This window comes from Chenopodium quinoa, unplaced genomic scaffold, assembly GCF_001683475.1.
Source record: "Chenopodium quinoa cultivar QQ74 unplaced genomic scaffold, ASM168347v1, whole genome shotgun sequence".
Taxonomy (NCBI): Eukaryota; Viridiplantae; Streptophyta; class Magnoliopsida; order Caryophyllales; family Amaranthaceae; genus Chenopodium; species Chenopodium quinoa.
Window position 1 is genome coordinate 1324592 of NW_018743175.1, and position 71096 is coordinate 1395687.

Here is a 71096-nt window from a genome sequence, read left to right on the forward strand (position 1 = left end):
GTCCACTCCCATCGTCCACATCCTCATCCTCATATGCGCCCTCCTCCTGCTCCTCCTCCTGGTCACCCTCCTCAGCATCATCATCGTCATCGTCATCCTCATCCCGACGGTGGATCTGTCTCTACGAGCCGAGGCCGAAATACCACGGGATCTAACATGTCTATGCCCCGACCTCTCCACTGATAGCTTCTACTAAGAAGCTCTACATTCTTCCCCGCACCATGACGACCCAGTGAATTCTACAAAAAATTTAAAAATATATAAACATACAAAAAATTATACGAAAAATAGCTACCAATACCCAAATCAAATAAACTAAAAACATACTAACAAATTAACATAATAAATAAATTAACAAAACACTTAAATAAAAATAATAGAATAAAAAATACACTAAGAAAGGAAATAAAACCAACACATAAGAATATATATAAACATAAATAATTCATTCCCAATTTAGTTTCGGTTTTCAATTAGGTGTAGTCGCTTTATTTGATAATTTACTGAACTTATATTGATTTTTGTCTAGCGTCCTTTTAAGACTTTATAAATCAATAATAAAAATTAAAATAAATTAACTAACCAAAAACAATATCAAATGAACAAAAAAATGTACTAACAAATTGAAATAGAGAATAAAAATAAAAATGTACAAATAAAACACACCAATAATTGTAAACAAAATATAAACATAGAAAAATACAACAAAATTGAAAAAATTTATAAAAATAAACAACAAAATATAAAAACAATTGAAAAAGATATTACACAAAAAAAAAATAAAAAAAAAATTAATAGACATATACAAAAAAAAAAAAAGGGGGGGGGGGCGCCTTGGCTGGACGCCCAGCCAGTGGTGGTGGCGCCAGCTGCAGACGCCGCAACCAGTGGGCTGGCGCCTGGGCTGGACGGCATAGCCACGGCTGCTGCGCTTTGAAAAAACGCCACAACCGTGGCTATGGCGTTCAGCCCAGGCGCCAGCCCACTGGTTGCGGCGTCTGCAGCTGGCGCCACCACCACTGGCTGGGCGTCCAGCCAAGGCGCTCCACCTCCGTCACGACGGTTTTCAATTTTTTTTTTTTTTTTTTTTTTTTTTTTTAAGAAATTGTACCTTGCCTCCTTGAGACCTCCTTGCCTCCGCCGCGGCCGCCAATTCCTTGCCTTGCCGCCTCGACATTGCCGTAGTTTGAATTTTTTTTTTAAGAGATGTTGAAAGAAGATGAGCGATGAGAGTGTGAGTGTTTTTTTTAGGTCAAGGGCAATATTGTCAAATCAAGTGAATTTTGTGGGCTTTATGTGGAGATTTGCGGGCGATGTTTAGCAATCCACCTAAATATTTGTCTCAATTAGTCTCTCCTTTACATTTGATTCTTTCAGGGGTGGGCTGGGCTTGCGAGAATCGCGTCGATTGGGGTGTTTCGGGGATGGGCTGATGCTGGTGGGAGGTTGGGGTGCCGCACTGCAGGGATGGGACAAGGGGGGTTGATGGCGGTGGGCGGTTAAGGTTGATAGTGGGTGGGGGTGGTGGCTGGGTTAGGATTTAGGGTTTTCAATATATAAGTGACATGTATACGTGATGGATCCCACTAACGGATAATCCGTGAAGTGGGGATGAAATCCAATTTTAATAGAAAAAAAAATTTGGTGGGTTTTTTTTTGTATTTTTTTTTTTTTTTTTTTTTTTTTTTGTATGGGGTAAAAATCGACATTTTCTAACTATTTTTCATCTTTTTTGCGCTTACTTAAAAATATATTTATGTGTATGTAGAGGATATAAATTACTATTGTATAATATGATTTTATATTTATTTACGTGACGCAATGCTAGTTAAATGATGACATAATACAATGCTATTATGCTAGTGCAAATCTATATGACACATAACATTTTTAAAAACTCGTTGAGCATAGCAGATGTCAGTAGAGCAGAAAAATGCCGCTCAAAAGAATACTTCCTCTGCCCCTATTTGTTTACTCCTTAGGTAAAATGTGCTTTATTAAGGATTGAACCAAAGTTTGCAAGTGGATGGGGTATCCTTGTCTTTTACTCCCCATGTCCCTTAAATTTTGCTCCATTTTCCTTATTGGGATGTCCCTTTTATTTTGCTCCATACCATATTTAGCAATAAGAACCACCATTTTCCCCTCACAAACAATATGTTGGACTCACCATTATTCTTTCTCATCAAATTTACACAACTGAAAATTAATAAAGTGAACATAAACCTTAGGGGCAAAAATAAGGGGAGAAGGAAGTACAATTTTATTGTATGAGTGTATGAGTAGGGTTGGTGGTGGGGAGATATTATCATATAAGGAAATGGAGCAATGCTTAAAGAAGATCTAAAATTAAAATATGGAGCAAATAAACAGAGAAAGAGGGATTAAAAATCTAAGTCGTTGATAAACGGGGCTTGCAAAGGGAGTTGGCCAGTTGGGGTCCTTGGGGATAATGAAGGAAATTTATAATTAGTCCACACAATAATTTGCATTTCTCCCATCTACTAGTCCAATTGAGCAGCAGCCGCCCCTTTACGCTGCATTTGTCTTTCGTCATATTTCTTGTATCTCCGCTCCTCCGTGAAAACCAACATGGCTAAGGCGGCTCCGACAACCTTCCGCACCTTCACTTCTTCTAACCCCACCTTCAATTCTTCTTCAAAACCCTCAATTCCTCTTCAAAACCCTTCATTTCTGAAACTGCCCATCACCTATTCGACGAAATGCCGCACTCAATTCCTCTCCTCAACCCATTCGCCGTCGTCTCTAACACCACTGAAAGCTGCGGATTCCTCCTCTGATTTCGTACCCTCCACCGCGTTTCATGGTCTCTGCTACGTCGTCGGCGATAACATCGACACTGACCAAATCATCCCTGCTGAGTACCTAACTTTGGTCCCTTCAAACCCTGAAGAATACCAAAAACTTGGGTCATATGCCTTAATTGGATTACCCAGTTCATACCAAGTTCGTTTTGTTGATGATAATGAAATCAAGACAAAGTACTCTATTATCATTGCTGGTGCCAATTTTGGATGTGGGTCATCAAGGGAACATGCCCCAGTTGCTTTGGGTGCTGCTGGAGCTAAAGCTGTGGTGGCTGAGTCATATGCTAGGATCTTCTTTAGGAACTCTGTGTCAACTGGGGAAATTTATCCTTTGGAATCAGAGGTTAGGATTTGTGAGGAGTTTACTACTGGGGATGTTGCAACTGTTGAGCTTGGTGAGAGCAAGTTGATTAATCATACTACTGGAAAGGAGTATACTTTGAAGTCTATTGGGGATGCTGGCCCTGTTATTGAAGCCGGCGGCATTTTTGCCTATGCGAGGAAGGCTGGGATGATAGCAGCTGCAGACTCTTGAGTTTGAGTTTTGTTGGGTATATTTCTATCTTGGATCTTATATTTTGTATGTGAGCTTTCATTATTATGTGTTGTTTAAATGATGATTATATTGGGATTGTGTATTATACTTTAAAGTTATTGCTTTGTTGATCTTATGTTAGCTTGAGTGATTTCATCTCAGAGTATAGTTGCTTGTTATTGGCCTGTTTACATTCTCAGTTGGTGATGTAGGTATCTAGCAATTGGTTAAGTTCACTTGTTAGTGTTGCTGTAGGAAGGACTTAACTTTCCAAAATCCGAATGGTATTTTTGGAATAAGAGATGGTTATTGCAGTTGCTACTTGCTAGTTTGGGATATTTGTTAAACTCAAAAATGTAATTTTTTTGGGATCAGGTCAACCTATTGGGAAGTGATGCCCTTAGTATTAGCTGTCTAAACCTTTGTAGTGGTGCACTTCAATGTTGGATTTGACCAAATTGAATTGGTGTGAGCTAGTGTATTGTTTGTGAGCTTTCATCATTCTGTGTTGGTTAATGATGTTTATGTTGGGATTGTTTTTTATGTTATTGCTTTGATCTTTTGTTGGTGTGAGTGATTTCATTTCAGGGTATTATAGTTACTTGCTAATTCCCTGTTTACGTTCTTAGCTGGTGATGTACTAACCTAGCAACTGTTTAAGTTTACTTAGGAGTCCTGCTGTTTGGAAGGTATTAACTTCACAAAATCCAAATGGAAATAACAGATGGTTTTTGTTGTTTCTTGGCTGGGATCTTCGTAGAACCTAAATATGTATTTTTGGGCTCGAAACAAGCTGTTGAAAAGTTGCCCTTAATATTATCTACTCAAACCTCCCGTAAAGGTGATCACCAATGCTGGACGTTTGCACATTGGATTCACTTACACACGCACATGGAAAGATAGTACTCCAATCATTTTTTTGAGTAGTTGTGGTTACTTCCTTGCTGCAACTTTACTGTCCATTATTGGTCTGACAATTTGGCGAGTAAGATTCTGATGACTAGATTGATTGGTGTATATATGAAGTTTTGAACCCAGAAAAACATGAAAAATAACCAGTAAGGATAAGGTTTTGCGAATTAATGCATTGATTGCATAGGGAAACATGAATAAGTAGGACAATCAAATGAGACGTTCCATATTATAAAGGAGGAGACTCACTTCGAAAGGTAATAGACTAGGGATGAAAGAGAAACGTGAAGTCTTAAACCCTGTATGATTTGTAATTTTAGAAAAGTCTTTTTCAATCTCTCCCCTCAAGTATTAACAAACTGACCGAAGCTAGTGGTGCCCAGAATGTGCACCTTTCTCAAAAAAAAAAAAAAATCCTTGATAGCCATAAGTAATACAGTATTCTTAGTCCTGTGAAATTTAAAAATATCAAATTAAACAAATTACATATGTTTATGGCCTTTTTTTTTTAGCCCTATCTGATGCTACTCTAACTTGAATTGTGCATGTACGCTATTATTTGTAATTGCTATCTTTCTAATTTAGGATTGAAGCTGGGCAATTTGTCAACTTTAAATGGTAATAGACTTATCAATGCCCGTTCAAGCTGTCTTCTACTTTTTGTCTTTTTTCTTTTCTTTTTTTTTTTTTTTTTTAATGGGAGAAGTATGCCAGTCCATTGCCTTTTTTTTTTTTTTTTTAATATATCAGAGGCTTCAGAGCTCTGATGAGAACAGCTTCGCTTCAGCTGATCACTCTAAAATAGTATTTTTGAACATGTATGTGGCAGCATAAAATTTAACCCTTTAACCTTGCCAGAGGCAGATGCCTCATTAGTGGCACTGTAGCAATGCTATGGTGTGGTATTGAGCTACAAAGAAACTCTATCTAAGCGTCTGTCCTCCATATTATATTGCCCTTTTCTATTCTTCTCCTGCCCAGTTGCAAAGGCTTGTGTAGCCCTACATTTTATCCTTCCATTAACTGCTTGTACATCATGGCAATATACTCAGCCACTCAGAGAAACAAACCCACTCAGTATATTGTTAAATCTGCTACACTTATCCATTGCAGAAAAGGATTACTTCAGGGAATTTGGTTACTGCCACAATAGGCTAGCTTACAACAGTTGTAGCTTATAAAATTTTGGCCATTCTAAGACATACTGGTATGAGTACAAAATATGCTGCTTTTGTTAGGTGCAATGTTTTAACATCTAATTAACGTGTGGATTTAGCTGTCAACTAGGTGTAATAAACTAACTTAGGAGGGGCACTTTGAGAAGTCTAGTATTTTTTAGGTTAGTAGTTTTTAGCCTTAGTATAAATAGAGAGAGGGAAGAAAGAAGAAGGTAGGTAGAAATTTGGTGTGAACCCTTGAGAGAGTTATGGCCTAAAGCCATTGATGGAGAGTTGTGAGCTAAACTCACTGTTTGAGAGTAATAGCCTAAAGCTATTAGCCTATCTTTGTAAATCTTTTGCCATTTTCAATCGTTAGTAAAGCTTCCATCTTTCTTATTTTTTCTTTATAAATCAATTTACCAAAAAGCAGATTATTTAGCTAATCAAAGAACCGATCCTTTCTCTTTATTTTGCTGTTATTAGTGTGAGTAGTATCAGTTCATTACACTAGGCTTTGACCTTCAATTGCTTAGTATCATTAAAATTTTCAGTTACTACAATTCAGGTTTAATGGTGGCAGTTAGTTTATGGGATAGTTGATCTTGCTTTTGGATGTATTTATCTCTCAGCCAACGCTAAAATCTTGTGCTTCCATTTTTCTGGTAGAAGACCACTACAGTTTAGCCATTGCATCATTATCCAGCAACATCGCATTGATCGTGGCTCATTCCTGGCTCCAATGTCTGGTACATGTTTTGCATGCTACTCGTAAGTCTTCACAATCTATGTGATATTGTGACTGATCTAGAAAGGGTTCTCTCATAGTTTATAAAGTCATATCTGTTGGGACAATAAGAGTAGTTTGTCTGTTAGAAATTAGTTCATTAATAATTAGCCTTGTGGTTCTGGAGAGCTGAAAGCAAGTTGCATTTAAAGTCACTTAGCCAACTCCAATTGTCCTCTGTTCTAACTTAGTGGTTCGGTTTAGACATTAGATGTTCTGTTTCTTTGTTCAATTATCCAACTTTGATCTTTGATGTTCTAGCTCTTTTGTTTTGTCAATTACTATGGAAATTTGTTTATATTTCTTTCATTAATTATTGAAATTTGCATTCTGCAGGTCGCAGATTGGATATACAAGTTCAAATCAATACTCATTCTCCTCATTACCAGATGCAATCTCCAGAATTTGGGGCTCTATCTTGCTATGTATTAGATTTGGGTTTTTTTTTTTTTTTTTTTTTTTTTTTTTTTTTTTTTTTTTTTCCCTTTCTTTTTCACTATAGATTTGCATTTCGTATGGCTGTAAGATTGTCATAAATCAGAGTATGATTGTAACTGGTGCGCCTGCTGTTCTGCTTATCTAAATAATAATGCTCAAAGTTTGGTCTTAAAACCTTCGATAGTTAAAGCGTGTAGTAAGAATCTATATTTGCCTCTTTTGAGTTCCGAGAGTTTTCTTTCCCTGCTGCAGCTTATCCCTATCTTTTCATGACATTTTATGTGGCTGCATGCCCGTGCCCTCAGCTTCTTAGGTCCAAGCCATCCATACCTGGACCCCTCAGGCTGTCCAGTATAATGGGAATGTACTCAAATCTCATGCAAACCCAACTAAGCTCGACATATATGGACCAAAGGAAATCGAGTCGTTGAGCTCAAATATTTCTCTCTACTGAAATGAGGTTAATAAGATGTAAGCTGTGAGTCTGAAGCTCCGTCCATGATTATAGATTTTAACGATATAAAAAAAGCTTAATCAATGGTGCTTTTTTTTTTTTTGAAGTGCTGAAAAGTACCACCCACCCCTCTTTCTCCTTCATTTCTCCCTTTTTTTCTTGTCATCTCTTGGGTTCAGGATATTGTTTCCTTAACCTATTATGCTCCTCGTCACTTTCTTTCTTAACAAATAGAAAAAACTATATGATACCCACAAACTTATTCAATACTCACTTATATTCAATGTAACTTCAACACAAAAACTATTTTATAACTATGTGTCCAAAAGAAATTAATGAGAAGTTTTTTTGTAGAACGAAATTGTAGTTATCTATGTTAAAAAACTAACTAGATATGTACAAATATACAATAAGGGAGTACTCATATGTACAAGCTTAGATATTAATACGAAGTAAAAAAAAAAAAAATTTCTAAGTTAAATTTATGTTTGAGATTATACTGATGCAAATTTTTAATATTTAATCTTTATTTTTATTTTTTTTTATTTTGAGGGAGGTGGAGTTAAAATTACAGAGTAGGATCTTTACCTAAGACTTAAGGTTTCATAGGCGTTTTTCAATGAGCAGAATTTATCCCAAAACATTATCATATGAAAAGATTAATAGCAAATGTGAAAGGTAACTAAACCACTTTTTATTATACTTGAAAAAATCAAGTACATTTCATATCTGTGTTACTATGCGAACATATTACGTAGTACATTTTTCATTTCAATACAACTTTGCTCAAGGCACCTAAGTATCTACACTCTCCTGCCTTCTGGTTTCGCTTCTTGCAGAGGGGACACTTTGGACGGTCACTGCCTTAAGGATGACGACTTGGAGCGGCCATAATGGTGACTGTGATGATGATCCATCTCATGGCCTAGCTCATAATGTTCAGATTTTCTTTTTAAAGTTGGCCGAGGGCGATATGAGTCACGGCTGGCATGATCGTATGATTGGTGTCTCCGGGAGATCTGCTGGTGGTTGTAATGGTAACGATCATGGTCAATGGACTCTCTTTTAATTTCTCTCTTATGGTCATGGTTGCGGTCATTATCATGATCGTGATGTTCTTCCCTTGAAGACCTATGAGCTGATGCTGGCTTCTGCACGAAGTCCACAGATCTTTGTCAATAACAATCGTACGTTTTAAAAATGTTAAAATATATGATTTGATTATCATATATTATTAGAGATATGTACATAAAACCGAATATATGATAATCATGGATACTAGCAAATGGCATCTAAACAACCTTTTTGATTTGGTTATTAATTTAGAAAATTATTATTTGTTTTACGTAGTGATCAAAGAATAGATGAAAATATTTAAATTTTTTTAATAGTGCATGAAAGTCAATTTTTGATAGAAGCTAATAAAAAAAATATAAAGCAATGATCAAACAGTAACACCAATATGAGATTTTGTCACAAATCCTTAAGCTAATACAGAGTATCAATTTAGTAAATAATCATTTACATTATCCTATTAATATTCATGTTAGCACAACGTTGGTTACCATTAACTACATTTCATTTGTATAATCGTTGTGTTACAAAATTTGAAAATCAACTGCTGCATGCCTGGCTGCCTGCATCTCTGATAACCTTGAGTTCAACTTTTTTTATTGTTCATTACTCCGTACATTTATTTGTATATAAATATAGTTTTGGTTTTTTAAAAAAAAATGTATAGGCTCAAACACGAGACAACAAAAATAACAAGATTCATAGCATTAACTCATGTTTGGAGGATTTGACAATAAGAAATGTGGGCCTATGGCTCAACTCAAGTACACAACCAAAATCTACGAATAAAAAAAATAAATAGATAGATAAATTAAAAAAAAAAAAAAGCTCGAGTAATATATACTCCATCCCTAAAACAATCATTGTAGGTTTTATACGGAGAAGAAGAAAAAAAAAAAAATATTGGACAAGGACTAAGGACAGAGTATGAGATGTATGGATTGAGACTTTGAGAGAGAGAGTAATAACAACAAAATACAAGTGCAAGGCAAGTGTAAAAAAAATAAAAAATTTAACCAAAACAAACACAACATTTGGTATTCCTCTGAAACGCTCCAAAATATTACGGGAAAAGGAGATAAATGAAACTGAAAATTTCCATTTGTCAACATGCAACTCCTAAAATACAAAAGATCAAAGCCAGAGAGAACAGAGATTTGGACAACAAAATAACATACAAGTTTGGACTTCTCAGGCAGGACATTGTCATTGCTTCTTGCTTCTCTGTGACAATCACGATCTTTATGAAGGTCCCTGTGCAACACAAGTTCAGTTCGGATTAGATCAAAGCAACACATTGACAACTAACTTAATACAAACAAGATACAACTACAAATAATCTCAAACTATAACAGTGAGCCATTGGCCAAATGCAAACTTCTCAACTTTCACTTATTAACGGATTAACCCGTCATAAGGGCAATAGCATAGTACAACCACTTCACAATTCTCAAATGATTCAATCCCAGCTCACTAACTACAGAACATTTAAAACATGATCGTGTTTTTAGGGAGTAGGGGGGGGGGGGGAATGTATTACTATACCCACTCATCTGCATGGATACTGTTATTAGTGGAAAATACTATATGCATTGAGCAGAAAAGGAACCACAAGCAAATAAAATGAATATAATCAGAGTATCAACATATGTTACAACTCAGCAACACATACCTTTGTGGAGGAAGCATTTGGGGCATCATGAATCCTTGTGCTCCATAAAAATTTGGAGAAATAAAATCGCCGAAAAATATATCCGCAGATCCTAGACCATACCTCATGTTGTAAGGCATGTTACCACCATAAGGGCCCATAAATCCATTAACAGCAGGTTGCATGCCTCTCTGGTAAGGATTAAATGCAGTATTGCACATGTTTTCGTCCATACCAGGCATACTCATCCATTGCATGCCTGCAACTACAAATTACCAAATTCATGCCTAATATTAGAAGCTTACCCAAGAAACACACACATATTAATAAAGAAAAACTCACAACAACCTCTCGAGGAGTTTTAGCAAGGAAAAAAAAAAAAAGAATAAAATAAATCTACCATTAACAGATGAAGACACCTTCCTCCTTTTCTTTTTCTTCCCTGAAAGACAAAGAGAGGAAAACTGGTTAGAATAGCAGGCAACACCTAGCAAACTGATTAGAATTATGTGCAACAGGTGAAACAACAAAAAGGGGGGAAAGAAGGCACGAGTCTACTGGATAAAGCTGAGAAAACTATTCCAGATCAGGCAACTTAAACAAATTCTAAAATCATCTCAACCACCCGTTGCAGTAATTACCTGCTTCGTTAACAGCCACCTTCGGCTGAACTTCTTCCGTAAGAGGTAAAGCACTATCCTGTGATGCAGGTTCCTTCACAGTAACATGTTCATGTGTAGCTTCAGATACATCTGGAACTTTAGTGATCTTATCTTCCCCTGAGGTCTGTGGTTGTACCCCAACTTGTGGAGCAGCACTAAGCTTACCACCATCATCCATATTCTCCTTTAAATTTGAAGTTTCTTTAGCATCTGGGGGTAACATTTTCTCCTCTTTCGACACAGCAGATTGAGTAGGTGATGGAATTCTAGGTTGAGGATGATGTGCAGACTCTTTATCTGAATACACAATACACTCATAATATTAAATAATGGAAAACAAAATAAAAAATAACAATCATAACAGTAACAGGAAAACCAAGATTTATTAACTACCTGGAAATTGAACAGAGCTTCCTGGATTATCCACACTGCTGTTACCAGAAGACTCTAAGATGCGGTTAATTGTATTCCGTAATGTCTTATTTGGCACAAGATTATCTGTAAGTATATCTATTGTCCCACAGACACACATTGATTTTGAAATGATATAATCCCTGATACCTGATCACATTGACGAAAAATGAGATTAAACAAACATAAAAGTTAATTGCAACAGTTCATCACAGTTCAAACACCACATAACTCTCTATTTACAAGGATAGTATTAACTCAGTAATTCATCTATACAAAGGAGATCAAATATCATCCACAAAATTTTTTTCTGGGGGAATCAAAATGAATAATCAACAAATTGTTACATCTTTGAACATATATACAAGATCATCAATCGCCACAAGTTGGACATATCGATCTGATGACAATTCGTCATGGTTGACATTCAACTTACATTTGTCACAGAAGCTCCCGAAACAACACTTGCTAGATAAGACTGCATCTTTCATCACTTCTTTGCACAGTGGACAATGGAGTTCAGGTGGAAGATCTCTAAGAGAACGAGAAGAAGATAGCCCTTCCATCTCTTTATCAAAGGCAGCCCTGCAGAGTGAAAGTGCCATGTTAGCTCGAAAATCCAGCTTTGAAAAGAGAACAATTTGCTACTTAAGAAAGTTAACTTACTCATTTGGCTTCAAAACAGCAGCAGTGCCACTCTGCAATACAAAGGAGCCATCTGGTGTAGGTACCAGCGTTGAATTTGGGATACCAGTAGCAGGTCTCACTTTCTTAATGTCATAATTTGGGTCACCATTTGTTGGGCAGTGCTGAATATAATGACCTAAGTTATGAAGGTTTTTACAAACAATCAGCAATGTTAACTATGTTAAATACAACAATTAACATAATAAGCATGAATGGTCAAGATTTAAAAACTCACCAGGAACTTTGCACCTATGACAAACATAGCCTTGTGGAGGTATTTTCAACTTCAAACCACCGCGAACTAATCAAAAGGATACATAATTAGCAATAAGAATCATTTCCATAATCCAACCACTTAGACTCATAGACAAGCATTGATGGGATCAAGAATTCCCTTTAGATTGCCCATCTCATGCTCACTTTAGATTATTATTTAACGAATGGTTCATTAACAAAAGGACTTATCCCGTAAAACAATAAGCTAATCATATAAGGAAATTACAATTTATAGACATACCAAATCCTTGGGTACTCTGTTCACCTCTTCCAGAACCTCTCCTTGAGCCAAAACCATCAGTATGATGACTGCATTTTTACAGGACGTTCCAATTAATACATGAAAACATTGATTCATGAACAGACACAATATCCATAGTGCTAATAGAAATATAAAGTGTCTTACAGTTGCCAGTCTAAACCAGAATTTTCAACTAAAGCCTTGATTCTGTCGTCCTCATCAGCTTTGCTTACACAAACTGAATCGTGCACTGAACTGCCGGATAGCCTAGAGGTATCACCTCAGGGGTCATTGCAAAAGGACTACTTCCAAATTTATCATCCATTTCAGATGCTTCAAACTGAGGAAAAAAGAAAATCATTTATGTCATCAGTCATATACGAGGTATTGTGACACAGAACCATTTGAGTAGTGGATACATACAGCTAAAATGCCTGAAGAATCAGCAGTTGTAATGCTGCTTTTTGCAGATTGATCATACCCAGCCTTATTTTCCATCTTTGCACTACAGAAAAATCAGAGATTCTAGATCAGGAAACAAGTCACATTTTAATTCATAATTCTTCATATGATACAATATACAATTCTGTTCAGGATATATATTCAACAACCTTGAATTAAATTAAAATACATAACAAAATTTGCTCTAAACACACCAACACAATGGTTTATTAAATAAAATGACTATTATTGTTGCAGCAAAACATAATTCAAGGTCAAACGAGGCAAAGGTTGAAACATTACTTGTCTGTTTGTACAACAATGGGCTTACGAGGCAGTCCAGGAACTCGGCGTACAAGAACAGAGGTATTTCTTGGAATCAACATTTCTTCATCAAGATATTCTGAAATCATAACACATATAAACAAAAACCATGAAAAAGAGCAAATACAACATTCATTAACTAGAATTGTCAATCTACAATTGACAAATGTTGGCAGGTGTTATGTGTGGAAAATCTAAAATGTCGACTTAGGTATGTCGTAATATCCCCAAGCTCAAACACTCTTAAGAGGGACACTAAACCCATATCAAAATGAAGACCAAATTGGGATTCTTATCAAAGGTTATAGTACAAAACGCATCAACACAAAATAAAAATAAAGAAAAACTAATTGCATTGACCTATACTTATTTAGTTGAGCAACCGTGTCCAACGAAAATCACGGTGTCCTCAACATTTTCTCATTAAGCTTATCAAAATCAACCATTCAACTACGAAAAGCCTAATTGCGCGCGCGCGAATTCAATAGCTATCATCTATAATCAACACTTAAGAGTTTAAGCAATACAAAAGCGAAAAGCCTAATTGCGCGTAAGAGTAGATATAATCAACACTTCGAGCTTGAGTTTAAGCAATAGACATAGCGAAAGCCAACATTAGATCGCTCCATCAAAATAACTTCATATAATATTAAGAGTATGAAATTGAAAATTTTCTAATAAAGTTGCTGGAAACAATCAAAATTGATTGACCAACCTTCATTGGTTTGTGCATTGGTAATGATGAGATCGTAATCAGTACCCCTTCTCATATTCTTTGATTCAAAAATCGATACTTTTAAATTGGCAATCGATATGAAAGGACCAACAACAGGAATTGAAAAATAATCTTTTGCACTTTTGAACTTATAATACACAGCCATAATTTCTCACTATTTTTTTTTTCTTTCTTCCAATCACAAACAAATCGATCAATCAAACAAAATTATATTTCGAACGCAATAAAACCCTAGATAACAATTATTAAGGGTTTCAAAGCTTTCAACAAAAATTAACAAAAGTACAATGAATTGTTATCTCTATTTCGCCTCGATTTCTCCTTCAAGTATATCGATGCTGAATTCTCGAACGCTTTCTCTTCGATTATCTGAAAATCGAAAATTTCGATCGCTATAACGCTCATCCGACTGGTGATCGATCAATAAGGAACTCCGATGTCAAAAATCGATCAATTGATTGCCGCCGATCGTACTTCAAACTTCATACAACGAGGAATTCTCTGATTAATGGATTGAAAAACGCGATTCAGAGCAATCCACGGGAGAATCGAGAGGTAGACGAAGATGTTTGGAGGATTTGTAAGAGGAAATTGGATTTATCGCAATGAGTTTGGAGGAGAGAAACTAGGATTAAGGTTAGGGTTTATAGATTGGGGATGAAGGAATAGAAAGCAGAGCGATTTGTTCTGGCGACTGAAGGAGCGATTCTATTTATAGAGATTTATTACAATCTTGGAGCGCAAGTAACGCGGCAAGGAATTTTGTTTTAGACAGTTTATATTTGTTTCCGCGTTTTGCTCAACAAGGAGAGGACTAGAGATGTAGATTTTTTTTTTTTTTTTTTTAACCTCCTAGAAAATAAATTAAGGCTAGTAAAAGGCAATATTTTATCGATTTATTTTGTTATTGTAATTATTACGGTTATTAGTCACATTAAATCTTGTTATTATTGTTTTTTTATTAGGATGAAATTAACCCTCTTTATAATCTCTATTATATAAGTCAAGAGAGAGGTTGTGGTGTCCCCTGAAAAGATTTTAATAACCCCTCTTGGTTTATACTAAAAAGTGGTTTAAATATAATTCTACATTGTTCATTCATTAATCATCAATCAATTATGTAATCAATTAATATTTAGTCTTTAATCGATTGATCTAATGCTCAAGTGGTTAGAACTTCCCTCCCAGTTCTATGAGATCCCGGGGATCGATTCTCACCCACCCTCTAATCATAATTTAAGTAAAGTGGAGAGACTGTGGTATGGTGTCCACCTAAAAACCACAACACCCACTCTTCATTTGAATTTGAATTAAAATTAACAAAAAGTCAATGAAGCAGCAACGGATTTATACAATCAAAATCATCTTCCATTAATTATTAATTTAATTTATGATTTTATTTTAGTAATTTAAAATTATTTTTATACTCTCATAGGTTGACAAAATACTGTTGTTCGAACTGTCATACCATCTACACTATTAGTTGAGATTAGATATTTATTGGTAGCGATTAAACATTCGTTGGTGAAAGAAGTCAGATGAAGGGGGATTGCCATCTGATGGGTACACAAAAGTGACAAAGTTGCTTTGGCTACGGAACATGCGTTGCGGGTTGCGACCACAGCAATGACTTGTTTTGTAGAACCGGAAGAGGAAGACCAAAGAGAGGAAGCAAAGGTTGTCAACGAGGTGGAAGCAATGAATTGACTGTTGATTTTTTTTTTTGATTTGTTATTTTAAAATAGACTTTGGTCAAAAAAAAAAAAAAAAAAAAAAAAAAAAAAAAAAAACCTCCATACTATCAACAAATTATTCTTGACATACCAAATCTAAGAAATATCAACCCAAAATCTCAAATTGCACGATAAAATGAGTATTACTGTGCACTAGATTTCAAACATTGTAATCTCTCACTATTCCCTGAATCAGAGGAAACTGGCTACAACTCTCATACTCCATGTTACAGAGAGATTGCAGGGTCAGTAACTGAAAATTTTATCTATAACATCTTATCTATTATCCTACTTCTGGCCATTTAATCATGTATAACTAAGGAGACATCAGGAAGAGGGAGCGATCACTCGGAAGGAAGAAGAGAACCTTGCCTAATGTTATACATCAGTCAATAACAATGATGATACAATCACAACATAAGCCAGAAAGAAGAAAATGGCCAACTGGATGAAGAACTTGGGGTTTTCTCTCACATGTGGTGCTGTCACCGCCCTGCCAAACATAAATATTGATTCTCTTAAGAAACAGACGGTCAATTTAATTTTCTGATATATCTCATCTGAAAGTGAAAGACAATTACCTTGCAACACGCTGTGAAAGTCTTTGAAAGGGCAAGCTCTGGATAAAAACAATCCCTGGGCCTGTTAGAACAGCAGTTACAAGGTTGTCTGCCTACAATGTCACAACAGCCACTCATAAGCTAAATTTGATCATATTTACCACAATATCAAAGTGCGTACCAATCACAGCACACGGTTACATATTTAGACAAGGTAAGCATGGGCAAGCTACTAGCAAGTATTCTTGATATTAGGTTCCAGGCCTTCCAGCCACTCATACAGTCAACTCATCAAGTCAGACAAATATGCAGCCATTTAATCAGCCAAAAAATACAAGAAATATGTGCTGACAAAAGATACAAAGGAGCCGACCTACTAATGATGAAACTGATGAAAACTAACAGGATGCCTTTCCAAAAAAAAAACAAAAAAACATAAGGATAAGGATAATAGAGCCACAACAGAGAAAAATAATACTAGTAACATAAAAGAGCAATTTTGTTCTAAAACAGGGACTAGGTATAAACACACAATACAGGTTCCAGACATCCAGACCAAATCCTGCAAACATTGTGGCAAACTTACCCCAAAGACACCCCTCCTCATAGGACCATTATATTTAACCTCAACATTGACAGTGGTTGTCACGGCAGCGATGCAGGATGCATCAACTGCAAGTACTTCCCCCACCTCCAGGTTTTTCTGCACAACTGTAGAAAAGAGAATTGTGAGACTGTTCCAAGGTAGTAGGTAGTTGCAACATATATTAGACCAAAGGCATTAAGTGAAACTTCAAGGTCATGTGACAAGATAGCATGAGTAATGTGCATGTCATCTTGTCTTTAGACAAGATAGTAGAGTCTGTTTCTCAATAGTCGAACAGCTTTTTCCTTTTGTTAAAGGGCTGGCTCATAAAGCAGTTTCAAGAAAATGCATGTAAAAGAATTTGGGGAAAGGACTAGACATGAATGTTTAAAGACGAAAACAGTAGCATAATGGGAATCACTCACGAAAAAATAACAAGAAGCTAATTTGAGAAAGTTTAATGAAAGAGGCATAAGAGGAAATAAAAGAGAGGAAAAACAAGCGAGTAAAAGAGAAAAAGTGTGAGAAAATCTTTAACGTAAGAAATAAGTAGAGTTTGCAAAACACGATGAGTTTAGGTAAAATAAAAAAATATACATAAATTTAAAGTCATGACATGTCCTTGGCATAGATTTTCTCCCTCTATTCCACCCTATCTAATGCCATATTTTCCTCAATCTCCACAAACCTCATATCACTCATCAGTCTCAATCAATCTCCAAACATTTAATGATGACTACAAATAATATTTTGATACAATATAAAAAGCAGTGCTTTTAGATTTTAAAAACAAGATGCCTCTTCACAACATTACTATACTTGTAATTTTTTTAAAAAAATTTTAACTTAAACTACCACTAATTCCCAATAGGCCTATAATTTCGCTATTACTAGAAAAACATCTTAAATAGTTATAAATTTGACACCAAAGGATCAACTATGTAGCAATCAAAGTAAGACAATGCCAATAGTAGGCACTAGTACATAATCCCTGAAAAAAAGGTTTACAGGAACAATATAAATATATATAAAGACATATGATGATATGAGGAACCACAAAGAATACAATCTACATATACAAAAAACTGACCATTACCAAATTTGAAGTCTTGAACTCTTGATCAGCCATTGGGTGGATTTACACAATATACTTCACATCATATGTTAACCATTAGCCCAGAGTTTCAATGAACAATTGGTAGCTCTATATCTTTTCTCTAAGTCCCACACCAAGACAAAATGTGGCTACCCCTCCTATTTAAGACCATCAAATATTACCCAAATGCATCTAAAGAGGCTCCATTGATTGGAAAACAGGGAAGGGGGGAGTTTCCAATTGACCTTTGGGCTGAAATGCAACAGCCAAGCAATATTTCACCATTCAAAAAAGCACAGACAATTTAAAAAGCCATTTCTATATCACACATTTTTATCCAAAGCTAGAAAATTGCAGACTTGCTCTGCAGAATTTAAACTTTAAAGCTAAGTCACAATGAGCCAAATCTGGATACACTGCATGCATCTAAAATGATCTATTTGACACATTAAATTGTTTCCAAGGAGATAATTGTGTATATATTGGACCCCAGAAGAGACAAGGTATCCTAAAAAGTTGTCTAACTGGCACGGACCAGAATGTATAAAAAGTTAAAAACTCAATATCGAAAGTTTTTACTGAAAAAAAAAAGGTTGAAAGTTTTTACTGAAAAAAAAGGTTAAGACAGAAGACAACACTACGAAAGAGTAAATAAAGTCTTGAAATCATGTGTACAGTTCTAAGGCATCAATGAGTTCTACTTACTAGCCCTACTATCAATTACTCTGAATACCATAGGATTTGTAGTTTGTAACTCTTGAATATCAAGAAGTATTTAAATAGCAGAAAACCACATGATACACAATAGTTATGTAAATATCTAACCCTTAAGGCAAAAGTTTTGAAAAAGGACACCCTAACTAATGTCCAGCAGTATCCTTGGACTATTAAAAGCATCCAGCTGCATTTTATAGACCTTTATATCTTACTAACAAACTATCTACATCTATATCTAATTATCTATGTCCATATCTGATCCATATCCATAGCTGTGTGCATGTATGTATGTAACATTGTATAGCATTTTCTGAAATCACAAAGTACAAAAAAAAAAAAAAAAAAAAAAAAAAAGAAACACACACACACCTGATCCACTGCCAATAATGAATGCAAGTCCTTGTCCGGACAACTTCTGCCGCAAAAAAAACCTTCAGAAGCAAAATCATGATCAATTTATCAGTGCATGAATTTGCTACAGAACAAGTATAGGGAGCAGCTGAAACAAAGAGACACAAGTTGAAAACTGACTAACCTCTGCACCAACAACAGCGTTACGTGCCCTATGATCAGTAGTTACATTAGTAACCTTGACATCATTTACTGAGCACAAAAACGCATCTGGCTACAAATATTATGAATAGAACATGGGGATTAGAACAATTTTGTGACACAATGGACTCTAATGTTACTAAATGTGACCATGTCACAGACAAAATGCCAAAACTGGAATGGAAACATAAGATCTACCTGGCATCGAAGTTCTCCACCAAACATAGCCAAATCAATCTGCAATAAAAAACAGAGAGTAAAAACCTATAGTTAAGTAAACTGCTGTGAATTTGCCAATATAAAGAAAGAAGCATGATGTGGCCGACCAACCGGAAGGATTCTTGCAAGTGATGGAGCAGCAACTCCAACAAATCCATCACTTGAACCGGAATTATGAAGAACAATGCTGGTCACAGTCTTCCCAAATATCCACTGCCACACTCCCACCTCTTGTTCGGTGATGTAAACATTATCCATTTGAACAGATCCAGATGTATAACACATAGATCCTGCAAACTACAAAAATTATTTTCCCAGACAACTTACAGCAGAAAAGATATAATTGAATAATAGCAAGCTCCGGGTCAATGAATAAAGCAATAAAACATGTGAAGGAATGCAGAATTTGTAAGCTAGAGATGGTACAATATTAGAAAATAAACAGGTACATATTTGAAAATTTATATTAAGAAAAGATGCTAGTATACTATGAAAACTGCAAGCATACACAAAAATAATTTGAAAAAATTGGTTAACACCCAAACGACATCAGCATCTATTCTCCAATTACCTTCTACTGACAGTGTACCAAAACCAGAAACCATAATGTGTTGCCAAAAAGATCAGGCAGGAATTATAGCATATATTTACAAATAGGAATTCGAATACTCTGTATTGTCATTGTTGGAACACCATAAAGAGACCCCAACAGCCCCATCAAGGTTATTACCAATTACAAGGAAGGAACATAAATGCTAAAACTAAAAATTCTCGAATTTTCAAACTTAGGCAAGCAATGGCAACATATAGCAGAGGCATACCTGGCCGAGCAATAACCTTCTCCTGTGGCTTCAGCATAATCTGATCATAAACAAACCATTACAAAGGTTCACAATTTAGCCTTATGTACTAAACTGACAGAATTTAGAAGTACAGGGTGCTAGATTCAATGGATAGTTGGTGACACCTGAACTATCTGAGCTTCTCCACCCAGAATCTGAAAAGGTGTGACAGCATCTTGCGGACTCTGTACCATGTAGCATTTCGTTAAACTATGAACCATAAAAAACAACAGCACATATAAGCCTCATTACAATCCTAGCTAAGAATGTAAAGACAAAATTCAACGAACTACATTCAACCGAACGAAACCACCAAACATGGAAACCGCCAATAGGCTAATATCAATCATCAAAGTCATTGGAAGCTCATATTCAATCTCCTAAACTTCATCAACTAAACACACCATTTCCAGGCGTGGCGCAATGCATCAAAACAATTGCAGCATTCTTCATATACTATACAAACCTTAACAATTTCCAGTTAATTTGAATAATCCGCTTTCAATGGAATACACAGAACACTTGAACTATACATATACTGTAAACTTGACAATATACAGTTAAATTGCACATAAATCCAACAGAATTAAGCAAGAATTTCACCCATAAATATCAAATGCAGCAAATTAAACTTGTGATTTTCCCTAAACCAAAACCCTAACTAGCAAAAAAATAAATCAACAAAACTAATAAGATAAAATTAAAATAAAACAGTATGAGAGCAATATTACCTGGTAAACGTAAGGTTGGAAAGGAGTGTTGAAAAATGGAGCAGCCATTGCAGAATCCAACTAAAATTACTCTACAAATTTTCGAAAATTATATAAAAAATTATATCAAAAAATCGACAAAAATTGTCTGATGATCGAAATCTATCACGAAGAATACATCGAATTTTGAGTTTATCGGATATTCGAAATTATTTGTAATGATTTTGTCAATTTTCGGTGATCAGATCGGTAGAAAATTGAACATTTGAGTTTTCTAAAAATTTTAAGTGCTATTTTTCATTTATTTGTTTTTTTTTTTTTTTTTTTTTTTGTGTTATGAGTAATCAAAATAATTATAAAAAGAAAATTAGATATTGATCAAAGCTGAATATTACGGTTTTACCCCTTTGTGAAAAGATAAATTACTAAATTTGTCAGCTGATTAGGGGTGATTTGGGGTTTTCAGTAGTGCCACGCTGGAAATGGGAGACGGAAGTGGTGTTAACGACTTGGCAAAATGTGATTGGTTGAGTCTGTTTGACTCTACGTGTCAACTACTTTCTTGTTCTACAAGTATTTTGTTACTTCATCGACGTCGCTTAAAGTAGTTCCAGACTTCAGACGAGGCCAGATTGAACCAGATCGAGCCCATTGATAAAAAGTTAGGCCATCCTGATTTACTCCAGTCAAGTACACCTTACCTTTTGGTTTATGTGCGGTTAAGAGTATCGAACCAAATACAAGTACTACTTATATTAGTGACACGTTTTGACTTTTAACCTACTTTTTGACTAATTTTTGTATACACGGTAAAAGAAAATTGGTGTAGGGAGTGTTTTTTAAAAAAATTGTCATTAATAATACAATCTTTGGGCTATTTTTTTTTTAATAATACAACTTTTTGATTATTTTGTAATAATATAGCTTTTGAGGGTGTTAATTTAAAATAACACTAATCGGATGCAACCGGATAAACAAGTTACCACAGCCATGTGTCACTATATGATTGGCTTAAATAAGTTTTTTACATTTTATTTATTTATTTTCTCTCTCCTTCCCCAAACACCACCACTGCTCCACCCTCTATCTCCATCCCCACCACCACTGTACCACTTCGTACCATCATCACCACTAGAACCGGCCCCTCCCCTTCCCGACCACCGTAGCCAACCCCCACCACCAGGCCGAAACTCCCACATAACCTACCAACCAGCCTCGATTCCACCCCCACAGCCCTTATTCCACCGCAACCAACTAAGACCACCAAAAATTCCCACAAACCCCACCATTCCACTAATGAGCCGCTATCACCAGCAACCACCTCACGAACCGCTGCCACCAGCCACCAAAAACTCCCACACAGCACACCTCACAAACCGCAGCCACCAGCAGTCGCTGCTACTCCCTCTCTTCGCACCCGCATCACCAATTCCCCAATTGCGCACCAAATCACAGCCAACGCCACCAATTACCACCAATCCGCCATCCCCATTCAGCAATTCGCCACCAATTTTCAACATTTTCGCCCTCCACCATTGATTTTGTTGAGATTTGTGATTTATGGTGATCTGATGGGGGGCATGATGTGTGAAGAAGAGAGTAGGGTTGTGGAGGAGAGTAGGGCCAGGGGTAGTGTCGGTGGTCGGAGATTAAGGATGGGTGAGACGGTGAGTAGGTAGGCTTGGGGTGGGGAGGTGGGCTTGTCACCGGCGGCTAGCGGGGAGGGGGTTGGACATGGAGGGGCAAGGGGGGGTTTTTTTTTTATGTAATCAATTTTATTTTTTTTAAAATCAAAATTTAATGTTTAGACAAATTACATAATGACACGTGTCAAAGGTAACCTGTTTATTAGGTAACAAGTTTTTTTTTTATCTTGTTTAAAATTAACACCCCCAAAGGTTATATTATTACAAAATAATCCAAAAGTTGTATTATTAAAAAATAACTGGCCAAAGGTTGTATTATTTTTTACAATTTTCCCTTTTTTTTAGCATTATTTAAGGGGGCTTTGTATTTACGGGCTTACGGCTTATCTTTTGAGATAATTTTCAATTTCTTTAAGTTCGCCCTAAACAATTTTGCTCTAGAATAAGTGATACTCAGTATTTAGGGGAATGTTCATAGACGGATTGTGCTATATATAAAATACTCGTATCAAGTAGTGGATACCAAGCAAAGTTTGGTCTAGTGGATAGTTAGATGGTTTGAGCCGAGCTTGGGGGTTCAATTCCCACTAATGGCACTTTAAGGGTAGGAATTTCCCTTAATCTTTCCCCTACTCTCAAAGTGTCTAACCCACGAACTCGAGCTGATTGACCAATGAAAGGTTCCGATCCGAGAAGACTGTTCAACTTACCTACAAAAAAAAAAAAAGGAAAAAAAAATGGTGAATACCAATGCTTAGTTTGTTGGTCAACAAATTTCGTCTATATTATATGTCTTTTACAAGTTACAACCAATAAATATACTTTGTATCAAGCAAGGTATGAGTGGACATTTTATTGATTAATGAGTTAGGATGTATTTTGTTCACCTAATTTTCACTTATCTGAACTTAACTGAACTTATTTGAACCTATGTATGTGAACTTAAATTAACTTATCTGAACTTATTAAAACTTATTTTAGCTGTAATTTGAACTTGGGTAACCCTTATTGTTTCGGGGTTTTCTGATGTCCTGCGGGAAAGTTACAATTCCGAGACTGGAACCGGACGCCTGTACCTGCAAAACAAACGGATGCTCCGGATGATTGGAGATCCGCCTCCGACGGTCAAGTTAGTACTTGATTAAGGAGTAATTAATGCGGAAATTAAAGTGATTGAGTCTCTCTAGGTGAGAGTGTTTAATGTGTGTAATCTGCGTAATCCCCCTTAATGAGGATTAAGGGAGGTATTTATAATCCTCGGGAAACGTGCCAATCCTAGGTTTAGGTTAACCTTGGGCTGATTGGGCTTCCCTCGGAAGTTGGGCCTAGGTGGCCGACTTCTCCATTAGGCATGGAGTATGCCACGTGTCATGACATAATAGGTCCAGGGTGGACGAATAAGCGTGTGCCACGTGGCAAGCCCTGAGAGGTCCAACTGGGGGACACTTGGCATGACCTGATTGGCCCACGTGGCGCATTCCGATTGGTGGGAGAAAAATCCCCTAATCATTTGCCCCTCACAGGTGGCACGTGACTGGTCACGTGTTACCTGTGACAGGTGTCGCCCTGTAACAGGCGACGACCTGCTACAGGTGTCACTCGGCGAAAGGCCGAGAGATTCTCCCGCCCAAATTTTGAATTCCGGAAGTGACCCTTCACCTTCTCACTTCGCCTATATAAGGGAGTGTTGCCTTCGATCATTTTCACACTTGAGAACTTTGTGAGAGAACATTCGGACCCCTGAACTTGCTCTGACATTTGGACCCTTTCTGCCTACCGCCTGCTCTGACAAGCCGACTGCAAAGGATTTTCAGAACTTCATCAATCGTCACTCGTTCAGGTAACCGTCGGTTCTCTTACTCTTAATTTTCTCTTTACTTTATTCTTTTTTGAAATGGCACCACGGAAGCACACGACACGACCTAGGTTAGCGATCAGCCGGTCACCGGGGACGGCTGAATCTAGGACTAGGAGTGCCGCCTGCCCTTTTCTGGACCCATCTTTGCCCTTTATACAAAGTCCGACTGTATCTGTGTCTATGCAGAACATGATGGCCAGAACAAAAAAGACGTCTAGGATCTCGAACTCAGACGGCTCCTCCCACAGGGTGCCGATTAGTGAAACATCTGACCAGGCGCCAGATGTGGAAGTGAAACAAAGCGGCTTGAAAGCCGGCAGTTCTGAGGGAGGAGTCAAAGTGACCCCTTCCCATTTTACAGTTGACAATTCTACATTCTCTCCTGCTCCTTTTAAAGGAGAGGAGGCGGGCCCCTCTGGGAGAGGGGAGGAGTCGTCCTCTTCGGACTCGTCAGAGGACGAATCCGAGTCTAGCTCTTCTGGCCATGCTTCTCTGGACACAGAAGAGAAAAACATTCGCCTACAAGAGGCGAGGCTTTCTCACGCAGTTGAGAAGGGGGACAATTGGGCGGAGCCATCCGCCTCTCACCGAGAGCAAAATACCCCCTACTACTGCACGGTACCTCGGGGCCGGATCACAGCCATGCAAGAAAAAGTGGGGAGCTTTATCGCAAACCACACAATGGGCCCCGACTTTTTAGTGTTCGTGCCGGATCCAGAAGACACAGTCGTCTGGCCGGCTGGTACTAGTTATGATGGCGCCTGCTTTGGCTGCTACGAGGCGGCCATCAAGGCTGGGCTGCGCTTCCCACTACATCCGGCTGTTCAGCGGATCTTGGATGGGTATGAGTTGGGGTTATGGCAGTTAGCCCCGAACTCCTGGGTCAACGTACTCGGCTATGTGGCCGGGTGCGAACTGCACGGGGTGGAGCTGAACTTCGAGGCTTTCGCCCACATGAACTACCTCAGCCGGACCCCTAAAGCAGGCGGTACCGGCTGGTATCAATTGACGAGCCACAGGGGCTACCTCATGACAAGAGGTAAAGCAAACAAATGGAAGGACTGGCGAAGCACCTTCCTTATCATTGAGAGTTCAGACACAAAGCTGAACAAGCGCTTCAACAGGTGGAACAGGAATCCGCCCCTTCTTGCAGGCGGTCGCAGCATGCCGCCTGTTCCCCCCAAGGCTAAGAAAGAGATCCTAGATAAAGGACTCTTCAAAGTAGAGTCGAAGGTGAACTCTACTTCAGGGGTACGAGAGCAAGTACCACTGCACTGCGTCCCGAGCTTCAAATGGCTCTACGACGAGTACTTTTTGGCCGCCTGTGGCCTCAGCAGTCGGTGCTCAAGAGGTAGCCGGCCTGTCGAATACTCTGTTGTTCCATGCATTTCTGTTATGACTTTTATTAACTTTGCTATTTGTTTTTGCAGCGGATGCCATGAGCAAAATTACCGCCTCCAAGACTGCGGCGGCCATGTTGCGGGCCTCCATCATGCAACAGTCTTCAACCGACTCCCCCAACAAGGGGGCACCCTTGGTGGGCTTCGAACCTTTCACTCTCTTTTTGGAGTTGTGTTTATGCATATACTGACTCTTTTCTTCTTTTTTAGACGGGCGCTCCAAGAGCTTCTTCTTCCCAACAGCCGGACTCCAAGGCCCGGAGGACGACTGTTGCGAGCTCTCCTGGTTCTGCCAGGAAACAAGCGGCGGCTGAGAAACAGCCGGCCACTCCTTCCAAAACTCCAATTGGGCCGCCTAGAAGTATGAAGTTGTCCTTGTAAATTTTAGACTTGCTCCCTTCTTTACTAGGTCTAATCCGTTTGTCTATGCTTAATGCAGCCGGCCCTCAGGAGCCTGACTTGGTCGAGGTGGCCAAGTCTATGATCAAGGCCGTTCCTCCAGCTGAAAGGGAGGCGGTCAGGGGTGTCAGCACCCTTGACCTAGACGGGATTGCAGGAGTCCTTGCTGAGGTATACTTAACATATTTTTGAGTATTTGAATTCCAGGACGCCTCTTTTTTTTTTTTTTTTTTTTTTTTTTTTTTTTTTTGGAAACTGACGCCTGTTCCCCTTTTTACTTAGGCCCTGCTCCGAGTAAACGACCTCCGTAAGCCGCTTGACAGGAAGAACAAAGAGGTAAAGGCTGCAAAAGCTATGGCCGCCTCTAACTGTGATAAGGTAATGTTTCAAATTGCCCAAAATGAGGTTCTGACAATTGATATTCTTTATTATCAGGCGCAGGCTACCGCCGCTATCCGGGCTCAGTTAGAGGCGGCCCAGAAGAGGTATAGCGAGCTGGAGGCGACCATCAACAATCTCAAGGCCGAGCTGAGACCTCTTCGCCAAAAGATGTCCTCATACGACACCTTGGAGAAATCCTTGGCGGCTGTTAAGGAACGCCTGGTGACCCAGGAGAAGAGTCTTACTCAGGAGCTCTCGGAAAAGGCCGAGAAAGAAAAGAAAGAGCTGGTCCGGGAGATGATGGAAGACTCTGCTCAAATCCAGCGCATGACTTGGGGCCGCCTCTTCCCTAATGCCGACTTTGCCTCCTGGGAAAAAACGTACCGCCAGTGTTCTGATAGATATAATCAAGAGATCCTGGCGGCTGCTGAGGAAGAGGCGTTGGAGGAGGAGGAGCAGCCGGTAGTGGCGCTTGTGCCGCTTGGGGGTAATGCATCGAAGAAGGATGCAGCTGAAGCCGAGTCCAGCAAAAAGAGTGCTGACCAGGCGGCAGCTGCTAATATTGAAGATCTGCCCCCTTCTTAAGCTTTATGTCTTCTTTCCACGGCCTACGTGTCGTTTGTTTGTATTTACCCGGCCAGGGGGCCGGGGCTCTGAATATTTGGCCGGTCTTTAATGACCGGCTTCCTTTTAATGAATATTTTTGTTTTGCTTCAAATTTGTTTAAGTATTGAATATTCTGATATCCAATTGCACACTATACCGACTGTTTTACATGGCCGATAGTTGCAGACAGGTACGGATAGTTAGTCACGCCGCCTATGCCCCTGGACGACTGGTTGTCTGCTTCCAGGCTAGGCGATCAGTCGGCCATTTATCCAATCGGTATTCGACCCATTTTAAAGACTGGATCCCCTTTAGGCAGGCGGTCAGTTATTTGTAAAATTAACCAAGTAGGAAAGTGGTTTCCTACCTGTCATGTTTTTAGGCTAGAGACTTTAGGCAATCTAGGCCGACTGTTCCCCGCCACATTTAATCTAGTGTGAACAGGTGCTGTATGAACACCTTTTTGGTTTCATACTAAATTTTTAAGGAGTGACCAAGTAAACATGATTGTTACCTAGTCGCCGAGTGACTGAGTAGTAGAGGTTTCAAGCGGTGGGTACCGGTTGCTTCCCTTTATTCGCCAATGTTTGTTGGCTATCAACTCATAAGATACCGACTGTTCTTATCCCAAGTAGTCCAGTCGGTTGGTTGACACGGATGGTTACTGCGAACACTTGTTTGACCTGATTAGTCAGTTAAGTGAGAGGTATCCTTGTCCGGGAAACAGCTACGTGGTTGTCTTGTTTAGACAGTCGTATAGGTGTCGTGTAATGATTTTATAGAACAATGTTCCACCCAAAAGGGAGCTGCTCTCTGCGACGAATTTCATCCGGATGGATGCCGTCGGACGCCTTCTATAACGTTGGGACAGGTCGAATTGAATTTTTATATTTTGATCAGTTGGCTTGACGCCTGGTCTGATCATTTTAGCCATGAGCCTTTGATAGTTCTTGGTGAACTGTATTATGGGAGAGTAGCCGGTTGAGTGAAACAAGCGGCGTGCCCCTCTTAAGTAAGAATAAAAATTAAACATGGAGAGTAGCCGACTGTTTGTCAGTAGGCATGCTCCTCTTAGGTAAAAATGAAAACTAAATATGGAGAGCAGCCGACTGTTTGTTAGTAGGCGTGCCCCTCTTAGTACAAAATTGAATGAACCAGCAAACTTTTATTAAGTAGCCCTTGACTATTTACATCATTCAAAAGAAATATTTCTTAAGATTATCTACATTCCAAGTTCGAGGCAACGGTTGGCCGTCTGGTGTTTCCAGACGGTAGGTACCGTCCCTGACCTCCTCACAGATTCGGTAGGGTCCTTCCCAGTTGGGAGTTAGTTTTCCAGACTCATTAGCCCTACCAACTGCTTCCATTTTTCTAAGTACAAAGTCCCCCACTTTGAGTGGACGCCTGTGTACTTTTTTGTTGTATGATCTAGTCATTCTCAGGCGGTAAATTTCATGGCGCAAGACAGCATTGCCCCTCCTTTCAGGGAGTGAGTCTAATGCCAGGCGCATGGCTTCCCAGTTTGCCTCTTCGTCATATAGCATTACTCGAAGAGTCGGCTCGTAGTGTTCTATTGGAAGAACAGCTTCCGCACCATAAGTTAGGAGGAATGGAGTTTCTCCAGTCGCCCCTTTTTCAGTCGTCCTAATGGCCCAGAGAACATGTGGTAATTCATCCGCCCATAGGCCGCCTGCTCGTTCAATCTTTTTCTTGAGACCGTCTGAGATGATTTTATTAAAGGCTTCTACCTGGCCGTTTGCTTGTGGACGGCCGACAGATGCAAAGTAGTGTGCAATTCCTTGGTCACCCAACCAGCTTTTGAGAACAGGCGTCTCAAATTGGGGACCATTATCAAAAACCATAGACATGGGAACCCCGAACCGAGTGATGACATTCTTCCAAATGAATGAAATTACATCCTTCGTCTTGATTCCCTTTACAGCCTCCGCCTCTACCCATTTAGTGAAGTAGTCGACTGCAACAAGTATGTACCTCCTTCCGCCTGTAGCAGGCGTATATGGACCCAGAATATCCATGCCCCACTTAGCAAACGGTAGTGGGCTATGAATGGTAGTGAGGTCAGTAGCCGGACGGTGAATTAGCTTGCCAAACCTTTGGCACTTGTCACATTTTTTCACCATCTCCATTGCATCTGCTTCTAAAGTAGGCCAAAAGTAGCCCTGCCGCCTTGTCCGTTGAGCAAGCGTCCTGCCGCCTATATGGGAAGCACAGTAACCAGAGTGAAGATCGTCTAGTATCTCTCGCCCCTTTTCTGGAGTGACACACTTCAAGAAGGGTTGAAGGTACCCCCTTTTGTGAAGTTCTCCCTTTATCATTTCAAAACTGGTTGCTCGTTTTTTCAGTGCTGCCGCCTGTTGATAATCATCCGGCAGGGTACCGTTTGTCAGATATGCCCTGATTGGATCCATCCAGGTTGAGCTCCTGTCTAGGATTCCAATAGGGTCTTCCTCGATGCTTCTCTTCTCCATTACTTCCCAAAAAACAGTTCGAGGAGTATCACAAGAAGCGGATGATGCTAATTTTGAAAGTGCATCCGCCTGGTTGTTTTCTGATCTCGGCACTTGAGTCAGACGAAAATCTTCAAGGGATCCGACCGCCTGTCGTACCGCCTGTAAATACTTGATCATGGCCGGATGGGTTGCTTCGTATTCGCCATTATACTGACTCACTATCAATTGTGAATCGGAACATGCATCTATCTTTCGTGCCCCTGCCGCCTTGCACATACGGATTCCAGCTAGTAAAGCTTCATATTCTGCCTCATTGTTTGAGGCCTGAAAACTGAAGCGTAGAGCATACTCGTACCTGTCACCCTCTGGCGACTGACATATGACGCCTGCTCCACAACCATTTGATGTAGAGCTTCCATCCACATATACCTTCCAGACTTGGTCTGGATCTCGAGAATCAGGGGGACGAGTCATCTCAACAATAAAGTCAGCAAAGGCTTGCCCCTTCACTGCTTTTCTAGGCTCGAAAGTAACTTCGAGGCTCTGTATTTCTATGGCCCATTTGATCATTCGGCCTGACGACTCCATGGTGGTCAGTGGCCGCTTGATAGGTTGATCTGTATACACGACGACTGCATGTGCCAAAAAGTAAGGCTTCAATTTTTTAACAGCCATGAAGAGTGCAAGACCAAATTTCTCCACTAAAGGATACCTCAACTCGGCATTTTTCAGTACATGACTGACAAAGTAGACCGGGAGCTGACAGCCGTCTCTTTCAGCAAGAAGAACAACGCTTAACGCATGATCAGAGACGGCCAGGTACATGTAGAGTACTTCTTTGGGTAAAGGGCTGACCAGCCTCGGCAAGGAATGCAAGTGAACTTTCAATTTCTGGAAGGCCGCCTCAGCATCCGGCCCCCATTCAAACCTTGCCTTCTTCTTAATTGCCTGGAAAAAGTATAGGCATTTGTCGCCTGATCGGCTTAGAAATCTTCCCAAGGCCGCCAGACAACCTGTTAACTTCTGAACCTCTCGGATGGTACGAGGCGACTGCATGTCGATGACCGCCTGCACCTTCTCAGGGTTCGCCTCTATTCCTCTCTGATTGATAAGGAATCCGAGAAATTTCCCAGACTCAACTCCAAAGACACATTTCTTGGGATTGAGCATGACATGGTGCCGCCTGAGTGTGGCGAAAGTTTCTCGGAGGTCTGACAGATGATCTTTCTGAAGTTTAGACTTGACAATCATATCATCAATATATGCCTCGACATTTCTCCCAATCTAATCAAAGAACACAGTGTTTATCATTCGCTGGAAAGTGGCCGGGGCATTCTTAAGACCAAACGGCATGACCGTGTAACAGTATAACCCTTGATCAGTGACGAAGGTCGTCTTCTCCTGATCTTTCTTCCATAAAGGAATTTGATGGAAACCAGAGTAGGCGTCCATAAAGCTCATCAAAGCATGGCCGGCTGTTGAGTCAACCAAGTTATCAATTTTAGGCAGAGGGTAACTGTCTTTGGGGCACGCCTTGTTTAAGTCTGTGTAGTCTACACACATTCGCCAGGTGCCATTCGGCTTTTTAACAAGCACCACATTTGCAACCCAGTCTGGGAAGTAACATTGCCGAATGAACCCTGCATCAAGTAGTTTTTTGACTTCGGCGGCTGCCGCCTGACTTCTTTCTTCGCCATGGTTCCGCTTTTTCTGCCTTACCGGCTTCTTTTTCGGATCCACAGCCAGTTTATGTACCGCCAGGTCAGGACTAATGCCTGGCATTTCGTGGACTTCGAATGCAAAGATGTCCTTGTATTCTTTCAATAGTTTGTGTAAATCGTCACCCAGGATCTTCAGAGCAGTCGTCCCAACTTTGACTGTTCGGTCAGGACGTGAGTCGTCTAAGATCAGGTTTGTATGCTCACCAGCTGGCTGAGGGCGGAATTCGTCCGACCGCTCCTCTGCCAATGATTGCTATTTTCTGTCTTTTCTTGCGACCCCCGTTTGGGCTGCCTTTCTCTTCTTGCCGCCTGCTTCTTGAACAGGCGCACTTTCCTTGACATTGTCAAGGTCTGTTTTTCCACCACTCGACCCAGCGGCCATAACAGTGGGCTTGACATCCGAGAGATAGCACTCTCGGGCCATCCTCTGATCTCCCCTTAGGGACCCGACTGTTCCATTATCCCTCTCAAACTTGAGCAACATAAGAGATGGGATTATAACAGCCTTGGAATTATTCAGGGTTGGTCGTCCCAGAATCATGTTGTAGGCCGAGAGTTCTTCTACTACCAGGAACCGGACTACCATGTGTCGTCCTTCCCCTTTTTCACCCAGGCGGATGGGTAAATCCACTCGTCCCACTGGGTGGACGACTCCTCCTCCAAACCCTACTAAAGGGTGGGGTGCCGGATGTATGCAATCAGTCTGATATTTTAGTTTCGACAGACATTTGCTACTGATGAGATCTGAGGAGCTTCCGGTATCTATGAGGATTCGGCCAACTCTCTGGTTGGCCACTTTACTTTCAATAACGATAGGGTCGTCATGCGGCCCTCTTACCCCTCCTAGATCTTCTTCAGTGATGACAATCTCAGGAAATGAATATTTGGAGGGCCGTTCTTGGTGAACGGAATTTACATCTAGCCGTCTGATATTGTCTTTGTTGCCCCTAATAGTGGGGCCGCCTCCTGAGAAGCCGCCTGCAATGGTGTAGACGACTGCATCATCTGTATCGGAACTGTCGGCCTGTTGATTCTTTTTGGCCGACTGCTTTTTCGAGGAAGTGTTCCCCGTAGATTTCTTGACATAAGTGTCAAGATCACCTTGCTCAGCCAGGCGGTCCAGATACCGCATGAGACTGATGCATTCATTGGTGTGATGACCAACATCTTCATGATAATCACAGAATTTTTCTTGGTTTCGGTTGTTTGCAGAACCCTTCATGGGGACCGGCTTCTCAATTGAGATCCGTCCCTTGATTTCCTTTAGGATAAATTGGCTATCCTTGTTAAACGCATACTTTGGGGAGTATGGTTTGAATTCTTTTTTCTTCTTCTGGGCCGGCTGTTTAGAGGGATCAGCCGCCCACACCTCTTTTCTCTTCTCATCTTTGTTTGACGACTGTTTCTGTCGTCCTTCTCTTTTGTCGGACCTTTTCCCGTCTGACTGTTTTACCGTACTACAAAGATCAGTCGCCTGTATATAGGCTTCCGCTTCAATCAAGGCCTCTTGAAGAGTCGCCACCCTCTTTCGGACCAAATCAAATTTGAAGGTCGACCCGTCTTTGAGACCTCTGAAAAAGTTAGTATAGGCTACTTCATCCGGTAACCCTTGAATCTGTATTCTCATCAGGTTAAACCGCCTGATGTAAGAACGAAGCCCCTCCTTCTCGCCCTGCTGAATCGTTCCTAAATCAAGGGTTGTCTTCTTCGCAGGGATGTTCATGGCGAAGTTGGAGGTGAATAAGTAAGCAAGCGTCCTGAAGTTATTTACACAACCAGTCGGCAGGTTGCCGAACCATTGTTGTGCGATTCCTTTGAGAGTCGCTGGGAAACACTTGCACCAAGTGGGATCATCCAACCCTTGAAGGTACATCAGGTTGGTGAATGCCATCAGATGGTCTTCAGGGTTAGTAGTGCCGTCATAGGCGCCTACTAATACATTTTTCACTTTGGCCGGCTGAGCGGCTTCAGTAATTTCCTTGGAGAAGGCCGACGGCTGTTCGCCAAGTCTAAGCAACCGTAGCTGCCAGTCCATAGGTTGGACATTTTTTGTTGCATGTCCACCAAACGGAGGTGGCTGCAAAAAATACTGTTGTTGCGGTACAAACGGTAAGTTTGGTACCGCCTGGTCGCTATGAAAGCCGGACTGACGGGAGGTGCCGCCTGACTGACTCTCATGATACGACTGAGTATGCCTCATCGAGGTATTGCGCAGACTGTCTTGGAAGTTTGAAGTAGAGGCCGACTCTGACAATCGGTCACTCTTCTTCTGCTCTAGCAGTAGCCGAGCATCTGTGTATGTTTTCCTCGACCCGTCCGCCTGAATATGACGAACATGTTTCCTCTTTCCTGGAGTAGGAAAACGGTATTTTGTGAAATCAAGGGCAGGCGGCTCCCACTTCCTAGATTTAGGATGAGGGGTCGCCTCACGTCCTTGAATTGGCTTCCTCTTCCGTGAAGTGGAGGGTTTCTTAGCCGACTGCTCCTTGTCCAGAGCAGGCGGCCTCTTGTTGATCAACTCTTGAATTTCTCCCTTGAAGTCTCTCATGAAGGTCATGAGTTCGTTCTTTGTGATGGGAGCAGACCCATCAGTCGGCTGCTGCCGAACAGGCGGTGCGCCTGCTGGCTCACTTCCAGTTTGAAGATGTTCCCGTTCCCTCCTTTCGGTATGACGGGTACGTCGGGCCCTTAGGGTCCCGTCTGAAGCTGTGTGAGCTTCAACTTCAAATTCATTCTCAGTATCGTGGTCCGACTGAACTAGAGGGTCGTCCAGGGGACGTCTCTCTTCAGGAGCCGGTACAAACGTGGATGCCATCTCAGAAGTACTCTCCCCATAGACGACGCCAAAAATGTTTCGGGGTTTTCTGATGTCCTGCGGAAAGTTACAATTCCGAGACTGGAACCGGACGCCTGTACCTGCAAAACAAACGGATGCTCCGGATGATTGGAGATCCGCCTCCGACGGTCAAGTTAGTACTTGATTAAGGAGTAATTAATGCGGAAATTAAAGTGATTGAGTCTCTCTAGGTGAGAGTGTTTAATGTGTGTAATCTGCGTAATCCCCCTTAATGAGGATTAAGGGAGGTATTTATAATCCTCGGGAAACGTGCCAATCCTAGGTTTAGGTTAACCTTGGGCTGATTGGGCTTCCCTCGGAAGTTGGGCCTAGGTGGCCGACTTCTCCATTAGGCATGGAGTATGCCACGTGTCATGACATAATAGGTCCAGGGTGGACGAATAAGCGTGTGCCACGTGGCAAGCCCTGAGAGGTCCAACTGGGGGACACTTGGCAGGACCTGATTGGCCCACGTGGCGCATTTCGATTGGTGGGAGCAAAATCCCCTAATCACTTATCATAACTTATTTTTCCAGAATTGAACTTATCAAAACTTTTTTTTCCTGAACTCAATTTATCTTAACTTAACTAAACTTATTAGACCTGAAATAAGTGAAAATACGGTGAACAGAACATGTCCTTAATGACTATCAAAGGTAAATAAATAAGTATGAAATCCACTAAAAACGATTACAATCAAACTTACTTTAGGATACACCCAAAATCTATATCTTATAATTTGCCAACTCCCTTTTTATGGTTTGATTTGAACAAAGCTTTTTCCACCGACTACTACAAATAACTAATCCCTTATTTAGCAAGCAACCATTATATATTTATTATAATCACCCTCTATAATTCCAAATTATATTAGTAGCTCATTTTAAATTAAAGAAGTCCATATTAATAATAATGAAGCTAGAGCTAGGGCATATTATTCCAGCCATGCAGCAAATCTTTTATATTGGTTAAATCTAGACAAACCAAATTACCAAATTGGTGTGGTTGGCCAACTTTTGAAGAAAATAAATCCAGTTTAAATTTTGTTCAATTGCAAACCGAATATGGGCACAATTTGGTACTCTGGCTTCTTAAGCTAACCATGTGATAATGCATGTGCATTTGATAATTGTTACAATGTTCCAATTTGGCTAAACAACATACCAAGTATATATTAATATTTAATTTATAATTATTTAGTCTGATACCTCTTTGTAATGTTAGTATGTTAGGGTTCAAAATAATTATTATTTGGCCATTAAAAAAAACTTTTGCTACAATGTCTAATACAAACTACAAGAGTCTTTTATATGAAATGTTAGACTCGATTTATGCACTACAATTTAGCTAGGAATATAGGAAAATATATTATTTTCCTAAATAATTAATATCATAATTAGTTTTATATATGGAATATATGTCATAATTATATATCTCCTATAATCCTAATATTATGCCATTGTCAGTAGCATTTAAGAATCTTAAGTATTGAATAAAATCTTGTTACACTCAACCAATTTGGATTCAAGTGTGAGAATTTTTTTTATTAAATCACCATAAAATTGGACTATTAATATTTTGCATGCATGTTTCATCATTGATAGTTTTTCTAAAATTGGTAACAAACCTAAGTGGTTAGTTTCCCGTCCCTTGGTTCAAAATTTGTCGTAACACGAGTTCATTTCTTATGTCAGGTCAATTATTTTTTTTCGATGTGATGTATTAATGATACATTATTACCATCCTTGTAGACTAACATTCCATTTTACATATTTGTCAAAAATTATCGATCCAACTAGTTGCAATATGCACTTAGCTATTATATGTCCAAAGATGTGAAAGTAGGGAATGTTATACTAGTATACCCCAAACGAATAAGAGTGTAAATCTTTGTCAAGTTGTCAAAAAAATAAGAATAACAACCTTTAGCTGTCTAATAGCTAATCCAGGAGAAAAGACAAGTTAATAGGTTGTTCAAATATTTTTTATTTTATTTTAAATATTTATAATTATCGATTAAGGTCCAACTATATAAAGGAAAGCCGTTAACCGCGGATTCTTGCTTTCTTCCCTCCTCAACTGACTTTCTCAATTTCTTTTCTCCTTTCATCATTTTTTTTTTCTGAAGACGATTTTCCTCATAATTTCGTCCTTTCTTTTTTCTTTTTATTTTTCGATTTTTCTTTCTCAAAATATTTATTTTACCTTTTTCAGCTTCTCTGTTGTTCGTCTTTTGGATGTTTTACTCTGTTCTGAATTACCCTTTTCTTCTCCTGTAAGTTTTTATTTTAATCGATTTAGATTTATATTTGGTGATTTGTTAAATTTATGTTTATTAATTTCCCCCAAAAGTGTGTTTTTATCATATAATCTTCAAATTTCTGGAATTAATAACTCGAGAATTATGGATTTGTTTCTATTTTAGGTTGGGAGTAGTATGAAAAATTAATATATTCTGGTTTTTTTTTTTTTTTTTTTTTTTTTTTAAAAAAAAAAAAAGGAGGTTTGAATTCAAATTTCTGCATAAAGTTAAGTTTTTTTAATTTCTTTTTTTCAAATTAAAAATACCCATTTTTGTATATTGATTCATATGATTTATTTAAGGTTTCTTTCTAATTTTGAATTAATGGAGAGAACTTTTTCATTAGTTGAGTGTAGGTTTAGTGCTTCTAGTGGGTTAGTTGGGAAGAAAAAGGATTAAGTATAATCGGCAATTTAATACTTCATTATTGACATTTGACCTTGTATGGTGACTATTTGAATAAAGTACAATAGGGGTTTTTATTGTCACGTAAACTCAATTAATATTATCAACGTGACAATTAATTCCGAACAGAAAGAGCATGTATAAACTGCTTAAGAAGCTAAGAGTTTCCTATGTACGTGTGTAGATTGTTTAGTCTCAAGAACAAAGTTACAAATGATTAGTTTCCGTTTTAATCATTTGCATTTTTCATAATGGCAGGGGAATTTCGGGTTCTAAGAGGTGAAACAATTGGAGATGAGATGAACAAATTACTAAAACGTCTTATTGTACTATTGGTGTACAAAATTGATTGGAGGAAATTGTTTCTCATATTAACCATTGTAACAACAGTTGGAATTGTTCTTCAAATTAGTCTTCTTCCATTTCCACTTTCTACATGGCTTCATTCTCCCATGATCAGAATTACAAGTGCTAAAGATTTCAGTAATTCTTTGCATTTAAGCTTGAGACATGGAAAACACTGGCCATTACACCAAATTTCGATACCTGTTTCATTGAATTCGCCGAGTGTACTAAATAAGAGAGTACATAGTGTTGAGAGAAAAAGGAGGAGGAGGAAAAAGCGAGAAGAAGAATTCCAAATCCCGGCTTCCCCTCCTCCCCCTCCTCGATCTCCACCAACACCTTTGCAGGTATATTAGTTTTTCTGATATCTCCCTGAAGTTTTAATACATACAATACTGTGTTTTTTACATGACTTGACTTTGTGTTTTTTCCCCTTTGATATAGAGATATGTATGGTCCTTATCACCTAAGGAAGCACTTTTGTATGCTAAAAAGGAGTTGAAGAATGCCACTTTTTTTGGCAATGGTTCTGATCTATATGCTCCTATCTTTAAGAATGTCTCTAATTTCCAAAGGTATGTTCTTTCTTACATATTTAGTCTCTTATGGTTTTCCAACTACTTTTCCAAACTTATATTAGTTTCCCTAGAAATATGAAATCATTAAACTAGAGTGATCAGAGTTATACGGAGGATACTCATGGCCTTATCGATCATTTCTCAATCGCATCAGGAACAAAAAATGTTAAGTTCTGTAAAGAGAAGGTGACTTGCATTGTAAGTGGATTCCATGAAAAATTTAGGCCTAAAACTAGGTTAAGCTTTCTTTTTCCTTTGTAAAATCATATATGTGTGATACATATGATGCCTCTGATTTCCTGTTAGCCAGTTAAATGTATGATTATAGCTCTCCTGTTTCACTATTCTTTTGCTTGGAGGTGACGTAAACCATGGTATATTAGACTGTCAGTATTTAGCACTTTAGCTAGTGAAAGAACTGCATTCATCTAGCCATCTAGCAGCTTTGGTAATCTTATGTCATGTTCGAGATACAATTAAGCCTACTGTAACATCATTCATCCTGATTTGACAACAAATTGTCTTTCGTTCTCTTATGTTTTCACTTTCAACTGTAGGAGTTATGAACTAATGGAGCTGATACTTAAAGTATATGTTTATCCTGATGGACGTCCACCCATATTTCACGAACCACATCTTAGCGGAATTTATGCCTCTGAGGGATGGTTTATGAAGTTATTAGAAGGAAACAGGCAATTTGTCACCAGAAACCCTGAGATGGCCCATTTGTTCTATCTGCCATATAGTGCTCGTCAGCTCCAGCAAGCGCTCTATGTACAAGGATCACATAATCTGGCTCCCCTCTCTCTTTTCATCAGAGACTACGTGAACTTGCTGGCTGCTAAGTATCCTTTCTGGAACCGCACTCGTGGAGCAGATCACTTTTTAGTGGCTTGTCATGACTGGGTACATATCTATGCCCTTTACTTATAACTAGAGTTCTTGTCATCAGCATAATCACACTTTTTTTTTTTTTTACCTAAACTGCCTCAATTTTATTTTCTCACATTATTCATCTTTTATTCTGCTCCATTAACATGTAATTGATGTTGTATATAGGGCCCTTACACATTAAAGGCACACAAGGAGTTAGTGGAGAATTCCATAAAAGCTGTTTGTAATGCTGATTTATCTGAAGGAATATTTAAGGCTGGTAAAGATGTATCCCTCCCAGAAACCACAATAAGAGTACCCAGGAAACCTCTTCGGAACATTGGTGGTGGGATGAGAGTATCACAACGCCCAATTCTGGCTTTCTTTGCTGGAAATATGCATGGAAGAGTCCGTCCTTTGCTTCTCCAACATTGGCATAACAAAGATGAGTCTATGCGGATTTATGGACCTTTGCCTCATAGGGTGTCTAAGCAGATATCATACATTCAGCACATGAAATCTAGCAAGTTCTGCCTTTGTCCGATGGGTTATGAAGTCAACAGCCCAAGGATTGTCGAGGCTATATACTATGAATGTGTTCCTGTGATTATTGCAGACAATTTTGTTCCTCCATTTGATGATGTGCTTGATTGGAGTGCATTTTCTGTGACAGTGGCTGAGGAGGACATTCCCAAGTTAAAAGAAATTCTTGAGGCTATCCCACTAAAACGATATTTAAAAATGCTTCAGAACCTGAAAATGCTTCAGAGACATTTCTTTTGGAATTCTAGGCCAATAAAGTATGATTTGTTCCACATGATCTTGCACTCAATTTGGCATAGCAGACTAAACCAGATTCAAATTCCTGATTAGCAGAAGAGCTGTGTCATGTTGATATGATTAGGCCATGTAACATTATCTGTTATTGAGCAAAGAATTTGTTCCCAAGTGATGACTACTGGAACCTCTCAGAGAGAATGGACAGAAAGAATACAAATATTTCAACTTCGCTGCTCATCTTGATGCTGCAATAGCATCTTGCTTCAAGAACAGTTGAAGCTGCACATCCAGAGATAGAGAATCTATTGATTATTTAGGTATCAGACTGATCCTGCTATTTGTAGTTGCCGGTGATGACTTATCAACACGATCTTAAACTCTTGTGGACCTATTGTCTTCTTTTATTCGCCATAGATTAATGTTCTATGATAATTCTTGCAGGAAGATTCAACAGATGAAAATTCTGAGGTACGGAAATTAAGAACCAAGAGATGGCAAGACAAGCAAGTCATTTGATCAGGAATATACTCTATCATAGTACATGAAATACAACACATGAAAAGGTTAATTTATCATTGCTTTAACTATTTACATCAGAGGATAGTATATTTGTTCATTCATTTCCTCACACTGAAGAAGTTCAGTATGCAACAGTTAAAAACCTTATGAATGCTATATATTGAACCAACACAGCTCAATACCTTCCACACGATGCACATAGGTTTAGGTTATAGTGGATATTTTAGGATATACACGAGAAAAAGAATTTTTTTTACCCACGAAATCATTGATGTTGTACTCAATACGAAGTAGTTATTACTGTACAGTAAAGTGTAAACAATTGTACCTGTAAACTTTTCTCAGTGGAATGAAAACTTAAAATTGTTTAGCTTATAGCTCTATACATTTGATGTTGCAGCCTTTAGTTATACAGATGTGATTCGATTCCAAATATTATACACTAGCGCGTGCCACTTGTGAGTTTACTCGTATTTTACCTTTTGCTGGCAGAGACCTGGCATATTCTTAAAGCCTCCATAGTTTTCACTGCCCTGTGCCCCTGTGTTAGACTAAATTCTGCACCACAATACATATCTATGGTCCTTGTTCACCTGTTTCCACAAATTATTCAATCCAATCCATGCCATAGGTACCTTAAGTAGAGAAATTGAATAAGTCCATCCTATCAATTATAATCTTACTGTCTTCATTTTTACAGTTTCTTCTCTGATTTCTTCACTTCTTGATGTAGTAGTAGCAATAGGTGTCAAAATTTCTGTCTTTTTTCCCTCCTGATTAACTATTTTGCTCAAATGAAAATTCCAGTTATTTTTTATCTCATTATCTGCTCTTCCTGGAAGTCTTCCTGAAATCAATGATCTATTGATAGGCCTCTTACTAAACCAAGTTATATGATCCTAGGAGACACTTCATACATTCACTTTAATTTAGAAAAAATTTCCCAAAATTGGCCCAAAAGCAAGATTATAGCCTTTAAAATAGGACATATTTCGAGTATTTTAGACCCTGAAAAGAAACATGTCGGAGTACTTCCCGTAGATCCCGTGACACCCCGAGAGTCCATTTGAGTGGTTAGAACTATCCACTTTGTCTTTAAAGTTTCAATATAGTTGTAATAACTTACACCTCCCTTCATTAACTCAAGGCCGACAAATATCCCAAAGTACTTTATATGACCAACTAGTGGCCATATATAATTCCAAATAACATTATTCAACCTTTGAATGCATTCCTTACAATCTCGAGAGTTTTCGACAATGGGTTTTGAAACCTCCAAAATTGGACTGGGTTTTGTGTATCAGCTTTAGTTTTGGACTTTTTACTTCTTCGGATCGGACCTAAAAAGAAAAGAGGTCGGCGGTCTGGACTCTACGGCACCCTCGAGAAGCCATTAGGTGGTTGGAACCGTCCACTTTACCTTTAAACTGCAATCTATCCATTTACGTATATGCCTTTCATTGACTCAAGGTCGTCATGCGCTTTATGTGACCGAATAATAGTCGTATATGATTTCAACAACATTATATGACAAAATCTTGTGAGTTTTCGGCTCCGAAATCCGAAAACTCCAAAAAAATTTCTGATTTCGTGTATAGGCTTATACGTGTAGCTTTTCAAAAAATTGGCTTTTGGAGTACATTTTTGGACCCGACATGATTATGCATCAAGGTTATTCTTGTGATTCCAAGAGGGCCTCGGGATGTTGGAAGACCTATTATGTAGCTTGATGCCCGAAATCATCTCATTTATACCTCGGCCCACCCTACGTTATTTTTGTGATGCCTTCAAGGGCCGGATATACATTGCTAGTAGTTGCAATTGATACAAAACATAATACTATCCTTGTATCCTACTCAATTATGTACTAATCTAGATAACCCGACTTCTTAATCAATATATGTATATACGTATGGGCGTATGGCTAACTAAAAGATGTAGTTCATTTATTTATAAGATAGTTCATTTATATTGGTGACCTCTTCGAAAGTACTCATGTTGGTTCATGTAGCTGACTTTACTTATGGGATTAAGCGTTCAAGCAGAAGAAGATAGTTCATTTATATTAGTGTTACAAAAGGTTTTAATTAATTATACCCATTCATGTAATCAAATCCTTTCTAATCTGACTGTTTCGAACCGATCAGAAAAAGAACCGAACCGTTAAAAACCCGTTTTTTTAAAACCGAAAACCTGCCGACCCAATTTTTTCCAACCCGTAACTGAACCGAACCGAATTTGTGTAAATTGTTAATGACTCGACCCGTTATCAAGCCAAACCGTTACAACCCAAAATCGAAAACAACTCGAACCGATTACGTCCGAACACGATAATAACCTAACCATATTAAACCAAAACCATTTGAACCCGGCAAAACTCCGATAGATCCTAACCGTTCCAACCTGTAACCCGTTGTGATTGAATAATTTATAACTCGCAACCCGTTGTGACCGAACTATTTTCAACCTGTAACCTGCTGAGACCGAACCGTTAACAACCCACAACCTGTTGAGATCGAATCGTTTACAACCCGTAACCCATTATGACTGAGTTGTTTACAATCTTTAACCCAATATGTTTATGATCCAATCCATTTCAACCCATTACTCGATAAATGCAACTTATTTAAGACTTAACTCAATTATAACCTGACTCGTTCCTACCCATTATCCGATTAACCTGCCTGTATAATGATCCAATCCGATTTTAACCTGATATGATTTGATCTAAAATCCAGTTCAAACTGGGTAGACCCATTTTCAAACCGACCCAATTCAATCCAAACCGATTATGACCTGTACCGATTATGACCTCACCTGATTTCACCCTATCTATATTGAACAGAAAATCATTTTCAAACCGACCAGTTCAACTCAAACTAATTATGACCCGAACCTATTACAACCCGACCTGATTAGGACCCAAACTGCTTTGTATCGAAACTAGGGCTGAGCAAAATTATCCGAAAACCCGAACCGAAAATTAGGGTACCCGTTCCGATAACCATAACGGTTCGGGTATCCGATCCGATAATTTGTTATCGGGTACGGTTATTGGATATCATTTTAAAAACTAATGATTACCCGATCCGATCCGATAAGCAATTTTTTCTTTTTTTTTTCCTACTTAAATATATTTTTCCAAAATCTAAACCCTTACTTTACGTCATAATCACTTCATAATTTCAATGGTTAGTAATATTATTACTAATTTGGTCATGATCATGTGGTATTATTGTTAATTAGTGTTGAATGATATCATAATAACTAGATTATAAAGTCTAAATTTTCATTATTGGATAACATATTGGGTACCCGATAACCGATCCGAATATTCGGGTACCCGAACTTATCGGTTCGGTTAATGGATATCATATTTAGTGTTATTGGTTATCGAGTACCCGAACCGATAGTGTTAACGGTATGGGTACCCAACCCATGCAGCCATGCTCACCCCTAATCAAAACCCGCTTTAAACTGGCAAAACCTGTTTTCAAACGGCCCGATTCAACCCAAACTAATTATGACCCGAACCGATTACACCCGACCCGAATAGAAACCGCAATTAAAAAAAAAATCCAAACCGAACCGACTGGATAATTTTCAAAACCAACCCGAACCAACCCGCTAATCATTTCAACCCGTTATAAACCAACCCGTTAAAACCCAAAACAGATAAACCCAACACGAAACCAAACAGTTTACCTGAATTGACATCCCTAAATCCTATTAATTTTGTAACTTAAAACAATCAAAACTGAAGCTAGAAAAGCTACAATTAAGGTGATTTTAGTGGACATCTTTCCTATCTTACTCCGTATTAAGCAGCAGAGGTAGTATGAAAGATATGGACTTGGAGCAAGCTTGCTAACAGTATGGAAAAATTAAAAGCTGATAGTATCCTATTCAAATTTTCTCGAGTGCCTGATTTTCAAGGCATAATGTGATCAACATTAAAACTTCATCAGAAAACCATAATCGAGTATATTACCAAGACATAATTGTCAAAAAGAAAAGGTATCATCACTAAATGCATATTTACGCAGTAAGATGTATTAAGGTCATTAGCTGTAATACATCGTTCATCTATGAGAACTTGAGAAGTGCAGAACATGTTGACTTTGCCAAAATCAAAAGAAAGAAAAACAAACCTGAAAATAGGTTTGTTACAAAACAACCTTTGTATAGTTCCACACCTTTGCAATATAAAAACTACCTACTTTTTTCCTTATGAAATAAACTGGAACTCAGGCCTTCTGATATCCATTAACCTGTCCTTGGTCGCCAGAATCAGGCCTCAATTGCCTCATGAACTACATTTAGACATTCATGAAAGTCCTTTCAAATTCACTTCTAGAACCAAAAATTTCAGCATTTTTTAATAGTAAAAAAAGACCAAAGCTTCAAGCCTTCACAATCCAAAATAATACCTCTGGTCCTCTAGATTTCTGTATGGACATCAGCCGAAACCAGTTCCATGGTAATTAACTGACAGAAAACCAGTATCATTCACCAGATTTACATGTGTGCAAGTTGTATTTACAGTAACAGAGAAAGTTCTAAGCCCCAAAATCTTGCCATAGACAGACTTCCAAATTATCTACTCTTTCATGTACTAAATCACATTTACCAAATAGACCTAAAAGCTCTCCTCAGCATGCTGAACAGTGCAAACACAAATACCACTGTTACAATCTTCTTAGAGGCAAAGACCCTCAGATTCACTCTCAGTCCGTATCTTATCATCAACCTAGATATTGTCAAACGCACAGCCAAAAACCAAGATGCTATGGAACACACCACCACTTTAAGAAAATCAGACATACCCCACTCATTTACTACGTCAGTTGGTACTTCCACATAAGGACAACTACCATCAACTCCTCCTTGATATAGCCCTAAAGTTTGATTAAGCCAGATGGAGAAATGGATCAGAAGCTTTGCAAGCCAAGCAACCTCGTCATCTGATATGGGCCGCTTCAACCAATCACCCTTGTAGTTATCATAGGCAACTGAAACATTACCCACCCTTCTAGGCTTGAATAGCTCATCACGGAATTGTTGTTGCTGTTTTGTTCTCGGAGACATTGGAGACTGCTTCACAGCATGGTCACCAAATAAACAGTGTAACTTTGACTTCAAAGATTGCAAACACTGGAGATTGTTTGCAAGATTATCACCAGAGATGGCCTGAAGCTCAGTCTCCGCCCGCAATATGAACAGCTGAAAAATAATCAGAAGGCATTATTATAGGCTTATAGCAGATGCCAAAATGGCAAAATCAGCCAAAACTAAAAGCAAACCCTAGTAATAGAAACAAACAGGACTTAGCCACTTTCACTATTATAGTTGTGTTTGTGAAGAGGAGCACAGAGAGCAAGACACTGAAGAGATGGAGATACCTGCAGCAGCTGAGAGCCACCATCCTCAGTATCATCAAAGAGTCTAAGGTCTTTGTTCCAGTTCTCATGTAAGAAGGATCCATCAGCATCAGTCTCACTTAAGCCATCCTCCCAATCCTGCATATTTTAAAAAAGATGGTGTCAATCACAGAATTACATATCAACGCAGAGCTCATATATATAAACATATAAGATGGATCATGGAAGTTAGGAAGGAAAAAAAAAAGTTGATTAATAAAGCAAACTGTAAAAATCAAAATTATCAAAGGTATACATCGTCAGTTACTTTCAAGTATCCAATGAAACATAAAATGGTTAAATAAACTAAGGTGAGTTTACCTTAAGTTGCTCACGAATCTGTGGAATAAATTTGTTAAGGTTACTAAGAGCTGATTTGCTAGACCCAGCATTTTTTGAGTGAAAAACCGCATCGACATTCTTTATGAGCTCTAGTAACTCATTTGAAGATAATAATATGTCTATCACCTGTTGAAAAGAACGCAGAGACAGATAATCATCAATAATCTTTCCAGACAGTTTAGGCAATACAATTGCACCAGGATAGAAAACTAAATGAGCTTATGGCAGGATGACTAGACGAGACAATCACAAAGGCTACCAAATCGTGAGAAACATCAGCAACACGCTAGTTTCCCATAACATTTAAACATCAGAAGGAAGCAGTAAAGAAATGGTCAAGCAGAAAGAAGATATATATCATACCCGCGACACACCTCTTAAGAATAATTTTGGGTAGCAACAAAGCAATTATTTTTTTATCACGGGTACCTTTATAAAATAAAAATGAAACTAATGGATCATAATTTCATAAATTACATTCAATAAAAAAAAAAACTCATGTTCCACTTTACTATCCCCAAGCATTAAAAGATTTGCTGATGACGAACCAAGCAATTTGGAAAGATTAATTGCATAAGATCTAAACTCCACACTTTTCAGAAGATAGCACGTCTTAATTATCCACATCAATTATCAAAAGGACAATCACAGTGCAGAATATTTCAGCTTCCAACAAATATTTCACTACACGATAATTGTCATCACATCCCAAGTCAATATGTACTACCATGGTCTATGTGCCCCTACACCAGTCAGCCAACTGTTTACCAATTTCCTTTTAAAAGACATCAAAAAGTTGAGAATATAGGAGAATAACACAAAGTTTCACCCCACAAATACCGTAGTAGAAACAGCCATGATAAAAGCCACTCTTGTCACTACACCTTCTCCTTCACGGCAAATGAGCTTGAATAATCATTTAGCATTAAAAATTGCTAAACATCCTCACAATTTGACATAATCACCTAATTCAACACAACATCTATCTACCTACACATGCAATTTTAGTTCACCATAAAGATCAGGCCTGACAACAATGTGACTGAAAACACAGGTTCAAAAACCTCCAAAGGCGTTTTAAATTACCCCTAACTCCTACATCATCTATACTGATAGATGTAATCATCACAGAACTATGTCTTAGAAAACTAAGAAAAGCACAAGTGCCCCAAACCACAAAAGGTTTTCAATGCCACGGCAAAGGCAAGCGTATCACACATACGAGGAGCACTTTAAGTAAATCCTTACAGAGTATTTTCACCTTATCTTTTGAAATATCAGCACCCTATCCATGTATTCTTCAAAGGTGGGGCAGTTTTTAAAGGAGAAGCAAGATAAATAGGAAAGAGAAACCAGAGAACAAACATGAAGAAAGGGAAGGGGAGTGGTTGTGCCTCTTAGTGGTGACTCAGTCATACTTTTCCACCCCTGTCTAACAAAGTAAGAGTTGATGGTAACTCTAAATGTCTTCCTCCCCCATATATCTATTTACGCTTATGTAAAATACATCTATAACTCCCTTCAGAATCAGAGCTCAAAGCAACGGATAAAAAAATGGGGCATGGAACAAGATTCTTTTCTAACTTTAGGAGTTCCACTCTTCAATGCATTAATATTCCAGCACAATTACACTGACATATTAAATGCTGTAATTTGAGTCATTGATCTCATGATAATGCTAGAGATGAAATAAGCAAATCAAAACAATTTCATTCAGCTTATAGAGAAGCAAAAGTAATAAAATCAACAGATGTGCATGAAACATACCCTTGATACTATCTGGACAATCACTTCAGCATCAGTATGAAGAAATTTGTGAGCAAAACCAATAAAATGCATGACCAACGATGTGTAGAAGAGATAATTAGACAGCACATAGCCTTGCCAATTACTTGAATATTGCAGCTGGTTGGAATCACCACGTTCTTTGTCTGGCCTTTTCTTAGAGGCATCTTCCATTGTATCAAACTCTGCAAATTCTTCCTTGCTAAGCCTCCATGGTTCAATATAACTAATCCAGACAGAACAAACCTCGGAAATATTCTTCAAAGAGGACCCCATTGGACAATACAAAAAAGTCCTTAGAATGAATCTATACAACGGCCTTTGTACGTGGGAGTTCCAAGATCCACTAGATGACAAGCTAGACAAAACATAAGGAGCCTCCCTAACTTTCATAAGATCACTGGAACCCAACTTCTTGTGCATTGGACTTCCACTATACTCATCTTGCTTAGACCCATCAGTTACCACCACCGAGCTCAAATTCAAGTACTTCACAAACAACTTCACCACTTCTCCCAATCCTGAAGCAGGGGGTGTCTCACCCAACACTGAGCGAAATGGAAACGACAAACCAAACGATTTGCACACGTTCACAGCCAAAGGCGAGAAGTCACTATCCACCAACCAATAGTGCACCAAGGTCTCAATGCAAAACTCAGCTCTCAAAACAACAGAATCATCATAACTCGGCGAGTAATGAAGAAGTGAACTACGGTAAGGCTGATGTGCATTCAAATCATTCATTGGCACGAAAGCACTTAAATAGGCATACAAAAGCTTCAAATACAAATTACAATCAGTTTTCTGCTCTGGCGCGCGTTTACTACCACTCGAAATCACCGGAATCGACGAAGCCCAATTCTCGAGCTTAGATTTCCTACTATTTCTAATAGAAACAGTTCCAGAACTTTCACATTTACCTCTACAAACAGGATAATAAGCAAACCAAAAAATCAAGTACTCAAAAACATTCAAATGAACCTGAAAATTCCCTTTAATTTCATCCTCCTTAATCCTCCCCTTAAACAACGGAACCAAATCAGATATAATTCGACATTCTTTCTCACTGGAAAGCAAAAACCTAACCCACTCAGGCAACCTCTCAACAGGAAACACAAATTTCACAAGAGATAATCGATCAACGGCCATAATTGAATTCATTAGGGTTCCATTAGGCGACAAAAGGCTAAAAAGTTTACCAGCGAGTTCAGAATCATTAGAAAACGACACCGTATCGATCCAACCAGCTGCAGTAGAAGGCGATTTTTGCGGAGAAGACGAAGAAACGTCGAAGCCGAAGAACTTGCAGAGAAAAGCAGGAAAAGCGAGGGAGAAGAAATGGCGGTTTTGGTCGGGAGAGTGAACGGAGAGGTGCGATTCGACGGCGGTGATTACGGTGGCGATTTGCGCCGGAGAATTGGCGGCGAATAATTTTCCGGCGAGGTCGGAGGATTTGGATTGGGAATCGAGAGAGTAGGAATGTGGCGTCATTAAGGAGAGAGAAAGAGATGAAAATGGCGGGTTTCTGGAAAATTGGAGAGAGAGTGAAGAAGGGAGGGTTCTAGGGCACAGAAAATGGTGGTGCTGTGAATTATTTTATTTTAATTTTTTTTTTTTTTGGGGAAAATTTTTAAAATGGGGAGAAAGCAAATGGCGCGATACGTTTAGTATAGTGTACGTGGCAACTGTCGAGCAATCAAGGAGTGTCAGGTGAAGTTGGTTTTGGGCCGGGTTGTCTAAGCCAAGTCCACTAGTTTGGGCCGAGTTGTCTAAGCCCAGCCCACCACTAGTGGACTTGGCTGGGACAGTCAAGGGCAAATTTTTAGCTAGGGTCGCGCCCAGCTAACTCTGGCTGGAGCCGCGCAACACAATTGAACATTTATTAGGAAAAAAAATGAACATTTACTAGCAAAAAAATGAACATTTATTTCTGAACATTGTAATGTATAAAAATGAACATTTATAACATAAGAGTAGATTAGATAGGAATCCGAAAATGAAGAGAGAAACAAAGAATATTACTACTGTGTAAACAAAGAGTTTGAGAGTAAGCATTACACAATCTCCAAGGTCATTTTTTTTGTAAAAAGAGAATAGATTCTCTATTTTTATACCATATATCCCATAATTAATTTGAATTTGATTTAACGTCTAAACCCGAAAAAGTTTTTCAAAATCGAAAACAATTTTTGTAATTGTAAAAAATCAATAAAAAAATGAAGTTAGTATTATCTTATATATTATTATCTTACTTATCCATAATTTTCTTATACCTACTTGTTGATCTTATGGAGGATCAAACTTTTTCATTTACGAAAAAGAGTTATAATCGGAAAACGAAACAATATGGATTGTGTCGATTCAAAAATTTGAACGTTTTAATCAAGAGTTCATATGGCAAGCCTTATCCGATTTTATCAATTATTTAGTATTAGAATATTAGAATCATTTTTCTCGAAAAAATAAAGAGACTATGAAACTGGGGAAAAAAAAAATGTACATCTAATATTATAATGATCATTTCAGTTGTAAATAAAATGAACATATAATATTATTGTTTATTCATCAACATTTTTTAAAGTTTCAAGTGAAATACCTTGATTAGTTCAATCTTGAATGGATATCTTGCAATTTGCTGAACTATATGATTTACCAATTAAATAAATCAACAGTAAGTTTTTTAATAAAGATCAAAATGCTAATGTCTAACATTATTAATGCTAATGTTAATTGAACATCCTTTACTATAAAACGAACATTTTATACAACTGAACAAACACAAAAATTTGTATTAATTTTTAAAGAAAATGAACATTTATTTTATAAGAATGAACATCATATGGCATGAAAATGAACATTTATTTTATAAGAATGAACATCATGCTGCATGAAAATGAACATTTAATTATTGCGAAATACAAAATTATTGTAAAATATGTTCAGTTAGAAAATGTTCAATTTTGTTATAGTAAATGTTCATTTTGGTGGCAACCTCATAAATACATAGCTGGGCTCGACCTCAACTATTAACGATTGCCAATCAAGGAGTTTCAGGTCAACTAAAGGTTGTTTAGGGTCGGGTTTTCTAGATATCATTGACATTTGTGGCACTCTTTAGACCAAAAAGAATTATTGATTCGGTCGTGGAGGTATATGTCCGTTTTTGTCGCATTAATATTCATACTCAAATGAGTCTTTTGTCCAACCGCCATATAAGTCCTGTAAAGAGGATAGGTTGGTTCGTTTCAAGAGAATCTATTCTATGATCAACCCTAAATCATGTGATGAATGAACGGGCTCCGTAAGATCCAGTGGAGTGTGTGATTTTGCATTTAGACTATATTAATATTATTTCTTGATTATTATTTTATTAGCAGTTTGAATATTATTGAAATTGCATTCATTTCCTTTGCATTGACTTGATCTATGATACTATCAAAGTGAAACCAGGGATCTAAAGAACAACAATGACTAGGCTACATTAGTAACAAGTAAAGCCTTTTTTTTTTTTTTTGAAAGAATTCCTAAAGGACATTATATTTCATTAATGAAAGTCATACGACATTTACAATTGACAATTAACGATAATGAAAACAGATTTGACAAAATCAAACAAGAATTAACCGGGGAAGGGCTAAGAATCCAAATACATAGATATAACAATTCGGCACATTCTCGATTCGTTGTCTCATACAACTTTTTGAATGGATCAGTAGTCGCTTCATAATTTGATTGTGTGAGAGAAAATTCTTGTGCTGATTTATTAACCCGAATCCAAGCAAAAATCAATCGTAGCCCTGCACAACTACAGACCATATTAAGCGCAAATAAAACCTTGTCTTTCGAAAGAGATCGAAAAAACCTTGTCTTTCGAGGGAGATAAACCCTTTCTTTCGAGTGAGACATGCATTATTATAACCTAAGAAACAAAAAAAACGTAAAGAAAACAAAGATTGGGGCTTTTCACCGGTAAAATCCGATAGAAGCCCCTTCAAAATTAACAATGGAGGCTAGGGTTTAAGAGAGAAAACGTCGTACCTTATCTTAAATTAATTAAATTATACAAGTACTTCAGTAAGGCCCTGTTCACTTCACCTTAAAAAAACTATATATTCAGTAAAAATAATTTCAGTTCAGTAAAAATTGTTTCAGTTCAGCAAAAATAAGTTCAGTTCAGTAAAAATAAGCTCAGTTCAGTAAAAATAATTTCAGTTCAGTAAAAATCAGTAACTTTAAAAAAGAAATATAACAGAAAATCTGTAAAAATAATTTCAGTTCAGCAAAGATAATTTCAATTCAGTAAAATTAATTTCAGTTCAGCAAAAATTATATCAGTTCAGTAAAAATAATTTCAATTTAGCAAAAACAAAGTGAAGTAAACGGGGCCTAACAAGAAAACCCTTTATTTGTATATAAATATATAATTTTCTATTTTATAGAGATAATTGGAGATAAACACCAATTACAAGGTATGAGACGACCCAAAAAGCATTTGAGCGTGATCAACCTTGCAAGCCTACTTGGATGTTGAGCATTTTCTTTTCATGTATAATTACTACTTCGAAAAGTAGGATTTAAGAAATTATTCCTATCATGTACTCTGTATCGTACTTCTGAACTTAATTATAAAACCTACCTTTGGTATTGTATAAATGTATATTAGCGCTTAATGTGTGCGATGCATGCATGATTTAAGAATGCTTTTAATCACCATTAAGAAATTCATATTAATATTTTAGAACAAATATACAAGCAGAGTAAATACCTTTTATAGACTTCTATCGCTATAGATTAGTTTAAAACTTTCAATCAAGCAAAGAAAGGAGGTGCTGCTCCGATTTTCCACTTCTATGATGATATTCATAGATTGAGTAATGTCTTTGATTTCTTTAGCTGTTTTCATATAAAACCGGTTTAGAGAAAATGAGATGAACTCTGAGTGTATTTGTGCAAACGATTTTCCCCAAAGTTTTCTTTCTCTGGCGGCTCTAGATTTCATATAAGCTTTCCTGTTTTGTTTCAAAAAGTTTAAAACTTTCAAATATATAAAATCTATATCTAAATTCAATAATATGAAAATTATCACCACATATAATTTTTTAAAAAAATTTAAAGTTCAATGGTATTAATTTATCATGATTATGGCTTAAAGAATAAATAAAGAAGTAGAAGAAATATACACAGTACCCAATATGAAAAATCTAATTATATTGGTCATACGCTTTGTATTATCTATATAGATTAATAGATGCTAGATAGATTGTTAATAAAAAAAAATAAAAAAAAAATCCAAAACATCTTATAATATGAAGTCATAAATAATTGAAAATTGAATATTCTGATTTGGTAATACATAATTTAAATTGTGCTTTTAATAATTTTATGCATTGTGATATATGGATGAAGATAATAGAACAATTATTGCATCAGTGATTATTTCAACGATAACACATGATTAAAAAATTAAAATCTTAGACAAATAGTTATTATAATACGAAAATTAAAGCTGAACATTGATTGATTAACATATTTATGTAAATGATTTTTTTACCATTGTTTCCATGCTTTAAGTTTGTTTACAATCCGTCCTACTAGTCTCTTCATATGCATACAAAAGTCAGGGCTAATACATATTATTATTATTATTATTATTATTATTATTTTGTGGGAAGGGGGAAGGGAGTTCGGTGGTCAGCCACTGGAGTAGCAGCCCACAACGCCAGCCAGAGCATTTCCGGCCGACGCACGAGTCTACGACGCCACCAGCCAGAAGGTGGTGGTCGCAGCCAGGCCGAAAACCCACCACGACCATTTCTATAACAACAACAATAACAGCAGCGGCATCAACAACACCAAAACCACCACGCAACTCTCAACCACCAACCAGTCGCACCTCCGAAATCACCAAACATCGCAACTCTCCATCACCAACAAGTCGCCACCCATACAGCCCCACAAATCGCAGCAATTCGTACCCCAGTGCCACCCTTAAACTCCCTGAACACCGCGAAACCCTCGCCACCACCCAAAACACCAACCACCACAAACCCTTAACACCAGACCCACTAACCACAACAGCAACAACACTCACAAACCCCGACTCTCCCTCGCAACCAGCAGCGCCACATCCCCTCCACTTTCACCACCAAAATCACCATCCCCTAGTTTCGGTTAGGGCGGTTTTGGGGCTGGGTTTTGGAAAGGGGGGTTTTCAAATCAATTTGGGGGTTTTGTGGGTGAATTGCGAGGCTCCGAAGAACTTGTTGCTAATTGGTGGTGCTGCGACGGCCGTTGGTGGTTGTGGTTAGGCTCTGCTGGCCGGAGCTTGCTGCTGTGTTGCGTGGTGTCTTGAGTGGTGGGGGAGCGGTGGTAAGGGAGGAGGGTGATAGGTGGCAGGGGCAGGAGGAGGGCCTGATTTATTTTTTGTTTTTTTATTTAATTATTAATAAAATCATAATTAAAGTTGTTATTAAGATTAATTAGATTGTTAAATGAATTTATTAAAAAGAAAAAAAAATTAACCGATTACTCAGGTTGTAGGTAAAATAACCCGTTTAAAGCGGACAACCCCCAAAGGTGGCATTATTCTGGGATAATCAAAAGGTGAACTTGTTTTTAGCGGACGGGCAAAAGGTTGTATTATTTAAAGCAATTTTTCCAAATATATATGCACATTTGGTCAAAATAGTTGCACATTTATCCTTCTCATTTTAAGAGATTTTTAGATTTATTGAATCTCTTAGGAAAAATCAAAATATATAAACATCTATCCCTCTCATTTTAAGAATTTTTTTTTTGTCCGAAAAAAATATATATAAACAACGGGATGATGTGACTAATGCAAAAAAGAAAGATTTTGTACCTGATAAACGGAAGTTTGTATACACCCTTGATCGCCTCCTCTTACCAATACACTATTATATGCCATGTCCATTGGATAATTTGAACTCGTGCTAACAAATCCAGGACATAACAAATTGATACAGCGGGATTGGCCAGCCTGAATAAAAAATAGCATATTATCTTTATTATATACTTCCTCCGGTTTTTTTACTCGACAAGTTTCTAATCACGTTTGCCAATGTACAACTTCAACCATTAATATCTTTAATTATCGATAAACAAAACTTATGAAAAGTTAATATTTTGAAAATATATATCGTGACGAATCTAACAAGATTCCACATGACTATATTTTTCATCACGTATATAACACAAAGTATGGTCAAAGGGGAGTGAGTGAATAGTGCTAAATACAAAACGTGTCAACTAAAAAAAACGGAGGTAGTATAAGGGAAAATTTGTGAAAACCTGCCCCAAAGATAGGCTGTTTCGTGAACAACTACCCGTTTTTTATTTATTTGTGAACAACTACCCATAAGATGACAAACGTTTGTCTAGCACTATCCAATGACGGATTCAAACAGCTTCGTGAATACCTGGCTCAACTCCCGACACTGGCACGTCCAGTCGAAGGAGAAACATTGTACTTATACGTGGCAATTAGCCCAACCACTATAAGCGTGGTTCTGCTGAAAGAAGAAGATAAGGTCTAAAAGTCGATCTACTTCGTCAGCCACACCCTGACGGATGCTGAGACTCGCTACCCCCACTCGAAAAAGTTGCATACGCAGTAGTGGTAGCCGCTCAGAAGTTGATGCCCTATTTCGATTGTCATCAAATAGTGGTCTTAACTGATCAGCCGTTGGAAAAAGTCCTTGGCAAAGTTGAGAAATCTGGCAGGCTGGAAAAGTGGGCCTTCGAGCTCACCGAATTCAGCATCAGCTATCAACCGAGGACAACCATCAAGGCTCGAGCTCTAGCGGATTTCCTGGCTGAATGCTCCTACCAGGAAACGCTAGACGAAGAAAAGAAAATCTAGACCATTTTTACGGATGGATCTTCCACCGCAAATGGTTCGGGGGCAGGGGTAGTACTCACCTCTCCCGAAGGCAAATCCTTTGAGTATGCACTAAAATTTTCATTCCGAGCTTCGAACAACAAGGCAGAGTACGAGGTAGCAATTGCTGGCCTAGAGTTGTGCTTATCATTGGAAGCCGAACATGTCTGTCTAAAGACAGACTCTTAGCTTGTCGTAAACCAGATCCGAGGCGAATATGTGGCTTGTAGACACCTGATTGTGTCTCCCAAAAATTCAAACTTAGTATTTCCCATTATCTTTGATTATCGAGTTAGGTAAAGAGTTGGAGAGTCTCGTAAATTTCCCATTATCCTGACCATTTCTAACCTTTCCTAAAATATATAAATCCAAAATCATTTATTTCGTGTTTTAACCCAAGATAGTTCATATTTTGTCTTTGAAAATCATTCTTTTCGTGTCCTTTTTATAAAAACATCCAAACCAGTTTATTTTGGTCCATAATCTGGGTCCAATAATTGTGTAGTTGGATGGGGATTGAAAAGAGCTTTCCAACGATATATTATAAGCCCAAATCCGAGTAATAACGAAAAAGTTATGGCCAAAATACTAAACTGGGTCCAAACCGAGCATTATTTGCGGACCCAATGATCATGTGGAGGGTCCATTAACCTTAAACATCATTCCTAAAATCCTTAGGATTTATTATTAGCTTCTAGAATCTTCTTGAAGGTTCTAATTTATCCTCTTTTTGAAAAGATAAAGACTAAGAATTTTATATCAGATAAAACACTTGTTTTTAATAGATTTAATTCTGATAAAATAAGGATAAGTACGGATACCCGACTAACCCAATTTGATTGGAAGTCAGACTCCGTACAGACCATATTAAATAATAAATACAATGGGAGTATTTTTATTATAATATGTAGAACAATAATCCAAACTCAAATATAATTAAATAATTGATCTTAAGTGCCACTTCATTTTCCATATATGTGACATGTGGTAATACTTTGTTGGTGTCACAGTTCGCAGTGGTTGAAACAAATTCTAACTCACGTGAAGAGAATTACAAAGGAGTAAGATGTTTGTTTAATGTTTATGATCCAGAGGTTAAACAGCCACAACATTGATCAGGATTAATGATAATTCAAAATTTTGAAGATCGTATACAAGTTGGATGGACGGTAAATTTTTTTAATCGAACAATTTAGTCATTTTCTTATTGTCTACTCTTTTGATCAATTTTCATTGCCAAATACATGCCTTTTCTTGGTAATATTTTGTTGGCAATACAGGGAATGCAATCCTAAGCCCACTTTAAACGGAAGAAACAAACGTAGGAGTTTGTTTTGTTCTGAAAATTTTCCAATAGTTGTTTGAAATATGACTAGCATAATGTTTTAACGATTATATAGTTCATAATTGACATATGTTTCGGGTGAAAACAATGGGACCTTGTTGAAGGTCCGATGAAGTGGAGAAGACTGGATTCGGTCCAAGTGATGTTGGGCCGAAGGTTTCCTGCACAGTAAACACACGTAAACTAGCCTCGGGGGTGTTGCCGAGGAAGGCCCCTCCGATGCTAAAGTCAGTACAGTGTGTAGAAAGAGAATGCTACGCAAGAGAATTAATTGCTTGAGGCTTTGTTTTTTAATGAATGTACATATGTAATATTGATGGCTTTTATACCTTTGCATATATGGAGAAGTTGGGCCTTAGCCCAATTGACTTGCCTTGTGGACTAATCTTGACTTTAGCACAATTGGAGAGTTGAACCTTGACCTTGGGCTTTTAATTGGATCATTTAATGACTAGGCCCAATTGGACTAAAATGGACCCAAACAACTTGCCCCCCAGACCCGATTTGGCAGGATGACGGGTCGGGTTTGATTAATCAGAAAAAGAGGGAAGTGAATGATTTAATTAATCCAAGAAATTTGAATTTAAACCGTAATTAATGAGATAACAACAGTTAAGGCGAATAATTGTGGAAGTTGGACGGATAATGGGCGGTTTAATCGCAAGGTCGTGTGTTTAACGGTTACTTGGTGGGGTGTTTAAGAGAAATTGAAACGCGGACTCCCAGAATTCCCATTTCTGGAGATATAATTAGAGGCGCGTCATCTCTCCTCACTTATTCACCAACACAAACTCAGAATTCTCGAGAGAGCCCAAGAACCCGCGTCAAAACTTCGCAAATTCCCCGAGCATTAAGCTTAGAAATTGAGACTCGTCACTACCAATTCGTAAATCGGCAACTTTCGCTTCAGATTAAGGTAAATTCCTTTGATTTTAGTTTATTTTTCTTCGAATTTGAACTCCTTCCCCTTTTTTTTCAACTTTTTTCTTCGAAACTCAATGGTGAGAGGAGTTAGAGGTAGAGCCCGTGCTCCAAGAAGAGCAAGGCCAATTCCCGATCCCAGGAACAGGATTGGGACCTGGAATGGACAGAGTCAGAGAACGGAGGGGCCGAGCGCTTCTGGTCGGGACGATGAAGTTCCCGCTATCCTTTGGGACATCCTTCCTGGGTTTTCGGAGTGGGAGGATGCTGAAGTAGCTTCGGCCATGATAAAGAACCGCCCCTACTCATGGTGGGTGGAGAATGCTGAACAGTATTGGTTTGCCGAACAGATTGAGTTGCATTACGGCATCCTTGAAGCTGATGGGTATTGGTGCCGAATGCCCGTGGCATCCGATAGAATCCATCGTCCACCCCCGGGGTATGTGGGGGTCTACACAAGACAACTTCAGTATGGGCTGAGGTTCCCTTTGGACGTATTCGTCCGAGACTTGCTGATCCATTATAATATTTCCCTATGTCAGCTAACTCCCATTAGCATCCGAAGGGTGATGACATACTTATGGGTCTGCAAGTTCTTCAGGTATGTGCCGAACCTGCACTGCTTCATAAAGCTCCATCGGCTAGTGCCAAATATTCAAAGTGGGCACGGAAGTCACGGTTCTGGGTGGTACCGGATTGAGTCTCGGCCCCAGTACCTAACCATGTGGCCGAACGACTCTTCAGACAAGGACTGGAGAGGTCAATGGATTTGGGTTAGGGCGCCCACGGACCCGGGCCACCCTTGCGTCTTCAGCGCTCCCAGATATCTTGCTGAGCCTGATCCCGACATGGGAAGTTTAGGTCCCCCCGAAGATAACGGCCCAGATCCAAACCTTAATCAACAGAACATCTTCGGCAAGCTGCCGAACCGGGGGGGGGGGGCAGCGGTCGAATGCAGCATATCCCGGAGACTTGGCTCCCCGATACGCATTATGTCTTCCAAGAGAACATGTTAGCAGCTGTCGGCCTCAGCCGAAAGTTTAGGGATGGTAAGCTTCTTCGGCTGGGGCCGAGGCCTTTTAATTATCTCTTTTCCCCCGATTTCACTTCGCTCTTTTATGCTGTGTCAACCTAACTGAACTGACCTTTTCCCTCTTCTTTTTCAGAGCGGGACGAGACCAACGTCGGCATTAACTACGCTCGTCTTGGCGTCAACCGAGAACGAGTTGTAACTGATCGGGCCCCCTCTATCACTGAACCGAGGCGTAGGGAAGTTCATCTAGACTCTTCCCATTTCCAAATTGAGGCTGTTGCTCTGTATCAGAGGCAGAAGCCTTGGTGGAAGAAGAGAGATCCCTGGTTTCAGCTGCTAGACGAAGAAGCTGAAGCTGCTCGTACGGCCGAAGAGGTTGCACGGGTTATTGAAGCTTGTGAAGGAGGAGAAGGGTCCTCCAGGGCTGCTGAAGAAGAAGCTGCAGCTAGGGCAGCTGAAGAAGACGAGGCTTTGCTGAAGATCTCGGTGAGCTTTTAGACTTAGTTTTGTCTGTGTTTTTTTTTTTTTTTTTTTACTCACATTCTTCCTCTCCCCTGTCTTTTACAGTCCGAAGAGAGTAATAGACATAGAGAAGGGAAAGCCCATGTTCGTCCCGAAGACCAGACACAAGAAGAGTCTTCAGACTCAGACATGGACGAGCAGCCGCTTCAGAAAAGGCGACGAAGAATGGCCATCATCGGCCCGCATGACTTTCAGCGGAGGTCGATGACCATCGGCGTCGAGATGAGGGAACCCGAGGAAGGCAATGGATCGCCGAGGGTTCCCCGGCCGCCACCTCAATCACCTCCAAAGACCCCTCCGCCACCTCCCGAGATGGAGGTGGATCAGAAAACTCCCGAACCTAAGGGAGGGGTCCAAGAGGAAGTTCAAGAGAGTGCTGCTGAGCACAGAAATGAGGATGCTGTGATGCCCAGTGCTGAGGGTTTCACGGCAGACATTGCAAGAGAGGTAGAGGCCTTCGTCCTCACACCTGAAGAAGAAGAAGTCATAATAATTGACTCTTCTGAGAAGAAGGGGGATGCCGAGCCATCCAAGATTAAAGAAGCTCCATCGTCATCCTTCCCTTCCTTCCAGACGCTGCAGTCTGGGGAAATGGATTTCTCGGCCCCCCGAATTCCAATCCCAGATCACATCTGGGACCTCATATGGGGTCAGAACCGAGAAGGTGCTGCAGCCTACTTCGGCGATTTTGCTGGCATGTCCGAAGTAGATAGGGCAAGAATCTGGTCGCTAAAGGCCACTGCTGGGATGGGCGAATCCAGCAGATCAGTTCCAGACCCAGCCAGGTCTAACCAACTGCTGATGATGCAGGTGATTCTCCTTGCCTTTATCTCTTTTTCAATTCAGCTCTTCAATTCAGTTTGAGTTATTATTATTATTTTTTTTTTATTATTATATTTTTTTTTGTTGACTTGTGCTCGTGTTTCCAGTTCGTGCACAATCAGACTCTCACTGTAGAGCTGATAGATACCCTACAAGATAGGGTAGATGCTGCCGAGTATGACAAGAAGGTAGCTGAAGAGAAGCAGCAGAAGGGTGAAGAATATGAAAAAAGAGCTGCTGAAGCCCTTAAAACCTTCTGCGATGCTATGGAGAAGGAAGTTTTTCCCCCACTGATGGAAGGGGAAAAATTCCTTCAAGAGCACATGGGAGTGGACATCTCCAAGTTCAAGGCTACCATTGGGAGCCGAATCCAGGAAGGAGCTGCTGCACAAGCTGAAGTGCAGCAAAAGCTGGAAGCTCTTGAAGCCAGTAGAATGGCCGCTGAAGAGATGCTCCAAGCCCGGAATGTCCAACTCTCAGAGGCTGCTAATGCTGCTGAAGCTCAGAGAGCTAAGCTCCAAGAAGTTGAGGATCAGCTGATGGCCAAAAAAGAAGAACTGACCCAGGCTCAGACAGAGGCTTCCCAAGTTCAGCAGGAGTTGAATGAGCTGAAAGGTTCCTCCTCCAAGCTCGCCGATGAGCTGAAGAAATCCAAGGAAGACTTGGAGGAGACAAAGAAGAAGTTGGCTGATGCTGAGGCTCTACTCAAAGTCCGTATCTATACCCAAGAAGAGTATGAAATGGGTTTCAGAAATGGGTTCAGAGTGTGCCGAAGAGTCTGCCTACATGCTGAGCCGAAGTTGGACTGGTCCAAATGTGCTGAATGGGTCCAGGATCCCGAAGACCCTCATATGAAATACGCAACTCCAATCGAAGCTGAAATCCTTCAGGCTGAGGAAGCCGAAGAAGAAGCTGAGAGAAAGGAGTTGGAGGCTGAACAGAGGGAAAGGGAGGTTCGGCAGAGTGCAAAGCCTGCTTCTTCTGCTGCTGTGGCTGAGGTAACCATGGGGCCCCACAATGCTAATCAGTCTGATCCTTGGGCTGAAGCATAGGAACTCGGGCAGTCGTCTTCAGAATCTTGCGGTTCATCATGCGCTCAACTTTAGACTTGCCGCTTTCTGAATTTTTGCCTTGTTTGTTTTTTGCTTCAGCTTGCCTTGTCGTACAAACAGTTTATTTTTTGCTTCTGTACGTATTTCGGCAGCTGTTATTTTCCGCTTGTGGGCGGCTGCCGATATAGTTTTTAATTTATTTGAACTTGTAGCTCAATTTCTGAGCATGAATTATTAATCTGACGTTCCTTTCTTCAACTGCTTTGTCTTACTTTGAATGCTTTACTGTTTCTTCAATTCTGCTGAACATAAACTTGCACTGGTAGTGCCTCTTTCCCCTTCATAAATTGAAGTACGACTTCAGCTGAATAAACAATTTCTCTATTTCTTAAAAATGGGTATCCGAAACACGGGGCCAACTGAAGGCACTGCTTCGGATAATGGCTTTCTGGGATACAAGGCTCAGTTAAGGCAATATCCCAGACTTGTCCATGGACTCATGCCTTTGGAGAACAAATCTTACTGAAGTTTGACTTCAGCTAAAAGACCAGAGGTCTTTAAAAAGACGAGTCTGTCAGCAATCTGAAACCCAGCTACCCGAAGGGGAAGGTTGCAGACGAGGCTGAATAAACAATTTCCAACAGTTGCTATTATCCTTAATTTTCTGGCTATCTTTAAAAAAATGGATATCCGAAACACAGGGCCAGCTGAAGGCAATGTTTCGGATAATGGCTTTCTGGAATACAAGGCTCAGTTAAGGCAATATTCCAGAATTGTCCATGGACTCATGCCTTTGGAGAACAAGTCTTACTAAAGTTTGACTTCAGCTGAAAGACCAGTGTTCTTTAAAAAGACGAGTTTGTCAGCAATCTGAAACCCAGTTACCCGAAGGCGAAGGTTTCAGACGAGGCTGAATAAAAACCCTTAAAGAGTAGATAGAACCAAAAAAACTTTGAAAGAATAAAAAGTTGCAAATATTTATATAAATGATGGCTCCAAGGCCTTTCATTAATTCAAAATGTACTTACAAAGATTGTTCTGCCCCGAAGGGTTTACACATGATATTTTTTCAGTACATCAGCGTTCCAGTGATTTTTCAACTCAGTTCCCTCCAACTGCCGAAGTCGGTATGTCCCTGGCTGAAGCTCATCACAGATTTCGTAGGGCCCTTCCCATGCAGCTGAGAGTTTTCCATGGATTCGGCTTTTCTGAACTGCAGCAGCATTTCGAAGAACAAGGTCTCCAATTTTGAGAGGCCTTGCATGGACCCTTCAGTTGTAAAATTTGCTGATTCTCTGCTTATAAGCAGCCATTCTGTCTCGGGCCGAGTCTCTTACTTCGTCGAGGAAATCGAGAGATTCCTTCATCAGTCGTTCATTCTCAGCCGAGAAGTGGTGCACTCGTAAGCTCTCAGAGCCAATTTCCACTGGAAGAACGGCTTCGGCACCATACACCAGTTCAAAAGGTGAATAGCCCGTTGCCTCTTTTTCAGTTGTCCGAAGGGACCAAAGGGTTCCAGGGAGCTCCTCCAGCCACTTGGACTTTTGATCTTCTACCCTCTTTTTGAGGGCATTTAGGATCTGTTTATTTGCAGCTTCAGCTTGTCCGTTACTTTGCGGGTGGCATACCGCTGAATATGCCAGTTTGATACCGAACTGGTCTGTATACCGCTTCAGCGGTAAGTTATCGAATTGCCTCCCATGATCGAAGACAAATACTCTCGGGATGCCGAAACGAGTGATGATATTCTGCCAGATAAATTTTCTGACAGTTTGCTCTGTAATGTTCGAGGCTGCTTCGGCCTCGATCCACTTACTGAAGTAGTCAACACCAACTATCAGCCATTTTTTTTGGTACACAGCCTCTGGAAATGGTCCTAGTATATCCAGTCCCCATTGGGCAAACAGGAGTGGATTAAGGATCGGCTGAAGATCCCTTGCTGGCTGGTGGATAACTGGTGCGTATTTTTGACATTTTTCGCATTTCCGGACCAGCTCCTTAGCATCTGCGATCATGGTGGGCTAGTAATATCCAGCCCTCAATGCCTTGTGGGCTAAGGTCCTTCCCCCGATGTGGTTCCCACAGATGCCGAGGTGAATCTCCCGTAGGATATAATCTGCATCTGTTGGTCCCACGCATTTGAGCAATGGGGCCGAGAAGGACTTTTTCAGAAGCTCCCCCCTGAAGACAATGAACCTTGAGCTGGTTCTCTTCATCTTGGAGGCCAAAGCTCTATCTTCGGGAGTTTCTCCCCGAAGTTTGAAAGCTAGGATGGGGTCCATCCAGCTAGGCTCTGGGTCAGCGCAGCACACTTCAGGTGCTTCATCGACACTTCTTTCTCGACGCACTTCCACATATACAGATCTGTTCAGCTCAGTGAGAGTTGAACTGGCAAGTTTGGAGAGTGCATCGGCTTGAGTATTCTGACCCCTTGGGATCAGCTGAACCTCAAAAGTTTTTAGCTTTGCAATGACTGATTTGATCTTGGCAAGATAGGCTATCATGGAGGGCTCTTTGGCCTCGTAGCTGCCGCTGATCTGATATGCAACTAGCTGAGAGTCTGTTTTCAGGCAGACATGATCGGCTTCCAGGGAGATGCACAATTCTAGGCCAGCGATTGCTGCCTCATATTCGGCTTCGTTGTTCGAGGTCTTAAAAGAAAATTTTAGTGCATACTCGAAGGATTTGCCTTCGGGAGAGGTTATCACTACCCCTGCCCCCGAACCATTTTCGGTGGAAGATCCATCCGTAAACACGGTCCAGACTTTCTTTTCATTGTCTAGCGCTTCCTGGTATGAGCATTCGGCCAAGAAATCCGCTAGAGCTTGAGCCTTAATGGCAGCCCTCGGATGGTAGCTGATGCTGAATTCGGTGAGCTCAAAAGCCCACTTGGCCAGCCTACCAGATTTTTCAACTTTGCCGAGAACTTTTTCCAGCGGCTGATCAGTTAAGACCACTATCTGATGGCAATCAAAATAGGGCCTCAGCTTCCGAGCAGCTACTACTACCGCAAAAGCGACTTTCTCGAGTAGAGGGTAGCGAGTCTCGGCATCCGTCAGTGTATGACTGACAAAATAGATCGGTTGCTGACTTTTGCTTTCTTCCTTCAGCAGTACTGCACTGATGGTGGCTGGGCTAACGGCCACATACAGATACAAAGTTTCTCCTTCTGCTGGGCTAGCCAGCGTTGGGAGTTGAGCCAGATGCTCCCGAAGCTGCTTAAAGGCTTCTTTTTGCTCTCTCTCCCAAACGAGCTCTTTTGTTTTCGGGAGTTTCAGGGCTTTGAAGAAAGGTAACCCCTTATCCGAAGCTCTGGAAATGAACCTCGAGAGGGCTGCCATTCTTCCGGTGAGCCGCTGAACATCCCGCTTTGTTTTCGGCTCAGGAAGGTCGAGCGCTGCTTTGACTTTGGAGGGATTGGCATCAATCCCCCTCTTGCTGACTATGAACCCAAGGAATTTCCCTGACTTCACGCCGAAGACACACTTCTTCGGATTCAGCTTCATTTGATGCTTTCTCAAGGTGGCGAAGGTTTCAGCCAGGTCTTTTACATGGTCCTCAGATTTTTTGCTTTTGACGATCGAATCGTCGACGTAGACTTCCATGTTTCGGCCCTTTTGATCGGCGAAAACTTGATCCACCAGCCTTTGATAGGTTGCCCCCGCATTTTTCAATCCGAAGGGCATCATTTTATAATTGTACACCCCGGCGTTCGTGACGAATGCCGTCTTTGCTCGATCGTCGGGGTGCATGAAGATCTGATGATACCCCGAGAATGCGTCCATGAAACTAAGCAAGGCATGGCCACTTGTCGAATCAACTAGATGATCGATCCTCGGCAAGGGATAGAAATCCTTCGGACAAGCCTTATTTAGGTCCGTGAAGTCAACGCACATCCTCCAGGTACCATTGGCCTTCTGAACCATCACCACATTTGCAAGCCATTCTGGATACTGACAAGGCTCGATGAAGCCTGCCCCAAGCAACTTTTTGACCTCGGCTGCGATGTCTCGGTTCTTATTAGCGGAGTAACTCCGCTTCTTTTGCTTAATTGGTCGACACGTTGGGTCAACATTAAGCTTATGGGAGATGAGGTCTGGACTTATCCCGGGCATATCAGCTGCCGAGAAAGCAAACACATCTCTGTTGTCCCGAAGGAGCTGAATAAGTTCACAACGGGTGTTCGGATCAAGGTCCATCCCGATTGTTACACATATCTCAACGTCTCCTTCGGCCAACTCAACTGTTTCAGTCTGTTGGTCCATGTCCATTGCTGATGGACTGGACTCTTCAGAATCTGGCCTGCTGCCTATGTCAGCAGGTGTCCCAGTCTTTTTGTTCTTCGGCTGGCTCTCTGAGTCTTTCGGTTCAGCTGAAGAGCTAGCCTTTTCCCTTTCGGGCCCTTTTTCTCTAGGCACAGATCCTTGGGCCGAAGCACTTAGGCCTTTCGGCTTTTTTGTGCTTGGCTCTCTTTCTTTTTCTTTCTCCTCATCCTTGTCGTCATCTGGGCGACTACTGGATGGCTTGAGGTAGTTGCACCTTCGGGCGTCCTTTTGGTTGCCCTGTATCCTTTCGGGGAAGCCAGCGTCTGAGACGTAAATCATCAGCTGATGATAAGTTGAGACGACCCCTTGGATCTCATGAATTATGGGTCTCCCCAAAATCACGTTGTACACTGAAGGAGCGTCGATGACCAAAAATTCAATCATGACATTTTTGGCTGCCTCATCGCAGCCGATGGTGACAGGAAGTGTCACCTTCCCATCTGGATAAGTTGAAGCCCCGTTGAACCCGGATACCGGGTAGGGTACCGGCGTAAGGTGCTTGGGCTTCAGCTTGATTTGATTGTAGGCCTTTCGGAACAGAATGTTTGCTCCGCTGCCACCGTCAACAAGGACCTTATTGACGTCGTGGTTGGCCACCGTGGCGATGATCACCAACGGATCCTCGTGAGGGAACGTTACCCCCCGGCAGTCGGCGGCTGTGAACATCATGTTCGGCACCGGCGACTGGGGAGGCTGAATGTCAGCGTTGTTCACCTGGTGGGTCAAAGCCCTAAGGTGTCGCTTGTGCTCCCTCCGAGAGCATATTCCTCCCGAGATGACATTGATCGGAGAGAATTTTCCCTCTGGCCTTTTACTGTTCTTCCGGGGGAAGTCGAGGTCTTGTCGAGAGTCATTTGCTGACTTCTCAGACTCCTTTTTCTCGCGGTGATCCGCGATGTATTTTTTCAAGTATCCCTTCCGGACCATGTCCTCTATCTGGTCCTTCAGTTGGATACACTCCTCAGTATTATGTCCCGGAGATTCGTGGAACTCGCACCACTGATTTTTATTTTTTCGCTGATACCACTCTGGGAGTGGTCTCGGCTTTCGGTAACTTTGCTCCTCCTTCGTCACGCTGTAAATTTTGGCGCGTGGAAGAGAGAGCGGAGTGTAGGACTCGTATCTGCCTGCGTATGAGGCAGATTTTTCCTTCTTTGGGTCGCTGGCCGAAGATTGCTCCGAGGCCTTTGCCCTTCCCTTTGTCCTCTGGCCTTAGCCTTCAGACAAGGGTGTTTGTTTTTGCTTCCCTCCCCCAGATTGAGGTTGGGTTTTTGTTTTGTTCCACTCTTCGGCTCGGATGAATTTATCCGAGGCGCTCAGAGCTTCCTCCAAGGTCTGCGGGGTATGCATGACCATGAAGTCTAGGAACTTCCCGGGCTGAAGGCCATTCTGCATTGCAAAAACGGCTAGCCCTTGGTCCAGCTGAGAGACGCTGGATGACTCGTTGCTGAAGCGGGTCAGATAGTCTCGGAGGCTTTCGGTCTCCCCCTGTTGCAGACCCATGAGTTCTGCAGTAGTCTTCTCTCGGCGGTTTGCCGTGGAAAACTTGCTCCTAAATTTGGAGGACAGATCATCCCACCCTGTTATAGATCCTTGCTTTACTCCCTTGGAGATCCATGCTTGCGCGACCCCCTTGAGAGTGGTTGGGAAATATTTGCACCAAGTCGCTTCGGATCTGGGGCAAAGATGCATATGAGCCTCATACGAGGCAACGTGGTCCTTCGGATCTGAGGTCCCATCATATGTGATGTGCGACGGTATTTTAACCGTGGGCACGTGCTCTTCCAGTATCCATTGCTCGAATGGGGAACTGGCGGGTAGCATAACGGCTTTGCCCTTGTTCCTGGCCGAAGGGACCGCGCTCCGCCCTCTTAGAGAGGTAGGAGTGGTTTTCGTCCCTGGCTTGGAAGTCTGGGCCTCGGCTGCAGGGAACGAGAGGCGACTGTGCACGCTCGGTTCCTTGCCGCCGAGTCGGTCGAGAACACTTCGGCGGACAGTCTCAGGTTGTTCTTGGCGAGCAGATTCTGGCCGAGAAGCTCAGCTGCTGCTCTTATGCGTTTCCTGTCGGGAGGTCGAGGATCCTCTGAAGAATTGAGGGTTCTTTTTCCTCTCTTTTTCAGTTTTCCAGGTATCCTCTTCCCACTCTTCCAGTTCCCGGAAGGAAGGAAGTTTCCCACCATCACGGTCTAGCTTCCTCCCCTGATGCCGGGTATGCGGAGGAGTTCGATCGCGAGGTGGCGGCATATTTTGTGCCCTCATTGCCTCCATGAGCACTGCCAGCGCTTTTGCCACCTCCTCCGAGCTGGGCCCCGTCAAAGGGGTCCTCGGCTGAGTATGGGAATGAGAGCGGACGGTCGATGGTTGGCTTTGGGGCACTGAATGTGTCCTATGATCGGACTGACCCCTGCTAGACCGAGAGTGACTCGGCCTATGATGAGAGTTATGAATTACGGGAGAAAGGGAATCCTCCCTGTATGATCCTCCCCCCGAGCTGGCACCCTTGGGAGAGTTCCGGTCCGGTGAGGGTGATGGTGTAGGGGTTTTAGGCTTTTCGCCCGCTCCTTGACGGAGGCTTTTGCTCTTGCGGTTCTTAGCCATTGCTACTAAGATAATTGCAAGATGATTTTGGTTAGAAACTTGGCTTAAAGATTTTTGAAAGTCTTCCCCACAGACGGCGCCAAATTATTTCGGGTGAAAACAATGGGACCTTGTTGAAGGTCCAATGAAGTGGAGAAGACTGGATTCGGTCCAAGTGATGTTGGGCCGAAGGTTTCCTACACAGTAAACACACGTAAACTAGCCTCGGGGGTGTTGCCGAGGAAGGCCCCTCCGATGCTAAAGTCAGTACAGTGTGTAGAAAGAGAATGCTATGCAAGAGAATTAATTGCTTGAGGCTTTGTTTTTTAATGAATGTACAAATGTAATATTGATGGCTTTTATACCTTTGCATATATGGAGAAGTTCGGCCTTAGCCCAATTGACTTGCCTTGTGGACTGATCTTGACTTTAGCACAATTGGAGAGTTGAACCTTGACCTTGGGCTTTTAATTGGATCATTTAATGACTAGGCCCAATTGGACTAAATTGGACCCAAACAACATATATTTTTTTCAAGTGATTAATTATATCACTTTATTAATGGTATTAATTAAATAGTATTATCAACATTTTTTTTGAGTTATCAAATTTTTATTCTTATTTTATAGTTTCTCCAAAAATATTTATTTCATGTTGGATAAAATTTTTCAAAATTTATATTTACATTGTAGATATTATAAGACTACTTGTGGCCAATTTATAACATTTTTCATCTTGAAGGCTTCTTTTTGCTCGTCTTCCCATATGAGCTCCTTTGTTTTTGGGAGTTTCAGCGCTTTGAAGAAGGGAAGCCCCTTGTCCAAGCCTCTTCTCCTAGTGAGACGCTGAACGTCCCTCTTTGTTCTTGCCTCGGGAAGATCGAGCACTGCTTGAACATTGGCGGGATTGGTGTCAATCCCCCTTTTACTGACCATGAAGCCCGGGAACTTGCCTGACTCTACGCCGAAGACACACTTCTTCAGATTCAGCTTCATTTGGTGCTTTCTTAAGGTGGCAAAGGTTTTGACCAGGTCTGCGACATGGTCTTTGTCCTATTTGCTCTTGACAATTGAATCGTCAGCATAGATTTCCATGTTGCGGCCTTTTTGCTTTGCGAAGACCTGATCAACAAGCCTTTGATATGTTGCCCTTGCATTTTCAATCCGAAGGGCATCATCTTGTAATTGTACACGTTCGTAACAAATGCCGTTTTTTCTTGGTCGTTGGGGTGCATGAAGATCTGATGATACCCCAAGAATGCATCCATGAAACTAAGGAGGGCGTGGCCATTTGTCGAGTCGACTAGCTGATCGATCCTCGGCAAGGGATAGAAATCCTTCGGACAAGCCCTATTTAGGTTCGTGAAGTCAACGCACATTCTCTAGGTGCCATTTGCCTTCTGAACCATCACCACATTGGCCAACCATTCCGGATATTGGCAGGGTTCGATGAAGCCTACACATCTAGAAGTTTTTTTACTTCGGCTGTGATGTCTCGGTTCTTATTAGCGGAGTAATTCCGCTTCTTTTGTTTAACAGGTCGACAGGTAGGGTTGACGTTCAGCTTGTGAAAGATGAGGTTCGGATTAATCCCGGGCATGTCTGCTGCCGAGAAAGCGAACACATCTTTGTTGTCCCAATGGAGTTAGACGAGCTCGACACGGACATTCGAATGGAGTCTGAGCCCGATGCTGACACACTTTTCAGAGTCTCTTTCGGCCAACTCAATTGATTCAGTCTGCTGGTCTAGCTCCATTACTTTGGAGCCGGACTCTTCACAATTTGTCCTGCTATCAATATCAGCAGGCTTCCCAGACTTTGGCTGGCGCTCCGAGTCTTTCGGCTCGAACGAGGAACCAGCCTTTTCTTTCCCCACTGGTTTTTCTTGGGCAGGGGTACCCTAAGCCGAAGCACTCAAGCCTTTTTGTTTCTTTGTGCTTCGGTCCCTTTCGTTTTCTTTTTCCTCCTCATCCTCGTCGTCGCGGCGACTTTTGGATGGCTTAAGGTAGTTACATCTGCGGGCTTCCTTTTGGCTGCCCTGAATTCTTTCGGAGTGGCCTTCGTCTGAAACATATATCATTATTTGATGATACGTGGAGACCACTCCTTGAATTTTGTGGATTATGGGTCTCCCCATGATCACGTTGTATGCCGATAGGACATCTACGACCAGAAACTCGGCCATGATGTTCCGAGCTTCTCGGTCTTTGCCGACGATGACGGGAACGGTGATCTTCCCATCTGAATATGTTGCAGACCCATTAAATCCGGATACCGGGTAGGTACTAGAGTCAGGTCCTTGGTCTGCAACTTCAGTTGGTCATTCGCCTCTCGAAAGAGGATGTTTGCTCCACTACCACCGTCGACGAGGGTTCGCCAGACGCTGTGGTTTGCAACTCCCGCGATGATTACCAGCGGGTCATCGTGGGGGTATGCCACCCCCCGACAGTCTTCGGCTGTGAACGTTAAGTTCGACGCCGGAGACTTTGGGCCTTGGATGGCGGCATGGTTGACTTGATCGGTTAAACCCCTCAAGTGGCGCTTTCGAGTGTTTCGGGAGCTCTTCCCCCTAGAAATGACAAGGATATCATTATTATCTTTGTCTTGCAGCTTGTCTTTTTTCTTGGGGAAATCCAGTTGCTTCCGAGAGTCTTGCCCGACCTTTTTCTCCTCACGTCGATCCACGAGGTATTTTTTCAGTTAGCCCTTTCGGATCATATCCTCGATCTGATCTCTCAACTGGATACAGTCCTCAGTGTGGTGTCTCGGAGATTCGTGGAACTCACACCATCAGTCTTTATTTTTCTGTTGGTGCCACGATGGCAGTGGCCTCGGCTTCTTCGACTTTTGCTCGTCCTTCGTTATGCTATAAATTTTAGCTCGCGGAAGGGCAAGAGGAGTGCAAGATTCGTATTTCCCTACGAATGGGGTTTTTTCTTTTTTTGGCTTAGTAGCCGAGGACGGTTCTGAGGCTTTCGCCTTCCCTTTCCTTTGTCTTTGGCCCTCGGATGATTGTCCTTTAGTTTTACCAGTCCCAGTTTGAGCTTGAGACTTGGTCTTGTTCCATTCTTCAGCTCGGATGTACTTATCCAAAGCTTCCTTCAAGGTCTGCGGGGTGTGCATGACCATGAAGTCAAGGAACTTTCCAGCCTGTAGTCCATTCCGCAATGCGAAAACGGCTAACCCTTGGTCTAGATTATTAATTATGGACGACACGTTGCTGAAGCGAGTCAGATAGTCTCGGAGGCTTTCGTCCTCCCTTTGCTGTAGGCTCATCAGCTTTGCAGTCGTCTTCTGTCGGAGG

General features: G+C 40.2%; 5 protein-coding genes across 5 annotated transcripts; 2 read left to right on the top strand and 3 right to left on the bottom strand.

Moving 5' to 3' along the window:
- The first annotated feature begins 2373 nt into the window (after positions 1-2373).
- Positions 2374-6874, top strand: LOC110732357 (3-isopropylmalate dehydratase small subunit 3-like). The gene is made up of 2 exons (XM_021912290.1): positions 2374-3379; positions 6556-6874. The coding sequence occupies exon 1, from the start codon at positions 2593-2595 to the stop codon at positions 3361-3363; it is 771 nt and encodes a 256-aa protein (XP_021767982.1). The 5' UTR covers positions 2374-2592; the 3' UTR covers positions 3364-3379; positions 6556-6874.
- Positions 6875-7536: 662 nt separating this feature from the next.
- LOC110732819 (E3 ubiquitin ligase PQT3-like) lies at positions 7537-14783 on the bottom strand. The gene is made up of 14 exons (XM_021912823.1): positions 13594-14783; positions 12858-12957; positions 12537-12618; positions 12347-12453; positions 12114-12181; positions 11832-11897; positions 11576-11732; positions 11346-11494; positions 10892-11059; positions 10478-10795; positions 10237-10278; positions 9858-10101; positions 9364-9439; positions 7537-8262 (listed from the first exon to the last, which is right to left on the bottom strand). Exons 1-14 carry the CDS (start codon positions 13757-13759, stop codon positions 7969-7971), a joined length of 2037 nt encoding a protein of 678 aa, XP_021768515.1. The 5' UTR covers positions 13760-14783; the 3' UTR covers positions 7537-7968.
- A 627-nt stretch (positions 14784-15410) lies between these two features.
- On the bottom strand, positions 15411-20975 carry LOC110732358. The gene is made up of 10 exons (XM_021912291.1): positions 20651-20975; positions 20045-20104; positions 19899-19938; positions 19189-19367; positions 19057-19095; positions 18834-18931; positions 18676-18737; positions 16494-16618; positions 15929-16020; positions 15411-15840 (listed from the first exon to the last, which is right to left on the bottom strand). Exons 1-10 carry the CDS (start codon positions 20696-20698, stop codon positions 15726-15728), a joined length of 858 nt encoding a protein of 285 aa, XP_021767983.1. The 5' UTR covers positions 20699-20975; the 3' UTR covers positions 15411-15725.
- Positions 20976-35877: 14902 nt separating this feature from the next.
- LOC110732359 (probable glycosyltransferase At5g03795) lies at positions 35878-40126 on the top strand. Its single transcript, XM_021912292.1, has 6 exons — positions 35878-36222; positions 36913-37346; positions 37444-37574; positions 38135-38483; positions 38637-39547; positions 39672-40126. Exons 2-5 carry the CDS (start codon positions 36954-36956, stop codon positions 39321-39323), a joined length of 1560 nt encoding a protein of 519 aa, XP_021767984.1. The 5' UTR covers positions 35878-36222; positions 36913-36953; the 3' UTR covers positions 39324-39547; positions 39672-40126.
- A 3583-nt stretch (positions 40127-43709) lies between these two features.
- LOC110732360 lies at positions 43710-49083 on the bottom strand. Its single transcript, XM_021912293.1, has 4 exons — positions 47279-49083; positions 45491-45637; positions 45152-45268; positions 43710-44972 (listed from the first exon to the last, which is right to left on the bottom strand). Exons 1-4 carry the CDS (start codon positions 48785-48787, stop codon positions 44376-44378), a joined length of 2370 nt encoding a protein of 789 aa, XP_021767985.1. The 5' UTR covers positions 48788-49083; the 3' UTR covers positions 43710-44375.
- Positions 49084-71096: the final 22013 nt, after the last annotated feature.

Coding starts and splice junctions, on each gene's coding strand:
- LOC110732819 (XM_021912823.1), bottom strand. CDS start 13,759: ATGGCTGTGTATTATAAGTTCAAAAGTGCAAAAGATTATTTTTCAATT. Junction 12,182..12,346: donor CAGTGCACGATTCAGTTTGT/GTAAGCAAAGCT, acceptor GTAAAAATGCAG/TCATCATACTGATGGTTTTG. Junction 10,796..10,891: donor AAGCTCTGTTCAATTTCCAG/GTAGTTAATAAA, acceptor TTGTGTATTCAG/ATAAAGAGTCTGCACATCAT.
- LOC110732357 (XM_021912290.1), top strand. CDS start 2,593: ATGGCTAAGGCGGCTCCGACAACCTTCCGCACCTTCACTTCTTCTAAC.
- LOC110732359 (XM_021912292.1), top strand. CDS start 36,954: ATGAACAAATTACTAAAACGTCTTATTGTACTATTGGTGTACAAAATT. Junction 37,347..37,443: donor CTCCACCAACACCTTTGCAG/GTATATTAGTTT, acceptor CCTTTGATATAG/AGATATGTATGGTCCTTATC. Junction 37,575..38,134: donor AATGTCTCTAATTTCCAAAG/GTATGTTCTTTC, acceptor TTTCAACTGTAG/GAGTTATGAACTAATGGAGC.
- LOC110732360 (XM_021912293.1), bottom strand. CDS start 48,787: ATGACGCCACATTCCTACTCTCTCGATTCCCAATCCAAATCCTCCGAC. Junction 45,638..47,278: donor TTGTCCAGATAGTATCAAGG/GTATGTTTCATG, acceptor TCTTTTCAACAG/GTGATAGACATATTATTATC. Junction 45,269..45,490: donor AGATTCGTGAGCAACTTAAG/GTAAACTCACCT, acceptor TAAAATATGCAG/GATTGGGAGGATGGCTTAAG.
- LOC110732358 (XM_021912291.1), bottom strand. CDS start 20,698: ATGGCTGCTCCATTTTTCAACACTCCTTTCCAACCTTACGTTTACCAG. Junction 19,368..19,898: donor GAAGGTTATTGCTCGGCCAG/GTATGCCTCTGC, acceptor TGTAGTTTGCAG/GATCTATGTGTTATACATCT. Junction 19,096..19,188: donor CACTTGCAAGAATCCTTCCG/GTTGGTCGGCCA, acceptor TTTTTATTGCAG/ATTGATTTGGCTATGTTTGG.